Source organism: Rhinolophus hipposideros (genome assembly GCF_964194185.1).
Source record: "Rhinolophus hipposideros genome assembly, chromosome: 23".
NCBI classification, from domain to species: domain Eukaryota; kingdom Metazoa; phylum Chordata; class Mammalia; order Chiroptera; family Rhinolophidae; genus Rhinolophus; species Rhinolophus hipposideros.
Genome location: NC_138069.1, coordinates 1,450,406 through 1,522,494, shown reverse-complemented (window position 1 = coordinate 1,522,494; position 72,089 = coordinate 1,450,406). Strand labels below are relative to the sequence as shown.

The following is a 72,089-nucleotide window of genomic DNA, read 5'->3' as shown; positions in this document are numbered from 1 at the left end:
TCCTTCCCCGCTAGCGCGATTCACCCACCTGGAGGTGAATTCAGTAGTCGGCCTCTTCGTCTTGCCTGTCTGCTGTGCAAGGAGTCCTTTGTGGAGTTATTGTTGTCCGATTCGTTGTAAATTCCAGGGGAGCGTTACAGAGGCTCACCTCACGCCGCCATTTTTTTTTAATGTCTCTTTGAACATTTTTAAACTGTTATTTGTTTTGTTTTGTTTGTTTTGTTACTGAGTTGTAGGAGTTCTTTATATATTTTGGAATTAACCCCTTATCAGATGTGTGATTTGCAATATTGTTCACTTGAAAATTTATTAAGAGGGTAGGCCTTATGTTAAGTGTTGTTAACACACACACACACACACACACAAACCCCAAAAGGACACAAAAAAACTTTTGGAGGTGATGGATATGTTTGTTACATTAATTGTGGTGATGGTATCGAGTGTATACATATGTCCAAACTCACCAAATGATTATATTAATTATATTCCGTTTTTTAAATATACCAAGTATACCTAAATAGATTTTCAATGCAAAGCACATAATTTAATAAGAAAAATGTTGGACTTTGAAAGCACAAAGTGAGATGATACTCTATCAGAGTAAATAGAAAGCAGTGCGTGTCTTTTAAAGTTCAGATAAGTAAACCTTAACTTGTTGATAGACAGGAGACCAAGTGGAGAGACCAAACTTAGGAGCAAACAAGTGGGGCTATTACAAAGAGGGTTCCTGTAGAGGCTGGAGATGACCGGCATTGGGGGAAGTTGAGGCACTGCCTTCGAAAGGACTGGCATCTCTGTTCTTCCCCACGACACTGAGAATGCAAATGAAGCTGGGCGTGCCTTCTGTGTTCAGTCAGTAATCACAGCCACCGTTACGTCACTGAAGACTCTTACAGGTCACTAAAAGCTCACTTTTACTTGTGTCCTATCTTTTGTACAGATAAAGCACGTGAGGTCCAGGAGGTTCATTGGTGAGCCTTCAGTAGTGGAATTAAAGTCTCCTTTACCAGATTGATTTGTGCTAGTGTGAGCAGAAGGGGAGTGAAAGCGGCTGAGGAAACTGGAGACCTTTGCTGTTATCATATCTCCATGGTTGACTGACTGGGACCCAATAGGGGCCTACTTACTGAGCATTCCGGGCTTGAGGAATTTATTTGTGATTAATAAATGTTTATTGCTGTGGTTCTCAAACTTTAGCAGACAACAGCAAGAACAACCCTCCTCCCCCCCAGAGTTTCTGATTCAGCAGTTGTGAGTTGGTACCTGAGAATTTGCATTTCTAACAAGTTTTCAGGTGACTTACCGCTGTTGGTCTGGGACAACAGGAGTGGCCTCAGCAGCAAGTGTGTTAGAAACATGAGTTATTGACCTGCTTTGCCACAATAAGAACCTGCATTTAACAGGACCCTCAAATGGTCGGCATAGATGTGGAAGTTTGGGAAGCAGGGCCCTAGGGCATAGGTTCTCAAATATGAGTTAGGTAAACCCAAAGCTGGGAATGGGGTGTGTGACCCTCCTGCTTCAGATATAATTTTCTCAAGCTTGTGATTAACACATAAAATTTAGAAATTATTAAAAGACACTTGAAACCTCTGGCAGTGAGTTAAACTTTGTCAGCCTTGGTATCCTTATTCAGAAACAAAAAAGAATTGGAATAGGTAAACACATAGTTTCTGAATTCAGAATGTGAATTTCATGTTGGATGAAAACCAAAGAAAACCAGGCCCCTGTCCTGCGCTTCACTGGGTGAAAGACATGCACACGAGTCATTTACTCCCCCAGCAACCCTGGCTCAGTCAGCTAGCAGCCAATTGCCCTTGAACTTATCACTGCAGCCAGCTTGGGCTCTGCGGGCCACGGCGCTGTGGGAGGAAGTCGGCCAGATGGCAGAGATGGCTCTGGCAGGCCGGCTTCTTCCCCTGTAGTGTTACCCTTGGAACAACAACAGGAAGAAGAACTGCTCTGCTACCTGCCCGGATAACTCCCCATGGCCACTCTCTTTCTTTGCAGCCTAGTCTTTGAAGCCTCAGACCTCTGAGGGAAGGTATTACATTTGATTTTATTTTTAAGACTGGAGGAACAAACAGACATTTCATTTCATTTTTTTTTTTTTTCTTCTAACAGGCTTTCTTGTGTGTTTGGAAGAGAACAAAATATCGGGAGTCCTGAGATACCAGATTTCTGAGGAATAGGAAAGCCCCTACCCTGTCTGGTCTTGTAATCTTGGAATTTCCTTAAAAGCCAAGTGAACCCAGAGTGTTATATTTATTCTCTCATGTTTCAGTCTGATGTGCCCCCTGTCCCCACACTCACACTGAAAAAAAAATGCTTTTATTTTCCCCTCCCCTTGAGTACGGCGCCTTCCTTCTCTAAGATGCTTGTCCCCAGCCAGCTCGTGGTTGGCAGAGCACAAGCACGTGGACAGATGCAACATCCTGCCCCAGGCTGCTTTGGTCAAAACTGCCCAAACTCGAGTGAACGCAGGAGCTGAGAACCCCAGCCACACTGACAGGATGGGAAATAACCTCCTCAGAGAACTCAGGTGAGTCCTGACTCTTGGGAGAAAAAGGAGAAGGAGGCTGGCTTTACACATTTGGGGGAGGGCGGGGTACTTGTGCTTTAAGAAGGTTGAACCCGAATGGCTTCCTCTAGGAACACACAGCTGCCCTGCCCTCATGCACGAGGCCTCTTACCTTACTTTGGAACCAAGGTAGGTTGCCAGATTTAGAAAATAAAAATGCAAGATACAGAGTCAGATTTAAATTTCAGATAAACAAACAACTTTTTTCTTTTCTTTTTAGTATAAACATGCCCTATGTGATATTTGGAGCATTATTGCATGGGTCATACTTATACAAAGAAAATCGTCATTTATTTGAAATTCAAATAAATTCAAATAAATCGTCATTTATTTGAAATCCTGTATTTTATCCAGCAACCCTAAACTATGGTCACTTGAACAGTTTTGTAACTCTTTCCTCATTTGGGTATAGAGATTATCTTCCCATTCATCAGCTTCAAGGGGTCAGTATGAGAACAAAAAGTCAGGTTCTTGAAAATAATGCATGTAAAATAATGCACTCAAATGCTTTTGATTTAAGTAGTACCTTCTATTGGTGATTTTTATCTCTATCATTTTCAAATGCTTTGAAGTGTTAGAACAGATATGGATAACAGGTGTTATTTTTTTCACATCTTGCTTAATTTTAAATAATTTTCTCCACAGCACCCCACTTCCCATCCATTCTCCCTAACTCCTTCCAGTCTTATTATGTTACATAATAAGACTATATGTTTTAAATTGACATGTAATTGACATATAATAGTGTATAAGTTTAAAGTGTACAATGTATTAATTTGATACACTTGTATATTGCAATATGATTACCACCATACTCGTAGTGTTTAGCAAACACTGTATCATACCACATAATTATCATTTCTTTTTTTGTGGTGGAAACCATTAAGATCTAGTCTCTTAGTAACTTTGACGTTTATAGTAAGTACTGTTGTCTGTAATCACTGTGTTGTTCATGAGATGTCCAGGACTTGCAACTTCTAGTTCCAAGTTTGTACCTTACATGACATCTCCCAATTTCCCCTGATGATCACCATTCTACTCTCTGTTTCTACAGGTTCACCTTTTGTAGATTTCACATATAAGTGAGGTCATACACTATTTGTCTTTCTCTGTCTGACTTACCTCACTTAACATTACTTCCTCAAGGTTCATCCATGTTGTCACAAATGGCAGGATTTCCTTCTTTCTCGTGGCTAAATAATATTCCATTACAGAGATAGAGGTAGAGATAGAGATATAGAAGTGATGATAGAGATAGAGATATAGACATGATAGTGATAGAGATGGACACATCTTTATTCATCTGTTGACAGACAGGTTATTTCCATGTCTTGGCTATTGTGTATAACGCTGCAATGAACGTGAGAATGCAGGTAGTTCTTTCATATCCTGTTTTCATTTCCTTTGTATATATACCCAGAAGTTGGATTGCTGGATTACATGGTAGTTTTAGGTTTAATTTTTAAAAATTGTTTTCCATAGTTGCTGAATCGACAGTGTACAAGCGTTACCTTCTCACCAATAGTGTACAAGTATTCCCTTTTCTCTACATCTTTGCCAATATTTGATATCTTTTCTTTTTCTTTCTTTTCTTTTTTTTATTCTTTTTTCTTGTCTTCTTCATTGTTGCCATCCTAACAGGTATGAGGTGATATCTCACTGTGGTTTTGGTTTGCATTTCCCCGATGATCAGTGATGTTGAACACCTTTTCATGTACCTGTTGGCCATTCGGAAGTGGTTTTTTTTTTTTTTTTTTTAACACAACTGGATTGACCTGGCCATACAAAACTCTAATCACATCACGCCTGTGTTCCCATGAGTGTATCCTTCTCCCACTAGCTAATGTGAAAAGTGCGGACCACCTGTTCTGGATTTTAAGGTTCTGTGTATTCTGTTTTAATCACTCTCTTCTTCTTGTTCTCTTCTCACTTTGAGCATTGCCTCCACTGTCTTCCATAGCAACTGGCCTCTAATTATCTCCTAACTCCTGGCCTCTCAAAGGCAATTGTTGCTTTGAATGTATCTTTGCAGCCCCTATGCCTCCCTAGAGTTTAGCACCAAGCAGACATTTAAAGAATGTGTGCCTAGTTAATTTACTTAAATATGCCCTTCTGCCCTTTCTGCCATAGATGTGTTGTATGGACCTGTACCCTTGTCAGACTTGTTCTTCTTTTGATTCCGAGTGTGTGTGCTTTGGCTGTCAGAACTTTTGTTCTGAAGTTGTTCTCCATACTCTGTGACTTGTAAACTATTTATATACATTTAAGACACTAAACATATCCTGTCTAGTGTCATGGTTATAACCGTATATCTTCTAGATTATGATTCTTTGGTCACAAGATCAATGCTCATGATCTCTGGAAATCCCTGAAACCCTTGCTCATACTCTGTAGAGAGAAGGCCCTCAGAAATGTTTCCTGGCTCCTGTGGAGTGCAATTCCCAGCCTTCCCAGCCGAGGGTCACGTGGTCTGCTTTGGAATACTGAGACATAAAGCTTTCTGTTTTGAGTTGTCTGCCTCTCTGTGTGGATTTAAATTTTCCCTCTTATAGCTGTTACTGTGTTCTGATAGGATGGAAGGTCTTTGGGAACAGCATGAAGTTCCCCTGCTTTATAAACTTTAAAGCAGCAGGAGGATGCTGACTCAATCCAACCACATTGTAAACAAGCCCAGTTAGAGACAGATTGCTCTCGAATCAGAGGTCCAGGTAACAAAGTCTGCTTCTCATTCTGCCCTTCAGTCACTGCTCTCTCTCTCTGCTTAGGGTCCTATGACTCACTTTCTGAAGAAGCCTGTTTGCAGGATTCCAGTCTATTATAAAATCCAAGCAGATGCTGGATTTTCCAGGCAATAAAAGGAGGACATGGCCTCAGGTCTTGCTGTTGCCTCTGTGAGTGACATCTCCACAGTCCTAGCCTTTTCTCAGCCAGCGCCCACAGGCAGTGCTGAAGCCAGCCAGATTCAGTAGCACTCAATGCAAGGGCATGTCTAGGAAAAGAATTAATATGCGTTGACAATAATGTGTGATAATTATCCCATGTATTCTTTCTGTCCAGCACAGTGTTAAGAAGTTTACAGGATTATCTCGTTACTTTTCCAAAACCACTGTATGAAGTAGTTATTATACTCATTTACCATGAGCTTGAAAAAATTCAATATTAAATATAAAAATGGGTTTTATAGTCGGATACATTTATTAATTGGTGAGGGGAGATAGTTTATTCCCAGTAAGTGAAATCTGGGTGATTTCTGTCTAGAGCACTTTGTATATTAGGAAACTTGGGAGGCGGGTGAACAGCAGTGCTTGGAGATGACACAATCAGAAAAGGGGGAGATGGAGAGTTTCTGATGCACAGTTCACCCAGGAAATCATGAAACCAGATGAAGCTTGTGTCCTGCTTCATCCTGGTCTGCTTTTCCTGGAATCCTGGACAAGTTCCTTGGTCTTCCTGACACAATGTCTCCATGTCCATCATGGGGATAAGAATATTGCCACATCCTAGATTTAGTTGTGAAGAAAACGGAAACAATGTAGGGACATGGTAAGTGATTAATTAGTCAGTGATGGCTACTGGTTAGCTAGCTCAGTGCTCTGAAGTCCATTGGGTTTTCAGGTTCTGGTGCATTTTGTTTCAGTGAACCACTCTTCAGAATTATTTGGCTCATGAGGAATCTCATTCAAAGCTGAAACGACTGGTAATGAGATGGAAGAATTCTATTTGCTAGAGTGTATTCTAACAGGGAGCAAGGGTAACAAACACCTGTAAATCATGCAATTTGGGTAGGGATGAGTGTTACAGATGACATACAGCAGAGGGCAGGGTGCGATGTCACAGAGACCTGACCTCTGAAGAGAGACCTGGATGACTAAGACAGAGCAGGTTAGCAAAGACTGTGGGACTGGCTTCCAAGAGACCTTAGGTAAGGGCCTGAAGAGGGGGTGGGCACGGTGGGTAGTGGGATGGTGAGGGTGGGGGGACATGAAGTTAATGAGATGAATTAGGTCACTGACCACTTCATATCCTACATCTGGTTGTTCTGACTTATTTCTTAGAGTTTTTGGAGTATAATTGGTATGCCAAATATTGCTCATATTTAATGTACATATTATTTTGAGTTTGGACCTATGCAAATTCCTATGATACCATTACTGCAACAGAAACACTAAATATATCCATCACCTCCAAAAGTTTCCTTGTGTTCTTTTGAAGGTTTTGTTATGTTTTTGTTTTATGTTAAGAACACTTAACATGAGATCGATCCCCTTATCATATTGTAAATTACACAGTACTGACTCTTGACTATGGGTAAGACGCTGTACAGCAGGTCCCCAGAATTTACTAATGGAGCGGAACTGAAATTTTATACCTGTGAAACAATGACTTCCCATGTCCTTTGCACCAATTCTTAGCAGCCACCAGGCTACTCTCTGCTTCTGTGAGACTATTTCAGCTTATACAATAATTGCTCTGTGACTGGCTTATGTCACTCAGCATTATGCCCTCCAGTTTCATTTATATTGTCACCAATGGCAGGATTTTCTTCTTTTTTTAAGGCTTCATAATTCTTTATTATATATGTGCCATATTATCTTTACTCATCATCAATGAACATATGGATTGTTTCCATATCCTTGTTATTGTGAGTAATCTGAGATAAGCATGGGAGTGCACATATCTCTTTGACATGCTGATACTGATTTCTTTTATATATACCCAGAAGTAGGATTGCTAGACCATACGGTACTTCTATTTTTAATTTTTAAAAATTGTTTTTCATAGTGGCTGAACCAGTTTACATTCCTACCAACAGTGTGCAAACTTTCCAATTTCTCCTCACTGTCGTCAGCACTTATTGTCTTGTTGATAATAACCATCCTGACAGGTGTGAGGTGTATCTCACCGCAGTTTTGATTTGCATTCTCCTGATGGTCAGGGACGTTGAGCATCTTTTCATTATCTATTGGGCATCTTTAAGTCCTCTTTGGAGATGCAGGACGGATGACACAATTGTACTCACAGAGTTGAATTCAAACATGTACTCTGATAAAAATGTTCCCCTCTCTTTAAGGTTAATCAATATTTATGGGAAACCTATATGAAACAGCACTCTTGGCTTCAAAAAAAAATTCATATAGGCATAGAGGATAGACTCCAGTGGATGCCAATTAAAAAAATTGATAAACACCTTCAAGAAACACTGTAATTAAACACTGTATTTAAAAAAAATAGAGATTATATAGCTGAAAGGATAAAAACTTGTCAAGGTCACTTTTGCTAGTAAGCAATGAAAGCACAGTATAACTTCTTTCTTTCTTTTTCCCTCCCTTCTTCCCTCCCCCCGCTTTCTTCTTTCTTTCTCTCTGTCTCTCTGTCTCTCTCTCTCTCTCTGTCTCTCTGTCTCTCTGTCTCTGTCTCTGTCTCTTTCTTGTACAATGTGATGATTTGTTATATGTATACATTGAAATGACCCCCAGGGTGTAATTTCTGATGTCAGGTCTCCGCCATTTCCACAGCACCACAACAGCCTGTTTTACATGTAGGGCAGATGCTCATGGGTTCTAGGCAGAAACACAGACAATGTGCTATAGAAACCAGAAGAAGAAATGAATGGAACCTGGTTTGGAATGGCAGAAGGAAGGACATGTTTGAGAAATTGCGGTCTGGATTGTGAAGCACATGTCAGGCAGGCTTTCCAGAGGAAGAAAAGACTTTCCAAACTGAAGGGACAACATATGCAAATGTAGAAGAGTGGTTCAGGAAGGAAAATTATTTCTCAATACCTGGAGTATAGTGTTTAAGGATAGATCCAACACGAGGAGAAGGTGAAAATGAGGTTCGGTGTTTGATGATGAAGAGTCTTCAAAGGCACACAGGAAGTAACGTGGTAGACATTTGTAAGTTAGAGAAACATGTAATGTGGCTTATATTTTGAGGAGAAATGTCTGTCCTCAGTGTGTAAGGTGCAATGATAGAGAAAAATGCACAATGTTAAGAAACTTAAAATTTAACAAGCAAGAGATGGGGAAGAACTGAAATTTGCAGGAGCAACCACAATGAAAAAAGAGGTTTAGTGAAAGTAAATACATTCCATTGATTCATCTTGCGCTTGTCAGCCATTTAGGTCACAGATGTGGTGTGAGAGAAGCCTGAAATTATTTTCCCAAATGAAGTTAAGTTCACTCCCGGGCTCTCCAGGGAACCTGTCCATCACTGGAGAGTCTTGGGATATGCTGTAAATATCTGCAGATGGAAGAGACACAGAAGCAGGGAGAACAGTGATGGATCTGAGATGAGCTGGTACTGAGGAATCCCAACTTCCTCCTGCAGCTGTCAAATAAATCCCCATCAAATCTACCAGATGGAGGAAACAAAAGTGATAAGAAACAGAGACCCAACCCAACCCATGAGTCATTTTTCTTTGTGATAACATGTTTCACTCTCTCCTGACTCAGTTGTTACTCTGGCTCTGTGGGGTCATTCATCCAATGAAAGAGGCATGAAACTTGTACCAAAGGCTTCCCAGAGTTTTTTTTTTTTTTTTCTCAGTCACTAGTCCAATGGTGTTGATGGGAAAGGGAAATGACATTTATCAAGCAACTGAAGGATGCCAAGCATGTCGTGTAGTTGGATTTAATCTTCATTAGTAATACTTTGAAGAAGGCATTGCTATCTCCATTTTTACAAGTTTTGAAATTTAGGGTACAAGGGTGTCAGTCTCACAGGTAGAAGAGGTAGTTTAGGTCACTAGACATAAATCGAGCAAGACTCCAAAGCCTGTGGGCCTCATCTGCTTACTTGAGAGAGGCCTTCTCCAGGACTCATTTCCACGGAGATGGCGAGTCCACACTGTGCCCAGGGCCCGCTGGAACTCTGGAGGGTTCAAAGCCGATGGGGTCCTTCAGAGGGCATGGAGGGGTGCAATGCTGTCCTTTACCTATTGTTCATCTACTGGGTTTAACATTAAACGGATAATAATGAGTGCTTTTTTTCTTCTGGAAAACCACAGCTAGCAAACACATTACATCTAGCACACACGAATTCTTCCCACTTATCTGTCTGCTTGTCCGTGTGCAGTGTGTGTGTGTGTGTGTGTGTGTGTGTGTGTACATACACGATGCAAACAAGCCCTAATCACCTGAAAATAATGGGATGAATCCTTAATAATGGCACAAAAACTTCAGAATTGAAGTTTGTCAATACAATAGTATGTCTATTGTTCTTAATCATCTTGAATATCTTATGGTCTCTACATGACCCAGCCTTTCAAAGATGATCATTTAAAGGAAGATTCAATAATAGAAAATTTATGTTGCCCTTGGGGAGGTTGGGGGATTAGACCCAGCTCAATTTTTTTTCAGGCAACATGGATAAGAACTTTTTTTTTTGAGAAATCTTCATAATTGACTCTTCATATTTGTTCCCAAGAAAGCCATCCATTCCCATTCAGGGCTAACACAGCCAAATTAAAAACTTGGATATTCCTCAGAGAATAAGGCTTTAGTGTGCCTCTGTCTTCAGAAAGAAAGAGAGATAGTACACCAAATAAAGACAAAAAAAGGACCTTAAGGAGAAACCCATTCCCTATCTATCTCATCATTCTGCCATTACTTTGAAGCTTGTAGAAGGTTGTGCTCAGGGCCACATGCCAGGCCAGGGACCAGGGACCAGGGCCTCAGAGGCAAAGTGCCAGGGATGGGTCTGATGAAATTCCGGTATAGAGATGGTCTCACAGCTTTCTCCTCTTTCTCCTCTGGTTCAAGCTGTTGTTTCCCAGTCTAGTTGTGTAGGACACAGCTCCCTGGCCCATGCTGGTGTTATGAGCCTTGTGCTCTCTACAACCCCAAGTCCCTCTATTCCCTCATCCCCCACCCCACCCCAGCAGTGCACGGTAACCCACAGTAGCTTGGCCGGCAGCTCACGTCAACCTCCGGCTGCTCCTGGCAGCCCAGCTCCAGGGAGAGCTGTTGTTCACAATCTTGGCTAAAGAGGGCGCAGCTCACTGGCCCGTGTGCGAAATCAAGCCAGCAACTTCAGAGTTAGGAGCACGGCGCTCCAACCACCTGAGGCACCGGGCCGGCCCCCTCTTTTTTTTTTTTTTTTTTTTTAATTAATTTTATTGGGGTGACAATTGTTAGTAAATTTACATAGATTTCAGGTGTACAATTCTGTATTACATCGTCTATAAATCCCATTGTGTGTTCACCACCCAGAGTCAGTTCTCCTTCCATCACCATATATTTGATCCCCTTTACCCTCATCACCCACCCCCCACCCCCTTACCCTCTGGTAACCACTAAATTATTGTCTGTGTCTATGAGTTTTTGTTTCTCATTTGTTTGTCTTGTTCTTTTTGGTTTATATACCACATATCAGTGAAATCATAGGGTTCTCTGCTTTTTCTGTCTGACTTGTTTCACTTAGCATTATTCTCTCGAGATCCATCCATGTTGTCACAAATGTTCCTATATCATCTTTCCTTAACGCCGAATAGTATTCCATTGTGTATATGTACCACAACTTCTTTATCCATTCATCGATCGAAGGACATTTTGGTTGTTTCCATGTCTTGGCCACCGTAAACAAAGCTGCAATGAACATTGGAGTACACGTGTCTCTATAGAGAGATGCTTTTATATTTTTGGGGTAGATACCCAGGAGAGCGATTGCTGGGTCATATGGTAATTCTATGCGTAATTTCTTGAGGAACCTCCACACTGCCTTCCATAGCGGCTGCACCAATCTGCATTCCCACCAACAGTGTATGAGAGTTCCTTTTTCTCCACAGCCTCTCCAACACTTGTTACTATTTGTTTTGTTGATGAAAGCCATTCTGACTGGGGTGAGGTGATATCTCATTGTGGTTTTCATTTGCATTTCTCTGATGATTAGCGATGTTGAGCATTTTTTCATATGTCTATTTGCCATTTGTAAGTCCTCTTTGGAGAAATGTCTCTTCAGGTCCTCTGTCCATTTTTCAATTGGGTTGTTTGTTTTTTTGTTGTTGAGTTTCATGAGTTCCTTGTATATTTTGGATATTAGCCCCTTATCAGAGGAACTGTTTGCGAAAATCTTCTCCCATTCAGTTGGTTGCCTCATTATTTTGTCAATAGTTTCTTTTGCTGTGCAGAAGCTTTTCAGTTTCATATAATCCCATTTGTTTATTTTAGTTTTTACTTCCATTGCCTTTGGAGTCAAATTCATAAAATGCTCTTTGAACCCAAGGTCCATAAGTTTAGTACCTATGTTTTCTTCAATGCAGTTTATTGTGTCAGGTCTTATGCTTAAGTCTTTGATCCATTTTGAAGTAATTTTGGTACATGGTGACAGATAGCAGTCCAGTTTCATTCTTTTGCACGTAGCTATCCAATTCTGCCAGCACCATTTATTGAAGAGGCTGTCTTTCGTCCATTGTATGTTTTTAGCTTCTTTGTCAAAAATTATCTGTCCATATTTATGTGGTTTTATTTCTGGGTTCTCAATTCTATTCCATTGGTCTATGTGTCTGTTTTTCCGCCAATACCAAGCTGTTTTGATTATTGTAGCCCTGTAGTACAAGGAAAAATCAGCGAGTGTGATACCTCCAGTATTGTTCTTTTTTTTTAATATTGCTTTGGCTATTCGGGGTCTTTTGTGGTTCCAAACAAATCTGATGATTTTTTGTTCTATTTCTTTAAAAAATGCCATTGGGATTTTAATGGGGATTGCATTAAATCTGTATATGGCTTTGGGTAATATGGCCATTTTAACTATGTTGATTCTTCCAATCCATGAGCACGGAATGTCTTTCCATTTCTTTGTGTCTTCTTCAATTTCTTTCAAAAATGTCTTATAGTTTTCAGCATATAAATCCTTCACATCCTTGGTTAAGTTTATTCCTAGGTATTTTATTCTTTTTGCTGCAATTGCAAAAGGAATTGTTTTTTCTATCTCTTTTTCTGAGATTTCATTGTTGGTATATAGGAAAGCAATGGACTTTTGTACGTTGATTTTGTAGCCAGCAACTTTACTATATTCATTGATTGTTTCTAATAGCTTTTTGGTGGAGTCTTTAGGGTTTTCTATGTATAGCATCATGTCATCTGCAAAGAGTGACAATTTAACTTCTTCATTCCCAATTTGGATGCCTTTTATTTCTTTCTCTTGCCTGATAGCTCTGGCGAGGACTTCCAACACTATGTTGAAAAGCAGAGGTGATAGGGGACAACCTTGTCGTGTTCCTGAACGTAGAGCAAAGGGCTTCAGCTTTTCACCATTAATTATGAGGTTAGCTGAGGGCTTGTCATATATGGCCTTTATTATGTTGAGGTATTTTCCTTCTATACCAATTTTAGTAAGTGTTTTAATCATAAATGGATGTTGTATCTTATCAAATGCTTTTTCTGCATCAATTGATAGAATCATATGATTTTTGTCCTTTATTTTGTTTATGTGATGTATCACATTGATGGATTTGCGAATGTTGAACCATCCTTGTGCCCCGGGGATGAACCCCACTTGATCGTGATGAATAATCTTTTTAATGCATTGTTGTATTCGATTTGCTAGAATTTTGTTTAGGATTTTAGCATCTGTATTCATCAGAGATATAGGTCTGTAGTTTTCTTTTTTTGTGTTGTCCTTACCAGGTTTTGGTATCAGGGTAATGCTGGCCTCATAAAATGAGTTAGGGAGTACTGACTCTTCTTCAATTTTTTGGAAGATTTTGAGCAGGATTGGTATTAGATCCTCTTTGAAGGTTTGGTAGAATTCACTGGTGAAGCCATCTGGTCCAGGACTTTTGATTTTGGGAAGGTTTTGGATGACTGATTCAATTTCCTTACTGGTGATCGGCCTGTTAAGATTTTCCAGTTCTTCATGATTCAGCCTTGGAAGGCTATATGTTTCTAAGAACTTGTCCATTTCTTCTAAGTTATTAAATTTGGTGGCATATAGTCCTTCATAGTATTCTTGGATAATCCTTTGTATTTCTGTGGTGTCCGTGATAACTTCCCCTTTTTCATTTCTGATTTTGTTAATTAGTGTCTTCTCTCTTTTTATCTTAGTGAGTCTAGCCAAGGGTTTGTCGATTTTGTTAATCTTTTCAAAGAACCAGCTTTTTGTCACATTAATTTTTTCTATTGTCTTTTTGTTCTCTATTTCATTTAGTTCTGCTCTGATTTTTGTTATTTCCTTTCTTCTGCTGACCTTGGGTTTCGCTTGTTCTTCTTTTTCTAGTTTTTTAAGGTGTAACATGAGGTTATTTATTTGGGATTTTTCTTGTTTCTTGAGATTGGCCTGTAATGATATAAATTTCCCTCTTAAAACTGCTTTCGCGGCATCCCAAAAATTTTGGTAGGATGTATTTTCATTGTCATTTGTTTCTATGTATCTTTTGAGCTCTCCTCTAATTTCTTCTTTGACCCAGTCGTTCTTTAAAAGTATGTTGTTTAATCTCCATGTATTTGTGTTTTTTCCTGCTTTCTTTTTGCAGTTGATATCCAATTTCAAAGCTTTGTGATCAGAGAATATGCTTGGTATGATTTCAATCTTCTTAAATTTGCTGAGGCTGATTTTGTGTCCCAATATATGGTCTATCCTTGAGAATGTTCCATGTACACTAGAAAAGAATGTATAGTCTGATGTTTTAGGATGAAGTGCTCCATATATGTCAATTATGTCCAATTCATCTAATGTGTCATTTAGGGCTGCGATTTCGTTATTTATCTTCTGTTTGGATGATCTATCCAAAGCTGTCAATGATGTATTTAAGTCCCCTAGTATAATTGTGTTTTGGTCAATTTCTCCCTTTAGTTCTGTTAGTAGTTGCTTGGTATATTTCGGTGCTCCCTGATTGGGGGCATAAATATTGATGACTGTTATGTCTTCTTGTTGTATAGTCCCCTTTACCATTATGAAATGTCCATCTTTGTCTCTTGTTATCTTTTTCACCCTGAAGTCTGTTTCATCGGAAATCATTATGGCTACACCTGATTTTCTCTGGGTACCATTTGCTTGGAGTGTCAATTTCCACCCTTTCACTTTGAGTCTATGCTTGTCCTTGTAGCTGAGATGTGTCTCTTGTAGGCAGCATATGGTTGGGTTTAGTTTTTTGATCCAATCTGCTACTCTGTGTCTCTTTATTGGTGAGTTCAGTCCATTTACATTCAGGGTGATTATTGATATGTGAGGATTTCCTGTCATTCTGTCTTTAGTTTTCTGGTAAGGCTGTGTCTCCATTGTTTCTTTGCCTTTTTGTTGTTGTCTGTTATTTCTGTGTGGTAGTATTCTATGATGTTTCCCTCTGTTTCTTCTTTTATTACAGTATATATTTCAGATTTGGATGTTTTTTGAGTGGTTACCCTTGAGTTTATGTAAAAGAAAGTTTGATATTTAGAGAATTCCAGTTTCTTCAGTACGCTTACTTTCTCTATTCCCATATTCCAGTTCAGGCCTTTACGCTCCCCCTTTTTATGTTTCGGTTGCCACAAGTTGTCCCTGTTGATGGTGGTCTAATAGCCTCCGTTAGTATTTCTTGTAGTGCAGGTCGTGTATTAGAAAATTCCCTCAGCTTCTGGATGTCTGGAAAGGTCTTTATTCCTCCTTCATATCTAAAGGAGATCTTTGCTGGATATGTTATTCTTGGCTCATGATTTCTCTCTTTCAATAGTTTGAATATTTGGTTCCATTCCCTCCTAGCTTGTAGAGTTCCTGCTGAAAAATCTGATGATAATCTAATGGGCTTTCCTTTGTAAGTTACCGTCTTCTTTTCCCTGGCTGCCTTGAGGATTCTTTCTTTATCATTGATTTTAGACAGCTTCAATACAATGTGCCTTGGTGAAGGCCTGTTGGGATTGAGGTAATTAGGTGTTCTATTTGCTTCTTGGATTCGAGGATCCAGTTCTGTCCACAAGTTTGGGAAGTTCTCATCGACAATTTGTTTGAATATATTCTCTGTTCCCTTCCCTCTTTCTTCTCCTTCTGGTATACCCATTATTCTTATATTGCTCTTTCTGATGGAGTCAGAAAGTTCTTGTAGAGTTCTTTCATTTCTTTTAAGTCTCAAGTCTCTTTCTTCTTCCCTCTGTGTAAATTCCAAGTTCCTATCTTCGATGTCACTGATTCTTTCCTCCATCTGGTCAACTCTACTACCTAAGCTGGATATTTTATTGTTAATTTCTTCTATTGAGTTCTTAATCTCCAGAAATTCTATTTGGTTCTTTTTGGAGATTTCAATCTCTTTTGTAAAATGCTCATGGTGTTCTTTGATTGTGTTTCTGAGTTCATTAAACTGCCTTTCTGTGTTTTCTTGCATCTCGTTCAGTTTTTTCAGAATTGCGATCTTGAATTCTCTGTCATTTAAATCACAAAGGTCCATATCTCTAAGTTCCTTTTCTGGAGACTTTTCACTTTCTTTCTGAGCTATCTTGTTGCCTTGGTTATTCATGGCAATCAGTGATTTACTATTTCTCTTCCTAGACATCTACAGGAGTGTCTTCTGCAACAGGTTGATAGGTATGTGAAGAGCTTTTGGAGTTCCAAAGCTTTTTCTGCACCAGATTCAGAGCCCGTTTGTTTCAGCAGTTCTGTTTACTCCTGCAGGGATCCGCCCAGATAGGTGGGGCCAGGGGCGGGGTGAGTTGTGAGAGGTGGCCCAGAGCAATGGCGGCGACCACCACCACAGCCAGTCCTGCTTCCACAGCTCCCTCCCCTTTGCCGGAACTAGTTGAGCTGCGAATCTGTGTCTGCGGTCCACAGTTCTCAGAGCAGCAAATATTCTGTCCTTTGATCCGACACTGCTACTTTATAGCTTCTAGCACCGGGCAGGTGGGGGCGGGGCGAGCTCTGGGAGGGTAGGGAGGGGGCGGCTAGTCTCCGTGCCTAAGGCTTCCGTTCTCCGCTCGGCAGTGAGGGCTTAAACCACGGATTTCAGCCCTCTTCCCTCAGTCTTTGCTCCGAGGTCTGCCGTGAGCGAGCGTTGGGTTCAGCGGTTTTGTATGCTGCCCCCTCAGCCCTGTGGGCCGTAAGCGGAGCCCTAGCAGTCCGAGTCCTTCCCTCTCCCGCAGCTGTGGAAGATCCGGGCGCAGCGGGCTCCGAGCACTGAGCTAGGTCTGTGTCCTGCGCCCTCGCGGCTCCGTCTCCGCACTTCTCCTCTCCCTCCTCCCCCGCTAGCGCGATTCACCCACCTGGAGGTGAATTCAGTAGTCGGCCTCTTCGTCTTGCCTGTCTGCTGTGCAAGGAGTCCTTTGTGGAGTTATTGTTGTCCGATTCGTTGTAAATTCCAGGGGAGCGTTACAGAGCCTCACCTCACGCCGCCATTTTTTTCTACCATCCACCCGGCCCCCTCTTACACCTCTAATGCGGTAAATTATAATAAAATATTTTGTGTTGATGACCTGTCTTTGAATTTCTGGGATAAAACCCATTTAATTGTCATTTATATTATATTTGTTACAAATTTTAGGTTTAGCTAACTCGTATTTTATTGACTACTATTGTATTTTCACGAATGAATTGGGCCTATGTTTTTTTTCCCTATTTATTTTATTTTTAAATAAAGAATATTCTAATTGCATTAAGTAGGTTTGGCATCATTTTCTATTTTTCTATTTCTGAACATCTTGTTAAGAGATGATACATTTGTCACATGAAGTTTGGTAAAATATTATATGGAACCACGTAGGGTAGAATTTTTGAGGTCTGGAGGGTATTTAAGTACCAATTTTTGCATTTTATTTCATTAAATTTATCTATTTTAAGTCATTATATTTATTATATATAATTGTTCATAATATTTGTTTTATCCCTGTAACACTTATTCTGAAATTCACTTTTGTGTTATTTTCGGTTTCTTATTTTTTTAATTGATCTTGCCAGATATTTGCCCATCTTACTTATATTATTTTTTAATATTTGAGTCTCTCTCTTACATTTACTTCTGCCCATAACTTTTCTTGTTTTCTTTCTTTTTTTCTCTCTTTTTTCAACTTCTTGAGATAACTGCTTACTTTGTGTTTTCTTATAAATGTATTTTAGCAACTCATTTTCTTTACATTTTTCTTTATCTATATCCTTCAAATAGTCTTGTATAGCTTTTACTATTATTTTATTATAAGTGTTTTTCAAAAGTTCTTTTATAATTTATTCTTTAAAATAAGGATTACTTATTCTATTGCCTAATTTCTAGACATATGTACATTATTATTATTATTTCACTAGATTTTTAACTTTATTGCTTGGTGGAGAAATAGTGTGTACATTGTGGATATTTTGAATATTTATTTAGATTTCCTTTTTGGAGTTATGTCTCAAACTAATGTCAAATATTTGGAAAGTTAAAAACACCCAAAATGTATGGAAAAATGACCCATGTTCTCAATATTTTGGCCACTATATTTTTATGCTTAATTTAATCTTTTTTAATGGCAGAGTATTAGATGACTTTTTAAATTCAGTCAACAAGTCTCTGTACATCACCTATGGCCTGATATTATCTGAATTCCCCCTGATTTAAAACAAAACAAAACAAACTTTTACTTCATGTATGGCAGAATTTAGTATCCATTTATAATTAGTAATATTAATGATATGGAATTCTAATCAGACTCCTACTGTTTTGGGTCTTATGCTTTTGATTTTAACTTTGAAATACAAACATTCTTGAGAAGGGTAAGTCAGTAACTCTTTAATAATCTCAAAGATAATAATTTTAGCATTCTTTCTTTATTGACCAGTTTAGGAAGGTGAAATCACTAGGAAACTGGACTCTAGGGAAACAGGAAAAGAGAAGATAGGGGACAGTGAAATGAAACTTTTCCAGGTGTACAATCTATACTATTAAGTAATTATTACATTCAAATTTGAGTACTTGTGACTATTGTCCAGAAATCTCTACATCAGATCTCATCCTATGAAAGAGTCTCTTACTCTGCAAATTTGACTTACTTTGCTTTTAACATAAGTCAGTGTCTAACAATGTTTCTGTATTTTTTAACATCAACACTGAGGGAATGCCTACAATAAATATTGGCAGTAAACAGGTGTGAGGCTCGTGGTCTATCCTATGATATTTTACATGCAAGCAGGAAGAGGTGTGATAATAGAGAGAAAAGAGCATTCAAAGAAATGCCATGATTGGACAACGGGTGTAGTGGAAAGCTGGGGTGTGTTGCTAACTGTTGTGTAAGCATGCAAGGCACTGATTTCTCTGGCCTTCACTTCATCATTTACAAGTGTTTGCTGCTTGATTATCCTAAGGATGGTGATAATTGATGGGAAAGGACAAGAGTAATATGCACAACATAAACTTCCCTGAATGTAGCTGAAGATCACAGCACCCTATATTGTACATGGGTGGCCAATAGCAGGGCTGGGAGAAGCTTGCTCTGGCTCTGAGAGCCAAGGTTAACAGTCCTATACTCCATGGGATGGATGTGGGTGAGCTGCTGATCCCACCTAGGCTTGCTGGGGAAGCCCCACCTTCCTTCCTGTCCTGAGGTTGTTAGGCTCCTTCCACTCTCTTGGCTCCACCCACCTCTTCTGGAGATTGGGGAAATTTACATAGATCATGATAAATTTCAGCCCTGGAAATTTTCTGATTATGAAATACAAACCTGAGAGAATCAAAGGCTAGGCTATAGGCATTTCATCCCATTGTTAGCCTGCCCTCTGTGGTTAATTTCTGAATTGCATTTTATGTCTGTGACTGCATGTCAATTCTGAGGGAAAGATTAAGTTTGGGAAAAAAATGGCAGGCTTTGTCTTAATGATAGAGAAAGCTAGAAAAGGTGGTGAAAACATTTGGAGGGAGGTAACAACCTCTTATATTTATTTATTTTTAATGTGTTTTCATTTAGTTGCCTCAGAGACAATCAAAAGAAGTCCAGGAAGGTAAACCCACATGTGGAACAGAAATGGTAAGCACATAGCATATCAGTGTTTTTCTCTGAAATTTACGCCCCAAATTTCTGTCCTGTGAGAGTGGACATCTTAGACCTCTTAGAATCACAATGATAAAGTTCTTTGGTGACTTCCTGTAAGACTTAGCAGAAGGTGAGATGGTGACTCTATCGAAACGAGACATGAGGTATTAGTGCACATGTTTTGTTTCTTTTCTTCTTCTTTTGTTTCAGGTGTACAAAACAATGTAATAGTTAGACATTTACACCCCTCACAAACTGATAACCCAATCTACTCCCCTCTGACATCCTATGTAGCTGTTACAATTCCATTGACTATTCCCTATGCTGTACTCCACATCCTGTGACTATATATATATTAAATTGTAGTTGACATTCAATTTTATTCAGCTTCAGCTTCAGTGTACAGTGATCAGGCATCTATATCATCCTTGAAGTGGTCTCCGTAAAGTAAGAGAAGTGCCCATTTGACACCCTACGAAATCTTTACAACATTATTGATTATATTCCTCAAAATGTCATTCATATCCCCGTGGCAATATTGTGACTACCACTTTGTGCTTTTTAATCCCCTCACTTTCTCCCTCATCCCCAATCCCCGCCCAACTAACAACCATCAATTTTTCCTCTGTATCTCTGAGACTATTTCTATTTAGTTTGCTTATTTATTCAGTTCTTTGGATTCCACATACAAGTGGGATCATATGGTATTTGTCTTTCTGTCTGATTTATTTCACTTAGCATAAGGTTCTCTAGGTCCATCCATATTGTTGCAAATGGTGATTTCCTTCTCTTTTATCGCCGAGTAATACTCCATTGTATAAACGTACCTGCTTAATGTTTATATAAAGCAAATGTATAAATGTGTAGCTGAAATAAAAGAAGTTTGTTTTCCATTGGCTATTTGTAGTGGCCATACTTCCAACTTATTCTTTATGTTTAGCCAGAATAACATTTAGAAAATGTAAGTGTAATCATACCTTTCCATAAGACCCTTCAATGGTTCTCTATTGCATCCAGAATAAAGTTCAAACTCTTTACCAGGGACTACAGTCCTCTAGGGATTGAGCCCTGTGTGCTGCCCAGCCTCATTCCCCACACCTCTCAAGCAGTGTCCCCAGGCATCCTGCTCTCATTTCCTGTTCTTCAGGCCACTGCAGGGCCTTGGAACATGCTGCTGTACCATGCACACGGTTTCTAGTTCCGGGGCTTGTGCTCGCCGGCATCTCTCCCTGAAGATGCAGGCTATCACTCTCCTCTGCAAGACCCCTGACTACACTCTGTATGAATACGCCATGTGGATTTCCTGCACTGCTCGCTGCTTGTACTTGCCATGCTTTTCTCTCAACTTGTAACCTGATATTAGTTTACCATGTGTTTTCAAGGCACTAACCACTAACTTGTGGACTAACCCCTATAAAACGCTCAATGGAAAAAATAAAAAAAGAGCAGTGGAAAAACATCAGATAACTGGACACTGATAGCTTGCCCCAGCTTAGATGAACAGAAACACCATGCTTGTTTGTTAATCATGGGCGTTTCATATCTTGGCACTCAGCCTCTTTCCTAATCATTTAATCTCAAGGTCTGGGTTTCTATCTCAGAGATAGACCTTTTTCTTTTACACAGTGTGAAAGGGTCGGGGGCTGAGGGGAGGACCCAGGTATTTGTTGGTGATATGAAAAGATGTTTGCAGGAATCTGCCATTTCCTATGTTCCACCTACACTTTCTCTGCACCAAGAAAAAGGTAGAAACAGTGGAGTGGCTGTGCCTGGACTGTGTGACTCTTTGCAACTCCCCTTTAAATTATAGCAAACATTTGGTGATATTACTGAACCAGGTTCCTTCTTCCAGGCTGCCATGAGTCAGCTCTGTATGGAGCTAAGCTTTATCATGTCTAAAGTGAGATCTGCATCAGCTGATAAGCTCTAATTTTTCCCGGTTACAGGAACCGAAGTGTCAACATTTTCAAATATAAGCAAGTCTTTATTACAAACAGATAATAACTAAGTGAAGAATAATTATATGTCTAGGGTGTCCCCATGCGAGCAAATTCTATGAGTGAGACACAGAATTTTAACCAGCTTGGGGAGGAAAATCTCAACCATTTTGACCATCCCAATTAATTTCAGTGAAATATAAGATTTATATGGGCTAGAAATTATTCAATTTTGTTTTTGGCTAATTTGACAGGATGATGCTCTTTGAATAAAGTTACGCTATCTACATCTTCTTGAGTCAATTTTGGTTATCCAATTTTACTAGACTATCATTCATTTAACTCATGACTTCAAATATATTTATCAAAATGATAATATAAGCTCTTTCAAGTCACTTAATTTTTTAACAATTTAGGTTTGTAGAGGTATAGTACAGTAAGATTCACTCTTTTTAGGTAAATAATTTGGTAAGTTTAGAAAAACATATACAATCATGTAACCATCACCTTCACTCAAGATATAAAATATTTCCATTTGCTCTCCCCTCACCTACAGCCCCTTGAACCACTGGCCGGATTTCTGTTTTGCTTTTTCCAGGACGGCACAGTGTTGTTACTTTTATCTTTATTGGATTCTTACTTCTGCTTACCTTAGTTTTTGAAATTGCTGCTATTCTGTTTTGAATTAAAAACTTAATTTTTGTGTTTTTAATTTCTTTTTGTTTAGAAATGGGAGTATGTAAGAATATAATGTTTACTTTAAAAATATTTTATCTGTACCCCACATTTTAAAGGAAATGTTATTATCCAATATTTTGTTACTTTGCTTTTTATTTCTTCTTGTATCTGAGTAGTTTTTAATTTCAAGCATTGTTTTACATTTTTTACATTAAGTTCTAATTTTATTGCCTTGTTATAAGTGTGTGTTATTTCTGCTTTGTGGATTTCATCAAAGTCCTTTGTCATATATTATGTATCAACTTTGACAGGTTACTTATACCTTTTAATTTTAGTTTCTTCATATGGATAATAGTCTTAGAGTTTTTAAATACTACAACTTTAGATTGTGGTTGTGAAAATAATGTTAAAAAAAATCAATGTTTATTTATTACCACAGCTCCTGGCTGGAACTAGTATTCCATAAGTATGAGCTAGCAGTATGTTCACTATGCCCCATAGGTTTTGAAAATTACTATACAAATTTTTGTTTAAGGATCACAATTTTGAAATTAATCTATTAAATAAAGAATTATGTATTTCATATAGTCTACATCCTCATTTTTCTTACCTTTTGTTATTGGCTGTGAGAAATTAATTTACTGCTATTTTGTTTTCATTAATATTCACATTTTCTTTTTCTTTGCTTCATATTGATTCTAAATATGCTGGTGGGTAACAATTTATGACAGTCATAGGTGGTTGGGGTTTTCATCTTTGTCATGCCATCTGCTATCTGGATCTAGTTCTGAAATGAGACAAGGGAGGTTTGCTAACGGCTTTATCTTCTGGGGTGTGAGAAGGTCCATGTGGTGGAAGGGAGAGAGAAAGTGAGGAAGTGGCAGGGCACTCCCTTGGCAAATAAGGAGGATGAGGGGGAGTATAGTGTTAATACTTAATATTGTCTGGTCCAAATTCCACTATCAGGTTGTATTACTTTGCTCAGGCTGCCACAACAAAGTATCACAAACGGGGAGACTTAAACAACAGAAATTTATTTTCTTACAGTCCTGGGGCCCTAAATTCAAAATCAAGGTGTCAGCAGCCTGTCTTCTCCCTGTGTCTACATACTGTCGTCCATCTGCACCTGTCTGTGTCCAAGTTTTCTCTTCTTGTAAGGACACCACTCAAACTGGATTAGGGCCCACTCCAATGACCTCATTTTAACTAAATTACCTCTGTAAAGACCCTGTCTCCAAATACAACAGTGTTATTTTGAGGTCCATTGTGGGGGTGGGGGTGGACTTCACCATATCAATTTTCTTTGGAGGGGGCATCATTTAGTCTATAACAGAGGTCAATTAAAAGAAAAAAGCTTTAAAAAGAAAATCGAAAGAGATTTTCACTCTCTGGAAGTTACAGTGAGGCACAGGTCCCAAAACTGTCCCACTGTATTTAAAACAGAGAGCAGACAATTAGCAGTAGGTGGTGGTAATTCATAGCCTGGACTTAGACAGGCTGGTATTCGTGGCCAGACCCTCAGAACCACAGACAGCTGGCTGAGCTAGCTGGACTCATTATTCACCAACCCTTTTGCAAGATGACTTTTCATTTTGCAAAGTTCAAATGTGGTTTTATATTCATTGTTTGTTTTCTTTTTCTTTTTTTTTTTTTCCCCTAAAGAACTCATAGGTTTTATAGCCTCTGAGTACTAAGATATTTGACAATATGTTTTCTTTCCTTGGAGGGTCATGTAGTTCTAGGATCATCCTCTTTTCCTCACAACTTTTTGAGTATGTCTCCAGGCATGGAGTCTGGCCCACCTTAAGCTCATCTTATTGATTGCTTGGTTTTTCACATATGCTTTTGCAATGGGTGTTCTAGAATTCATTATTTATTCTTAAAGTTCAGAAGCTATTGCATATCTTGGTATTCCATGTGACTTGTGGGGTTTTTTTTGTTGTTGTTATTTTGTTATTTTGTTTTTTGGTAAAATCAATTTTGAGATACAAGTCTTTATTTCAGGAGTTTTATTTTATTATATTATTAGATACTTTTGTTTCATTTGTTTGGATCTCATCTCCAGGAATAACAATTATGTATATATTAGGTCTTGTTTTTTTTCCATAATTATCATCCTTTCTCTAACCACTCTACCTCCTTATTTTCTACCATTTAATTGTCATTTTAAGCATGCCTTACATGCTACCAATTTATTTTGAGAAGAATTTCTATTAGCTTTTGATGCTTTTAATTCTGTTTTAATTTCTCTAAAGATTTTGTAATTTCTTTCTATTATTTTTCTGATTTATGCTAGCCCACTTTCCCTCTCCATGTATTATTATTATTAACAATAATTAAAAATATAATTATTGCCTTATCTGCCTTTAATATGTTGTTTCTACTTTTTTGTGCATTATTTTTGATATCCAGTTCATGTTTGCTACTTTGTGCTTACTACTTTTAGTGAAAGCAGGCCATTTGTGAGATAAAATCGTGTGTGTGAATGTTTGTGCATTTGTTTGGGGAGAGTGCAGAAAAGAAAAAAGCTGAGATTCAGGATTGATTTTGATGTTGTCTCAGACTGCTTCCTCACCATGTTCTTTTCCCTGTGCCCTGGGAACATTCCTGTTCTGTGTGTGTTACTGACCTTGAGGTGGGCAGGTCATTACGGGTGGTATCCTTGGTCACCTCTATATTCCCCTCAAGTTTAGTAGTTTGGGAGACAGAGGAACAAAATGTAATGTGCTGGCAACTCCATCCTTTCTTAGCCCCCAATGTTGTGTGTGGAATTGTGTCCCTGTAGCAATCATCTTTATTTCTCCCATCACCAGCTCACACTTATTAATATCTGTCATTGTAAATTTGTATTTAGAATTCCTAAGACTTTCTCATTTACCTTTAAGATATATACTCCCTGACCAAGAACAGCAGAGAAATAAATTCACTTTCAATCTTCTCCCTTGAATATTTCCAAATTTCACTATATTGCACATATATAGTTCATACATGTTGTAATAAATATAGTCTGATAATCTAGTAATCCCTTAAATTTCATACTATAAGATGTTTTATTTTCCATTTGTTAAATTATTTCCCTTGATTTAGTGGTTTTTTTTACAGCTTTATTAAAATATAATTCAAAATAAAATTGTAAGACATTTTAACTATACATCATAATTTGATATATGTATAAATTGTGAAAGATTCCCACCCCGCTGAGTTAATTAACACACGTATCACCTCACACATTTATCTTTTTGCATGTTTGGTTTGGTAAGAGCATTTAAGTTCTATTCTCTTAGCCAATTTCAATTATATAATACAGTGTTATCAGCTATATTTCATGGTTTTACAGAAAAAAATCTAGGGTGAGCAAACTTTTATTTATCTTTTGCTTTGTCAATCTAAGTTAAAAGCAATGAAGCATTTCTTTCAAGTGCAATTTCAGCTTCAGATAACTGGAGTTTCTCATGTAATCTCTTTTTTTTTGTAGGCAGGAAATGACTACAGTTGAGAGACAAAATCAAGGCCAAGATAAGAAAAGTAAGTCATTGCTTGATAATATTTTTTATACTAGGGAAGTTGTAAATGTAAACATCCAAATTAGCTGAGATTCTGATACTCTGTTAGGATGGGAGGAAATTTTGTTTGGAGTCCTTATAGAGATGTCTCAGCCTTCATTTTTTTGTCTCACAAAAAGGATATTATTCTTTGTATTACAGCAGTATCTATATACAATTTATTTCAAGCAACACGTCACAAACTTCTATTGAAGCAATTAATCAAAATCCTACTGATTTTAATTTCTATATTGTTATTTTAAATAGGGCCATTTTGTATATGCACCCCTATGTTTATTGCAGCACTATTTACAATAGCCAAGACTTGGAAACAACTGAAATGCCTATTGGTAGAAAACTGGATTAAGAAACTATGGTACACTTAAACAATGGAATACTACTTGGCTATAAAAGAGACTGAAATCTTACCATTTGCAACGATATGGATGAACCTAGAGAACTTTATGCTAAGTGAAATAAGTCAGTCAAAGAAAGACAAATATCATATGATCTCACTTATATGTGGACTCTAAAGAACTGAATAAATGAGCAAAGTAAATAGAAATAGTCTCAGAGATATAGGGGAAAAGCTGATGATTGCTAGATGGGAGGGGGTGGGATGAGGGAAAAGATTAGAAAGCATAAATTGGTAACTACAATGTTGCCACGAGGACGTGAAAGACAGTTCCAGGAATATAATTAATAATGTAAAGATTTTGTAGGGTGTCAGATGGGCACATGTCTTATTAGAGAGACCACTTCATGGACAGTGTAGGTGCCTGCCCACTGCAGTGTACACCTGAAGATGAAGATGAATAATATCGTACGTCAACTATAATTTAACATATATATAGTCATGGGATGTGGAGTGCAGCATAGCGAATGGAGTCAATGGAACTGTAACAGCTACATAGGATGTCAGAGGGGTAGTAGATTGGGGGAGGGGAGTTATCACTTTGTAAGGGTTGAAATGTCTAACTATTACATTGTTTTGTACACCTGAAACTAATAATAAAAAAATAACTAAAAAAAGTAAAATAGTTCCGTAGATGACTGATGCACAGCTGGGGGAAAAAAGGGCCATTTTGAATGTTAGCTGGTGTTAAGCGTATTTTTTTTTTCTCATGCATTTGCCTGTTTGACATAGTGTCTAGGTGTAGTAATGATGTAATTACTTAAAATGGACAATTATGAATAACAATGTGCAGTGGCTAGGGACAGGCCTATCTGAAGGAAACTCACTTTTTCTCATTGATGTTACTTCAACTGTTTTCTCACCTTACAGTCAAGCTGCTTCAAGGCACTGTGTAGCCACATTATTTGGAACTTTGCATTTCCCAATCGTCTCTCAGCTCCACTGAGTGTATTTGATGGGCTATGAAATAAATGTATTTCACCAACATCATAATGACCATAAACAGCATAACATACTTAAAAAGCATCATAATGTATTTCACATAAAATTGTCAGATGAGATAATTATTTTAAATTAAATTTATTGAGGTCATGCTGGTTAGTAACATTATGTAAGTTTCAAGTGTACAATTCTATAATACATCATCTGTATATTGCATTGTGTGTTCACCACCCAAAGTCTAGTCTCCCTCTGTCACCACATATTTGACACCCTTTACCTTCTTCATCCACCCTCTATCCCCCTTGTCCTCTGGTAACCACTTTTCTGTTGTCTGTGTCTATGAGCTTTTTGTTTGTTTGTTCACTTGTTGCTTTTTGTTTTATAGATCGCATATGAGTGAAATAATATAGTTCTTGTCCTTTTCCAATGACAAAGTTCTTTTGATTGTATTTAATGTATATGGTTGTACTGAACCACCTGCATAAAATATATTTCTAACTATGGGTCATGTTGAAACAAAAAGTTGAATGCCTTTACCCAAATGTAATTACTACAGACTTACAAACGCAATGTTCAACCTTAATCTCGATCTCTTTATCTCTAGCACGTACAAATGTCGCTCCATATCTCCCTCCTGACACCGTTCCTTCCTCCACTTCACACCGCACTCCGTTGTTTGCATCTTGGGTTCCAGCCCCTTGCTGCCATCTAACACCACCGTTTCCTGAGCACACAGAAAACACTGGTGCTCCTCAGTGATCCAACCTGGCAATTTTTCACTCCCTTAAAGAGTTTGTGTATGATTGATCTTATTTCCTCTTCTAATATTTGGTAGAATTTTCTCGTGAAGCTATGGGGGTCCAAGGTGATATTTATTGTGAGGAATTTTTTATATGCAGATGCAAATGCTTTTGTTGTTATAAAGTATCCACATTTTCTGTTTAATTTTGTCAGCATTGTAACATATATTTTTCTCATCAAATCTGTCTTTTTATTAAAATTTCAAGGTCTTAAGTTTAAAATTATTCATATTCTTACATGTATTTATATGTGTCAAAATTTTCAGTTATAGTTGACATACACTATTATGTTGTCTCAACATAGTGATTAAACATTTATATAACTTATGAAGTGGTCTCCCCTGTATGACTTGTACCCATCTGACACCACACAAATGAGGTCGGACAATTAAGTTCGCGAACTAGAAAAAGTGTTACACACCTCATTGCTGAATATCACTACAGTCACCTTCGAAGTCCTCCACTAGGGAAGCTATGAACTGACGTCAGTGCCTAGTCCATCCTTCAAAGCAATTTTGGAACTCTTTTTCTGGAGTGGCCATCAGAGCTGTCATAGCATTACCCTTGATGTCCTGAATGTCATCAAAATGTCTTACTTTCAATATTTCCTTTACCTTCAGATAAAGAAAGAAGTCACGGGGTCCAGGTCAGGTGAGTAGGGAGGGTGTTCCAATACAGTTATTTGTTTACTGGCTAAAACCTCCCTCACAGACAGTGTCTTGTGAGCTGGTGCATTGTCGTGATGCAAGAGCCATGAATTGTTGGCAAAAAGTTCAGATTGTCTAACTTTTTCACACAGCCTTTTCAGCACTTCCAAACAGTAAACTTTGTTAACTGTTTGTCCAGTTGGTACAAATTCATAATGAATAATCCCTCTGATAGCAAAAAACATCCAGCCTAAGAGAAAACTTGTAAGAGTTTGTTTGAGCCAAACTGACGACAATTGCCAGGAAGCAAAATCTCAACGGATTGAGAAAATGCTCCGGAAAATGGCCTTTTGCAGCTTATTTTATACACAGACCCAAAGGAGGGTTATATGAAATCCATTGGTGATAGATTAAGGGAATGGGAGAAAGCAAAATGGGGAAATCTCTGGGATTGGATAAACGTAAATTGGAGAGACAGGTACTTCTTCCACATAGGTGGTACAGGACAGTTAATAGTTCACATAGAGATGTTGATCAAGGGACAAGAATACTAATGAGGGATTCTGTACTTTCCTGCTCTAGGTCCTAAAAAAGCGATTACTGACATTCCAATGATGTCATCTTAGGTAGAAAAAGACAAAAAACAGGCCCACTCAAAGGCACAGATTAACTTTATGCAGGAAGCTTTTGGCTAAAAATGTGACTTCCCGCCATGGCCCACTTAGTTATGAATTTTTTTATGCTCACGCCATCTTATGTGGTTATTTTCAGTCTCCTGATCTTGTTGGGTATAATAGGTGGCCCCTTTTCAGTCCACACCTCTGATATAAAAAAAGGTTTGCAACATCGTAGCAACAAGTTTGCAAACTTAATCGTCAGACCTTTGTATTATTACAGTATTACTGACTATATTCCCCATGCTGTACTTACATTCCCATGACTGTTTTTATAACTGACCATTTGTACTTTGTAATTTCTTCACCTTTTGCACCCGTCTCCCCACCCTCTCCCATCTTGCAATCATCAGTTTGTTCTCTGTATCTATGAGATGTTTATGTTTTGTTTGTTTATTAATTTTGCTTTATAGATTCCACATATAAGTAAAATCATATGGTATTTGCCTTTCTCTGACTGACTTATTTCACTCAGCATAATACCCTCTAGCCCCATTCATGTTGTCAAAAATGGTAAGATTCCATTCTTTTCTATGGCTGAGTAATAGTCCGCTGTATAAATGTACCACACCTTCTTTATCTAATCATCTCTTGATGAGCACTTAGGTGGCTTCCGTATCCTGGCTATTGTAAATAGTGCTTCAGTGAATACAGGCATGCACATGTCATTTCAATTTAGTGTTTTGATTTTTTGTATAAATTCTGAGAGGTGCTGGGTCATGTGTTAGTTCTATTTTTAATTTTTTCAGGACCCTCACATTGCTTTCCACAGTGGCTGCACCAATCTGCAATCCCAGCAACAGTGCACGAGGGTTCCCTTTTCTCCACATCCTCACTAACACTTATTGTTTGTTGATTTATTGATGATAGCCATTCTGACCAGAGTGAGTGGTATCTCATTGTGGTTTAAATTTGCATTTCCCTGATGATTAGTGATGTTGGGCATCTTTTCACACGTCTATTGGCCATGTGTATGTCCTCTTTGGAGAAATGTCTGTTCAGGATTTTTTTAATTGGATTTTTTGGTGTTAAGTTGAATGAGTTCCTTATATGTTTTAGATATTAACACCTTATTGTATGTCCCATTGGAGAATATCTTCTTCAATTCAATAAGTTGTCTTTTGGTTTTATTGGTAGTTTCCTTTGCTGCACAGAATTTTTTTAGTTTGTTGTAGTCACATTTGTTTATTTTTTCTTTTGTTTCCCTTAAGTGAAGAGATATATCCAAAAAAAATATTACTAAGAGTGATGTTACTGCCTATGTTTTCTTCTAGGAGTTTTATGGTTTCACATCTTTAATCCATTTTGAATCTATTTTTGTATATGGTGTAAGAAAGTGGCCTGCATTTATTTATTTATTTATTTATTTATTTATTTATTTATTTATTTATTTATTTAGCAATGTCTGTCATTTTCCCAACAGCACTTATTGAACAGACTGTTTTACCCCATTGTATATTCTTGCCTCCTTTGTTATAGATTAATTGACCATGTAGGTGTCGGTTTGTTTCTGGGCTCTCTATTGTCTTCCATTGATCTATGTGTCTGTTTTTATGCCAATACCACACTGTTTTGATTACTATAACTTTGTAGTATAGTTTGATATCAGGTAGCATGATACCTCCAACTTTATCTTCTTTCTTAAGATTGCTTTGGTTATTTGGGGTCTTTTGTGATTCCATAGAAATTTTAGGATTATTTATTCTAGTTCTGTTAAAAATGCCATTGATATTTTGATAGGGATTGCTTTGATTCTGTATGTTGCTTTGGGTAGTATGGACATTATAATGTTAATTTTCCTATCCATGAGCAAGGTACATACTTCCATTTATTTTTATCTTCAATTTCTTTCTTTATTGTTTTATGGTTTTCTGAGTACAGGTCTTCACTTCCTTGATAAATTTAGTCCTAGGTATTTTATTCTTTTTGGTGCAATTGTAAATGGGATTATTTCTTAATTTCTCTTTCTGATAGTTCATTATTGGTGTATAAAAAATAGAACTGATACCTGAATATTAATTTGTATCCTGAGTTCATTTATCAGTTATAATAGTTTTTTGGTGTAATCTTTAGCGTTCTCCCTATATAGTATGTCATCTGCAAATAATGACAGTTTTACTTTTTCCTTTCCAATTTGGGTGCCCTTTATTTCTTTTTCTTGTCTGATTGCTGTGGCTAGAACTTCCAGCACTATGTTGAATAAAAGTGGAGAAAGTGGGTAACCTTGCCTTGTTCCTGATTTTAAGGGGAATGGTTTTAGCTTTTCCCCATTGATTATGATGTTAGCTGTGGGTTTGTCATATATGGCCTTTATAATGTTGAGGTATGATCTCTCTATTCCCATTTTCTTAAAAGTTTTTATCATAAATGGCTGCTGGATTTTGTCAAATGCTTTTTCTGCATCTATTGATATGATCATATAATTTTTATTTTTCATTTTGTTAATGTGGTACATCACATTAATTGATTTGGGGATGTTGAACCACCCTTGCATACCAGGGATGAATCCCACTTGATCATGGTGTATGATCTTTCTAATGTATTGCTGAATTCTGTTCGCTAATATTTTGTTGAGGAGTTTTGCATCTATGTTCATTAGAGATATTGGCTTGTAGTTTTCTTTTTTTGTAATGTCTTTGTCTGATTTTGGGATCAGGGTTACAGTGGCCTCATAAAAAGTGTTTGGGAGCCTTCCCTCCTTCTGGATTTTTATTTTTGGAATAGTTTGAGGAGAATAGGGATAATTCTTTTTTGAATGTTTTTTAAAATTCACCTGTAAAGCCATCTGTTCCAGGGCTTTTGTTTGTTGGGAGCTTGTCGATTACTGATTCAGTTTCCCTGGTGGTAATCTGTTTATTCAGGTTTTCTGTTTCTTCTTGAGTTAGCCTTGGAAGGTTGTATGCTTCTAGGAAATTGTCCATTTCTTCCAGATTGTGGTCAGAGGAGACAATTGGTATGATTTCAATTTTCTTATCCACTCAGACACCCTGTGTCTTTTGATTGGAGCATTTAATCCATTTACATTTAAAGCGATTATTGATAGGTACAGAGCTATTGCCATTTTTTTTTTATTTGTAGTTAGATTGTTTCCATCTTTCTTCTGCTTACAGAAGCCCTTTTAATATTTCCTGCAATGCTTGCTTGGTGGTAATAAATTCTTTTAGCTTATTCTTTTTTTGAGAAGCTCTTTATAGCTCCTTCAATTTAAATGATAGTCTTGCTGGATAAAGCCATCTAGGTTGTAGGTCTTTGTTTTCCATGACTTTGAGTATCTCCTGCCACTCCCTTTTGGCCTGCAAATTTTCTGTAGAAAAGTCATTTGATAGTCTTATAGGAGTTCCCTTGTGTGTGACCTGCTGTCTTTCTCTTGCTGCTTTTAGGATTCTCTCTTTGTCTTTAACCTTTGCCATTTTAACTATAATGTGTCTTGGTATGGACCTGTTTGTGTTTATCCTGGTTGGAACTCTCTGCATTTCCTGGGCTTGTATGTCGGTTTCCTTCACCAGGTTAGGGAAGTTTTCGTACATTATTACTTCAAATATGTTCTTAATCCCTTGCTCTCTCTCTCATCTTCTGGTATTCATGTGATGTGCATTTTGTTGTGCTTGATGTTATCCCAGAGGTCTCTTAAACCATCTTCATTGTTTTTTATTCTTTTTTCTTTTTCTTCTTCCATTTGGGTGATCTCTGCTACCTTGTCTTCTAAGTCACTGATTCGATCCCCCCTGCCTCATCTAACCTGCTGGTAATTTCTTCAAGTGTGTTCTTTATTTCAGTTATTATATTCTTTAGTTCTAACTGATTGTTCATTATGATTTCTCTATCCTTCTTTATGTTGTCACTAAGCTCCTTAAACATTCTTATTATCAGTGTTCTGAACTCTGTCTCTGATAGGTTGGTTACCTCTATTTCATTTGGTTCCAATTCTGGAGGTTTCTTCTGTTCTTTTATTTGTGACATGTTTCTTTGTTTCCCCATTCTGGTTGACTCTTTGTGTTTGCTTCGATGTATTAGGTAGATCATCTAGGATTCTTGGTTTTTGCTGGGTTATCTTATGTAGTATGTGTCCTTTATATTTGACTTGCACTACTTCATTCTTCTCCTCTGCGTGTGCTCCAAAGGTGACCCTTGTGTTGTGTATATTGTCCTATTAAAGTTGATCTTTAATTGCTTTTGGCTTGTGAGTAGGTGGGATTGACTCCTAGGTTGACTAGTTGTGAGACTTGGCTCTGCCCACAGTGGATGTTTTGCTGCGTGAGGGTTGTCCGCTCAAATAAGGCTTGGCCCTTATGAGCTTTGTGCCCTTAGAGAATTCCCTCGGGGTGTGTCACTTGTAGGTCAAACCCGGTAATTCTCTGCTTTGCTCTGAATTTGGCCTCTGGGTGTGTTGAATCTTGTGCCTCTTGAGCTGGGCTCTGGTATAGGGCAGTTTCAGAACAAAGCAAATCATCAAGTACAACAAGAACAACAACAATAACAAAGAAAAAACCAAATACACTCACATGTAAAAACAACTGATAACTCACACTCAACACGAGCAAAAATATGAAAAATACAAAAACAAAACAAAACAAAAAACGCAGCGCCAGTCTTGGCTTAAGCCCACCAAGTAATCTCCAGGTCGTCTTCTTCTGTACCAAAGATTCCTCTTTGTATTGTTCAGGCAGAGGCAGTCACCTGGTGCCCAGAGTGACCCTGGGACGGCAGTTCTAGATGAGTGGGGCTATGGGGTCTGGATGGTAGTTTTTACAAAGTCAGTGCAGTTTCTGCTCTTGCCTGCACATATGCGCACTGAGAGTAACACAACCAGCCCTGTGCCCAGGTCTCCTGAGTCTTAGGGCACTTCTCCCGTGTGTGTGTGTGTGTGTGTGTGTGTGTGTGTGTGTGTGTGTGAAGGGCGGGAGATTTCTGAGCTGCTGAAAGCCTGAAGCTGAGTCTGTGGCCTGCTGCTGACCCCAGTGTCTCTGCAGTTGTAATTGCCCTGCCCTGGGCAGGTCAGAAAAGGTGGGGGTTGGGGATGGAGGAGTCTTCTCTCTCCCAACCCAGCAGTGTCACACTGTTCACAGCTTCTTCCCTGGGTCAGAGCTGTAAGCCAGGTCTTCCCAGATCCTGAGCACTATGGGTCCTCTGTAATCTGACACTACTCCTCAGTTCAGGGGCCAGCTTGAGTCTCTGGAAGGGTAGGGGTAGGATTGGGAGAGTGGGGGGAGGGGCCCAGGTATGGCGTTTACATCCTTTCTGACCTAGGGCCCAGCTGAAGGTCTCAGCTGAGGTTACTGCCTCCAAGGCTGGATACTGCTGCTCTCTCGGCAGGAGAGATCAGCTGTGGGACGCAGGAAAGGAGCCCACTTCCTGGCTCTTCTGGTCTCTGTCCTGGGACCCCCTGCGTTTCTGCAGCTGCAGATGCGGGCTGCATCTCCCCACTGCTCCCTTCCCCTGCTCGCCCAGTTTGCCCACTTTCAAGTAATCCTTGAACGAGTCTCTTAGCTGTTCTGTGTGATCAGCAGAGAGTCCTTTGATGGGTTATAGATGTTCAATTTGAGGTAAGTTCCGGAGGAGAACTCAAGAAGACCACCTCGCTGCTGCCATTCCTATGATATCTTGATCATGGGATTTTTATCCTTCACTTTTTAAAAATGTGGTGTATCACATTAATTGATTTGAGGATATTGAACCAAACTTGCATTGTTGGAAGAAATCCCACTTAATTATGATGTATGATCTTTTCAATGTATTGCTGAATTTGGTTTGATAATATTCTGTTGAGGATTTTTGTATCTGTTTTCATCAGGGATATTAGCCTGTAATTTCCTTTCCTTTCCTTTCCTTTCCTCTCCTCTCCTCTCCTCTCCTCTCCTCTCCTCTCCTCTCCTCTCCTCTCCTCTCCTCTCCTCTCCTCTCCTCTCCTCTCCTCCCCTCCCCTCCCCTCCCCTCCCCTCCCCTCCCCTCCCCTCCCCTCCCCTCCCTTCCCCTCCCCTTCCCTTCCCTTTTCCCTCCCTCCCTCCCTCCCTCCCTCCCTCCCTCCCTCCCTCCCTCCCTCCCTTCCTTCCTTCCTTCCTTCCTTCTTTTTCTTTCTTCCTTTTCTTCTTTAAGATCTTTGTCTGGTTTTGGTATCAGGGAAATGCTGATCTAGTAAAATGAATTCTGAAACATTACTACTCTTCAATTTTTTTGGAATAGTTTAAGAAGGATAGGTATGAATTCTTCTTTGAATGTTTGGTAAAATTCACTGTTCTTTATTTTTATTTAAGTGTAGTTCGATGTAATCTTATGTTGATTTTATTAATTTCAGGTTTATAATATAATGCTTTGACATAATTATACTTTACAATGTTACCACCTCCCTAATTCTAGTAATCATCTGTCACCGTGCAAACTTACCACAATATAATTGACTATATTACCCTTCCACTTTTCACCCATCCCCCCATCCCTTCAGTTTTGGTAACCATCCCTTTTGGTCTGTTTCTACCAGGTTTCCCTGTACAATCAATCTAATGCAGTTTTTGGAGCAAAAACTAATATAAGACCCAGTATTATATTATGTTATGTTATGTTATATTATATCATATTATATTATTATTATATTATAGACCTTGTCTTATAGTAAAATAAGACCAGGTCTTATATTAATTTTTGCTCCAAAATACGAATTAGAGTTGATTGTTCGGCTAGGTCTTATTTTGGGGGAAACACGGTATTAGTCTATTTTGGTTGTTGTTTGTTTGTTTTGTTTAGATTCTAGAGAGTACTATGCTAAGTGAAATAAGCCAGGCAGAGAAAGACAAATACCATATGGTTTCATTTATATGTGGAATCTAAAAATAACACAAAACAAAACAAAAAAAATACTATTATAGATATTTAGTGTTAGTAGGATCTGTAGTGGTGTCTTCTTGCTCATTTCTGACATTATTTCTGTGTGTGTGTGTGTGTGTGTGTATGTTGTGTGTGTGTGTTGTGTGTGTGTGTGAAAGAGAGAGAGAGAGTTTATGTGCTTTCCACCTATTATTTGATTAATCAGTTTTACCAGAGTTCATTAATATTTTTATGGAATCAAATTTTATGTTTTATTAATCCTTTAGCACAGCAGAGTGTCTCTGTTCCTGAGCCCAACTCCAACTGATATGTGGATTACTTAAATTCTAAGAGACTCACCAAATATGTTCTGCTTTTACAGGAAGAGGAGATGGAACTTAATTTGAATGAGGTTATCCTGAAATAATTCAGACTACTAACTCCTGAGAAACTTCACTGGGCTTCAGGAACCTTCGTTTTTCTTAGACATGCTATGTGTTTAAAGTTGCTTAGAGTACCCACTTTTTCCTATTCACCAAAATCTATCAGCCTTGTGTTTTCCATGTAGTAGACCGTTATTCTATGCTGTGAATGTATGGAATGATTAATGTTCTTGCAAAGCAGATTTTGACAGAGATAGAAATTGATAAAGCTCTGACATACACCATTGTAGCTGTGCTGGATTCTCTCCATGTAAAATCAAATTCATGTTAGATATCTACCATTGTATGAATTTAGTCAAATATACAGACCTCATGCAGCAGTAAATAGAATGAAGTTGCCATCTAGTAAAATTTGAAAAATGTCCAAGACCCAGCCATCTTTTGTCCAGGTTCAAAAGGGAAATTAAATGGGAAAGTGATTAAATCACCGCCTCTGCGTCTTTTTAATATTCAGATAAATAACTTCCTAATCTCCTTAGGGAGGCTATACTGCTGTCAGTTTATTTCTTTGTTTACATCACATTTGGGTCAAGTTACAAGAGCAGGTTAAAAGAATCAAAGTGATGATGCTCCCAGTTGGTCAACAGAGCTATTTCATACGTATTTTCAAGTTTTGGTGAAATTCACAGGATGTGTTTCCATAAAAACTTGTTGTTGTTGTTTCATTTAAATGTTTTTTTCAATTAAAGTTGACATACAATGTTATATTAGTTTTAGGTGTACAATATAGTGATTAAGCATTTATATACCATGTATGGTGATCCCCCTGATGAATCCAGTATCCGTCTGACACCACATAGTTGTTTTAATACTACTGACTATATTCCCTATGCTATACTCTAAATCCCCATGACTATTTTATAACTACCAATTTGTAACTATTAATCTCTTTCCCCCTTTATAAATCCTTCCAATCCTCTCCCTCCACATTGAAATGGTGTCTGTGTCTATGATCTTGTTTCTGGTTTGATTGTTCATTTATCCTCTTTTCTAGATTCTACATATAAGTGAAATCATATGGCATTTGTCTTTCTCTGTCTGAGTTACTTCTTTCAGCACAGTTCCCTCTAGGCCTTCCACGTTGTTGCAGATGGCAAGTTCTCACCCCTTTTTTGGCTAACATTCCATTGCAAAAATGTACCTCCTCTTCTTTATCCATTCGTCCATTGAGAGACACCCAGGTTGCCTCCATATCTTGGTTATTGTAAATAATGCTGTAGTAAACATATGTATGCACATTTCTTTTCAAAGTAGTGTTTTGGGTTTCTTTGCATAAATATCCAGAAGTGGGATTACTGGGTCTTTCTTAGTCTCTTGTTATAGCCTTTGTTTTAAAGTCTATTTTGTCTGGTATAAATATTGGTACCCCAACTTTTGTTTGTTTGTTTGTTTCCATTTTCATGAAATATCTTTTTCCATTTCTTTACTTTCAGTCTCTGCATATCTTTTGATCTGAAGTGCATTTCTTGTAAGCAGCATATGTAAGGGCCTTCTTTTCTTATTCATTCAACCACCCTATGTCTTTTGATTGGAGCATTAAATCCATTTCCATTCAAAGTAGTTGTTGATAGAGATGTAGTTATTGCCATTTTAGTATTCACATTTTTTATCTTTTTCTTCTTCTTCTTAAAGAAGTCCCTCTAACATTCCTTGTAATGCTGGTTTGGTGGCAATGAACTCCTTTAGCTTTTTCTTGTCTGGGAAGCTCTTTATCTATCCTTTGATTCTAAATGATAGCTTTGCTGGGTAGAGTAATCTTGGTTGTAGGTTCTTTCTTTTCATCATTTTGAATATTTCCTGCCAATCTCTTCTGGCCTGCAAAGTTTGTGGAGAAATCAGCTGACAGTCTTATAGGAGCTCCCTTGTAGGCAATTAACTGCTTTTCTCTTGCTGCTTTTAAGACTCCCTCTTTGCTTCAAAATAAGCATTTTAGTTTATGATGTGTCTTGGTGTGGATCTCTTTGGGTTCATCTTATTTGTGACTCTGTACTTCCTAGTCTTGAGTGTCTATTTACTTCATATGGTTAAGGAAATTTTCAGTCATTATTTTTTCAAATAGGTTGTCAATCTCTTGCTCCCTGTCTTTTCTTTCTGATACCCCAGTGATGCAAATGTTGTTACATTTGATGTTGTTCCAGAGGCCCCTTAAACTATCCTCTTTTTTTTGGATTCTTTTTTTTTTTTTGCTGTCTGAGTGGGGGTTTTCTGCTACCTTATCTTCCAAATTGCTGATTTGACCCTCTGCTTCATCTAATCTACTGTTGATTTCTTCTAATCTATTCTTCATTTCATTTATTGTACTCTTCATTTCCAACTAGTTCTTTTTATATTTTTTTATTTCCATTTTTATGTTTGTTGTGCTTCCTTATAACCAGTGTTTTGAACTCTGAATCTGGTAGATTGCTTTTTTTCATTTTGTTTAGCTTATTTTTTGCAGCTTTGTTCTGTTCTTTTATTTGGGGCATGTTCCTTTGTCTCCCTATTTTGGCTGCCTCCCTGTGTTTGTTTCTATGTATTAGGTGGAACTGCTATGTCCCAATCTTAGTAGAGTGGACTTATGTAGTAGGTGCCCTGTGGGGCCCAGTGGTGCAGTCTTCCTGGTCACCTGAACTGGGAGCTACAGGTATGTCCCTTGTGTGGGTTGTGTGTGCCCTCCTGTTGTAGTTGAGCCTTGGTTGCTTTTTGTAGGTCAATGAGGAGGACTGACCCTGATTGGTTGTGAGTACTGGCTATGATTACAGTGGAGAGGCTGTGCAGTTGCTGACCCTACAGAGCAGGGCTCTGGTGCCTGCCCATTCATCCCTTTGGGTGTGTTGTCTGTGGAGGTGGCCTGGTGGTGCTCTGCCACAGTTGAAAGCCAGGCACTGGCAATGCTGTCCCTGGGCTCCCTGCAAGGGGCTTGCCACACACCAAGTTTAGCCTCCACCTGTGCCCTTCCTGGGGCCACTTGGTATGAGCCAAAAAAGCATTCGCAGGTGTCTTCCATTTGTGCTGGGCTTGGAGGTGCCTGGGAGAATCTAAGCTGGGAACTGAGTCTAGCTGCTACTAGAGCCAAGCTTGGGGTTGCTTAGCAAGAGGTACAGAGCATGCCAAAAACAGACACTGCATATTTGTGAACCTTTGAGAAATTTTAGGAAAGTATGCAGCATGAGACAAGACAGGCCATTGTATGGAAAAATCACTGGAAGTGGCTTGAGTGGGCCTGCAACTTGGGTGGGGCAGGGTCTCAGGTAATCACCAGGGTGGGTCGAAATATGTTAGCCAGGTTGAGGCATATTCAGATACGGTGCTGCCTGCATCTCAAAAAAAATTTTTTGAGAGGGCTCAAAAGGAACTACGGTTTCTGCTACCATTTTTGTCTGAGAGAGAGAGAGCTGCTTCTCTAGCCCCCTCTCTGAAGTCAGACACCTCAGTTCCTCCCCATATGTCCCTGGCACTTTTCAAGCTGTTGCCTCAGCACTGGAGTTCCGAGCGAGTAAGTCTGCTAGTGAGTAAATACATGCATAGGCCCTTTAAAAGAAACACATGGGACTCCAGCTGCCCTCCATCTACCTCAGCCACAGTCTCTGTTGGATTTCATAGCCAGAAGTTATGAGGGATCCTCTCCCTGGCACTGGAATTCTGTACTAGGGAGCCTGGTGTGGGGCTAGGACCCTTCACCCCTCAGGGGTGGATGTCTGCAGCCAAGATATCCCTCCCAAATTTTGACCACTGCAGGTGGGTTTGGGAACAGCCCATTCCATGTCTGCCACTCTTACCACTCTCTATGTGGCTTCTTCTGTACGTCCTTAGCTATAGGTCTTCCTTCAGCTAGACTTTAGGTGATTCTCAATGATCGTTGTTCTGCAGTCTAGTCGTAATTTTGATGTGATCATGGGAGGAGGCAAGCAGAGCATTTTTCTACTCTGCCATGTTGACTGGAACTCTGTTACTTTGCTTTTTATTTCTTTTTGGATCTAAGCAGTTTGTAATTTGAAGCATTGTTTTACATTTTTAATAAGTTTTAAATTTATTGCATTATTATCAGTGTGTGTGTTATTTCTGCTTTGTGGGTTTTATCAAGTTATTTGTCATATATCATATATAAACTTTGAGACAAGTTACTCATATTCTTTAAATTTTGGTTTCTCCATGTGGAAAACAGTATTAAAATTAAAAAAAAATTCTACAACTTCCGATTGTGGTTGTGAAAATAACATTTAAAAATCAATATCTACTTATTAGCACAATGCTTTAGCTTTTGAATCACAAATTTAAAGTTATGAATGTACCATTTCCTCTGTTTATGTTCTTCAGAAGCAATCAGATCACAGACCAGTCTTTACATTCCTCATTCATTTTATAATGGTCTATTGGAGCAGTCACTTAGGCTGGCCTCTTTCATTCAGTTGACTACAGATAAATTTATTGGGTTGAATGGCAGAGAAGACATTGCAGTCTACAAATAATAATAGGACTACTACATTTACCAAAAAACAAACAGCAAGTTAAATTAGCATTTCAGAAAACAATGTGATGCTCACCAATGTATTATTTCATGGACTTGGGGAAAGGATAACAGGTTACATTAGTATATTCACTTTAATATTTGTATACTCCTAAATCTTTAGATATTTTTCCTGTATTTTTTTATGACAAGGAACACATGTGTGGTAGACAGAATAAAGACCCCCAATGGTATCTAAGTTTGAACTTGCTTTTTTTAAAAAAGAATGAAAACAGGGACTTGCAGATATGACTAAGTTAAGGATCTTGAGGTTGGGAGAGCATCCTGGATTGCCCAAGTGAGCACAATGGGAACACAAGGGTCCTTGAAAGGTGGAAGACAGAAGCACAAGAGACTGTCATAGTGATGTCACAGTGAAAAATCCCAACAGCCATTGCTGGTGTTATGTTGCTGGCATTGAAGATAGAGGCAGCCATGATCCAAGGAATGAGGACAAGCTCCAGGAGCTGGAAAAGGCAATGAAAGAGAGTCTCTTCTGTCAATCAAGGAAGGAAAACCCTCATTATCCAAGACCAGAGGGGCAGCTTAACTGACAAGAGATACTTGTTGGAGGTTGGGGTTCAGGTTAATATATATATATCTCCAAACTGTGATGGCATAAAACTTTTAGATTTTTGTTTGATTGTTTGTTTTCATCCTCTAGGTAAAGAAGTTTCATCCACTTCTAATCAGGTAATAACAAATATTACATTTGTCTGATAAATGTCAAAATACAGATGACTATATAAACATAGCTGTAGGTCTTCTTTTACTTGCAATTTCTGAATGCGTTGATCAATGTTTTCCATATTTTGAACCATAATCTTGCTAATTTTAATGCATACATAGAAAGAAATAAAAATTAAAAAATATTTTTAACTTTTTAATTTAGATGATTGGAAACCTCTTGTCCCATTTTTTACTGAAGTCTATTATTTAAATTTTCAAAATTATTATAACAAAAATAAATGAAACCACATAAAAATACATACTTATAATCTGACTACCATAAAACATCAATTTATTTTAGCTTTCCACATTTCTTTCCAATCCTATGCCCATGAATTAGCATTTATATTCACAAGCCAGGTGGATGTCAACAAACATATGAAAAACGTTTATTCTTTTTAATACTGCATCACATTTTATTGATTTAATTATTATGTAGTATTTAAATTTTTCTTTCATGATGTATGCAATTGAAAATTTATTTAATCTCCATATATTTGATCCCTTTTACCCTCATCTACCATCCCCCTTCACCCTTACCCTCTGGTAACCACTAAACTGTTGTCTGTGTCTATGAGTTTTTGTTTCTTCATTTGTTTGTCTTGTTCCTTTGTTGGTTTCAGTTTTATATACCACGTGTCAGTGAAATTATATGGTTCTCTACTTTTTCTGTCTGACTTATTTTGCTTAGCATAATACTGTCAAGATCCATCCATGTTGTTGCAATTTAAACTCTAAATTTGACTAATTATATTTTATCTTATAAAATTTATAGTTACGTAACTTGATTAATTACTTATTGAGTTCTAACTGTTGCATATATTCTGTCCCAATTTGAGTGACCTAAACTGTACAACTGCTTTCCTCTAGATATTCAGAAGGATAACAGTATCTTTCTTTCCTCTTTTATTATATGAGGTGAAATAAAAGCAGAATGAATAATAACTTAGAGCATAGTTCATGTTGCTTAAATGCGGTCTTTAAGACACCAGGGTTTGAAGAAAGGACTTTGGGTACCTGTGGTGTAAGATCACCATCACAAAAGAAGAAAGGAGGATTGCAGCACTGAGTTAAAATTTGATGGATGATTATGGATCCTTGATTTATTTCTTCTTTGTGCTTAGCAGGAAAATGAGAGTGGCAGTGGTTCTGAAGAGGTGTGCTACACTGTCATCAGGCACAGCTCCTATCGGAGGACCTCCTTGAACTCTAATGACAATGGTTATGAGAACATCGACTCTTGTACAAAGAGAGTGAGATCCTTTAAAGAAGGGTCAGAAACAGAATATGCCCTCCTCAGAACAACTTGCGTTACTAGGCCTTCTTCCTGTACTCCTGAGCATGATTATGAACTTGTGTTTCCCCACTAGAACCTCACGCCTCATCATCTTTCAGTGACAAAGATGGCACAGAACAATGCCCTCTGGGGAAGCCTCTCTCAGCAGTTCATAAAACATTCATTTCTTCCCAGAGTTTAGAATGATACCCTTTTACTCTGTTGTCTTGGGAAACTCTTAAACATGGCATCTCTGTGGTTTGTGTGAAGCCATATAAATTGACATAATGATATAAAGTATTCTACATTTTTTTGTTTGTAAAGTTGGAGGACATAGACATGGTGGGGAAATAGCATTTGTCAATAAGTATCTACAAATATTTGACCTAAAATATCCAATTCCAACCATGCACTCCAAATTTCAAATGCCACTATTCTCATTCCTAATTATTTGTTTTAGTTTTAAAGTGTCATCCACTCAATAAACTTTAAAAACATAAGACCAGTTATGAGACCTTTTGCTAGCCTGATATTTACTTCAATTTCACCTTCTACACTTTTTTGAGATTTTCCATGTATTTTGGATTTTACTTGAGTAGCAGTTCAAAAATCAATAGATTTGATATTGGCTTTTCTGAGAGAAGATGAGCCTGCCATTAAAAGAAGTAATGCATCAGATTTAGTTACCCATTGTCTTTCTTTCCAATAGCAAATAGAATTTTGTTCAAATATTAGTAAAAATCAAGTAAATTTGTACCTTAGCTTTGTTCACAACTTACTAGGTAGTTTAACCTATAATTAGATGCCTCTGCTAAAGAAGAACAAATAGTGTCTGATTTTACATTTTGGGCATATTGGCAAATAATCCATTCATTTTTATTTTAATTCCCAAGGAACTTTTAAATGATATGCCAACTTCCTAATAAGGACACAAATGCTATAACTGATGGAATATCCGTGATTTTTTTCTATATAATGACTTTTTGGTCATACATAAACATCAATCAATAGATGGACACTGGCTAAGTTCTGACTCCCTTGACTGATTTTTGTGCTTCTTTGTGGTGATTACATTCATTGTCTGAAAGGAGAACATAATTGGAATTTTGTAATTCTGGAAAAGTTTCCCTGTAAGAAATTTGCCTGTTTTTTAGTAATCAGCTAAATTTAGGAAATTACAAAATTAAAAAAAAATTGAGATATAATTTACATAAGAAACGTATTAGTTTTAGGTGTAGAACATAATGATGTTGATATATGTATATATTTTTTTCTTGTTATGAAAACTTTGAAGATTTACTCTCTTTAAAACTTTTAAACATACGCTATTGTACTGTTAACTATTGCCACCATACGGTACACTGCATCCCCAGGACTTATAATTGCAAATTTGTACTTTTTCAACACCCTTGCCTATTTTGCCCTGACTTTTTTCTTGGTTTGGATATTTAGTATGATTTAAGAAGATGTATATGAATGCCTCATAGACAAGGGGTGGACTGTGATGGTTAATTTCATGTGTTCACTTGTCTAGGCTAATATGTCTAGTTCTTTGGTTAAACAGCAGTCTAGATGTTGCTATAACAGTAATTTTAGATGTGATTAATGTTTAAATCAGTAGACTCTGATTGAGTAAAGTCGATAACCCTTTATAGTGTGTGTGGGTCTCAACTAATCATTTGAAAGTCTTAATAGAAAAAGACTGATGTTACCTAAGAAAGAAGGAACTGTAACACAGACACTAAGACTACAACGTAGAAGCCATGCGTAAGTTTCCAGGGTGCTTTCCTGCAGAATTCAGACTCAAGACTACAACTTCAACTTTCATCCGAATTTTCAGCCTGCAGGCCCTCTTTAGGGCACTCACACATATGACCTCCACAGTTGTGTGAGATAATTCCTTAGTCTCTCTCTACAGACAGGCAGATAGATGATAGATATATAAGTATTAGGTTGGTGCAAAAGTAATTGCAGTTTAAAGGGTTAAAAATAATTGCAAAAACCGCAATTACTTTTGCACCAAACTAATAGCTATAGATGTATTTATCTTGTTGGTTCCTGTTCTTTGGAGCACTCTGACTATCTATCCATCAATCTATCTTAGTTATTTGAAGCATTTCAAATTAAATCACTGATAGTAGAACACTTCCATATTAAATACTTCACCATGCATACCATGACTATAGTTTAATATTTCCTTACCATTTTTCTTTTAATGTGACATTTAAATTCAATATAATTGTCCAAAGTTCAAAAATAGGTAAAGTAATACCAAAACACTGAAGTTGTGATTAGTAAAAGTTAATTGTACACACCACAAAAAGACATTTCTTGAACCAGGGGCAACCAAATCAAAACATGGAATGAGATTTAGGAATATAGTGTTATAGAGTAGCTTATGTAGTGGGAAAGCACTGACTGTTTACCCTTCCTTCTTTCCTTCCTTCCTTCCTTCCTTCCTTCCTTCCTTCCTTCCTTCCTTCCTTCCTTCCTTCCTTCGTTCGTTCCTTCCTTCCTTCCTTCCTCTTTCTCCTTACTATTTGTAGGGAAGATGTGGAGAAAATTTGCCTTCATTGGCTCATGTTCTCTTTTGTCTGTTAGCTTTTTGTTCCCCCACATGAGGGACTACAGGTGGGGTTTCTTCATGTGAGAGAATGCATGTGAGTGACTAGTTAATTTTTGATTAGCTTTTTTGTTCTTTTGTTCCCTCAGGTGAGAGACTGCACACGAGGTACTGGTTAGCTTTTTGTTCCCTCGCACGTGGAGGATTGCATGTGAGGTTTATCCCAGGCTAACTCTGAGTTAGTTTTTGTCTATTTTGCCCGCATCAGCAGATGAGGTAGAGAAGTAAGTAAATTATATCAGAATGATGTGACGGGCACGTGGCCAGGCTTTGGAAGGCCTTGGGCTGAAGGTCCCAGGCGAAAACAGTAGGCATTGTTTGTCCAAATAAACTGGCCCTTCAGCCGGATAAACAATAATTTTATCACATTAACTGCCGGACCCTCCCGAAACTGGCCGTTTCCTGAGGGCGAGGCAGGAACAAGGAGCTTGGCTCTAGGGCACATCTGAAAAAATATGTAAGACAGACCTCAGTTGGCAGTGTAATTTCATCTTTTGTCATTAGTGATTCTTCATCATTCTAGCATCTAGGAAACTTGTATACAACATACAGCTTACTACATCAGGAGACGCCCTGACTTCCAGCCACGGACCTGGTGAGGACCTCTCCAGTGTTGTTCCCCACGGTTAGCCTTCTTGAGAGCTTGTTAGCATTTTAGAAACTTGTATGCAGCTTGCAGTTACAACATCGGGAGACACCTGAGCTTTCTCAGCTGCAGACCTGGCAAGGTTTTGATTCTTGAGCTTTCTACTGTTGTTTCCCTACAGTTTGGTGAGCTTTTGGCATCTACTGTAATAGTTACTATCCTATAAAGCTTATTGCTGCTTTTAGGTACTCCTCATTAATGTTATTTGTGTATTTAGCCAAGTGTTTTTTGATCAATAATAAACATATGTTGGGATCTCGTAAACCTGTACGTATGCATACTCTTTAGGCATGACATTGTTATCAATGTATATAGTTTAGTCTTAACTTCCTTTACTTTCTGTCATTAGCACCTTATTTGAATTGCCTTTGTTTTTTGCTATTGCATATTGCTAATAAATTGATCAGATATTGCTAAATAAATTAATTAGCCCCTCTTGGGCATGTCCCTTCCCTTCCTTTTCCTCGCTCGTCATGATACTGTTCCATTGCACGAATATACTGATTTGTTAATCCATTTTCTTATTAATAGTCATGTGAGCTACTTGCTATGAACATTTTTTTTTACATGAGTTGTTGTGGACATGCATTTTCCTTGCTTTTCAGTAAATTTTTAGATGTGGATTAACTAGGTCAGAGGGTAAATATGTTTAGTTGTACAGAAAACTGGCAGACTTTTTACAAAAGTAGTTTTATTATTTTATTCTCCCACATGTAATTTATGAGTTTTGGTTGTTCCACATCTTTGCTAACATTTGTCATCACTGATAAGATGGGGGGTTGTAAGGTGGCACTATGTCTTCCATTTTGAGATTGGACCCCTGGTATAATTCAATTTAACACACGTAATTTAGCTTGGGACATTTCTGAAAGTTGTTTTTCTTTCTTTCTTTGCCTCCCTCCCCACCGAACCTTCATGACTCCGTTTCCTATACATTTACCGTGCAGACCAGTTTCAGTGGCTCTCTTGACTTCGGCCTTGCAGGCCTGGCCCGCGACTTGGGAGAGGGTTTGCATCTGTGTGGGATCCACTCCAGGCTCCAACTTAAATCTACATTAACATACGCAAAGGTTGTGATAACCAGCTTAACTGCACCTTCCCCCACCCCAAGGGACAAAGCAGAACACAATAGAAGTTTCCATTAAAGGATGAGGCAATTTACGTCCTGGTTAGAAAATATAAAACTTCAGAAGAAACAAAAGTTCGAGGCAGTAGTCTCCAGCAGACTCTGCCCAGCTGACCCTCTTCTTACTGTAATCAATCTTTCTTCTGTATTTCTACCTGCCTCGTGAATTCTTTCACAACCTGCAAGCGAGCAGCCATGACAATTACCTCTCTATTTAAGTTTAGCTATAGTGGTGGGATGTAGCTGTATCACATTTGGTTTTTTTTAATTGGTATTTTCCTGATGACTAATGGTATTGAGTACTTTTCACATGCTTATTGACCATTTATATATATATTCAGTTGTTTCTTATTGGGTTATTTCTCTTTTTATTACTGTGTTGTAAGATTTCTTTGTTTATCTTTGCTACAAGTTCTTTCTCAGGTGTAAATTTTGCCATGTTTTCTTCCATTTTGTGGTTTACCAGTTGTTCTCTTAATTGATATTCTGATGAGCAGATATTTATTGATGAAGTTAAATTATAACTTATTTTTAATGTTTTGCTTTCTGTGTCCTATCTAACCATTGTATACTCCCAAGCTATGGTTTTAGCTTTTTCAATTATCATTATGATGCACCTCAAATTATTTTTGTGCATAGTGTAAGTAGTATCGCAGTTGACATTTTGAAAAAACTTGACATGTAGCCATTTCTTGAGAAGACTTTCCTCCCCACATTTGATTGTCTTTATGACTGCTTCAAGTTAATGACTGCATGATGTGCATGGTCACATCAATACTACACCGTCTTGATTACAGTAGTTTTGTGGTAAATATTAAAGTCAGACAGTTGAAGTCCCAAAATGTATTCTTAAAAATATAGTTTTATATATTATATTGTCATTAAAATTACAGAGTTCCTATCCCCTCTCCAGCTGCATTACCCTCCCAGCACTTCTGAGTTGGAGGTCACCAGGAAAAGCACAGTAAATAAGGGAAGTGTTTGTTATGCAGATTTAAGGAGGTGCTTTCTCCATTGCTAAATTTCTCATGTGATTTAGTCATCCTTTTCTTCCCGGGTATAGAGAGTGCGTGCGAGGCCCTTACAAATGGAGATTTCTTTTATAAATGTAAATTTCTCTTATGAAAGGGTAACTTAAACTCTGGTTTTCAGAGCTTCACTTATGTGTGTAGTTTTAAAAAAAGTAATCAGCTCGAAATAATCTTATGCCAAAGGGGCATCTTTGGAGTGGCATATTTTGACATTGTTCACTAACAGTAACAACATTTTTTGACATTTACATATTTTACTTCAAGAAAACCTTTAATTTGTTTGAAAACCTAGCATTAATGCTGAGGAGGAGCAGAATATGCCACTTTAAGCATAGTGATTATTTTGAATTAAAGTTACTTGAGTAGCATCCCATGCAAGAAGGACATTCTGAGTCTCTTTTGCCCCCAGTGAAAACAGAAAATAAATCTCCATGTGAAGGTATTGAAGCAGGCCAGGTTGGGATTCCCATGGTAGAGGCCTCTTTGTGACCCTGGCTTCACCTTTCCTTGACCTACCTATAGCTTAACAGATCATCCCCCTGTGGCTAGAGCTCAGAATGTCCCCTGTCTCAGTTTCCCATTTTAGAAAATTACCCTGAAGTTTATGATTAATACCCTTAGGCTTATTGATCACAATCTCTATGGTCTAGCATTCTTTCCAGGCTACTCCCATCATTGTTCCTGGGTTCCTGACTCACCAGAGAACCACGTTGCCAGAGGGAAAGCTCCATGCAGAAACCCTGGAACCATCATGTAGCCTCTGGAGGAACACCCAGATTTTTCCTTAAATACCCTAAGCCTGTCTGAGAATGTTAAGGGAGTTTTTGAAGGTGTTAACCTGCTGCCTTCTCAGACAACCAGTGCTCTGACAATAAATGCTTATCCTAAAGCCCAACTCCTGTGTCTGTCTACTGGTTGAGCTGTGCAGGCAGCGCGAGCCCTTGAGTTGGTTGTCCTCTGGTTTCAGTATCCTTCCTATGCCAGGAGGATAGAAGGTATCCTTATTTCCAGAAAGAGGGAATTCAAGGCTGAGGAGGCTTTATAAGCAAACATTGTTACTTCATTAATTTGCTGCTTCAAACCCGAATCCCTTTGTCTTTTGTCAATTCTTCACAAATTCCATGTTTCTTTGTCTACAAGGTATGACTGCTTTAGTCACCTATTTGAGTCTCATATCTTTGGGGTTCCTGCACATACAAAGGTGTGACAATTAAGTTCGCGAACTCATCCCAGAAAAAGTGCTCCATACCTCATTGCTGAATATCACTATGATCACCTTTGAAGTACTCCCCTTGGGAAGCTATGCACCAATGTCATCACCTAGTCCTCCCTTCAAAGCAATTTTGGAACTCTGTCTGGAATGGTCATCAGAGCTGTTGTTGTATTACCCTTGATGTCCTGAATGTCATCAAAATGCCTTCCTTTCAATATTTCCTTTATCTTCGGGTAAAGAAAGAAGTCATTGGGGGCCAGATCAGATGCGTTGGGAGTGTTATTTGTTTCCTGGCTAAAAACTTCCTCACAGACAATGACTTGTGAGCTGGTGCAGTGTTGTGATGCAAGAGCCATGAATAGTTGGCGAAAAGTTCAGGTCATCTAACTTTTTCAAGCCTTTTCAGCACTTCCAAATAGTAAACTTGGTTAACTGTTTGTCCAGTTGGTACAAATTCATAATGAATAATGTAAGGCTTGTGGCGAGATAATGAGCCTGAGAGAGTCAGGCGGGTTGAGAAAAGTGAGTGCTTTTTTCTGCGCTCCCGGGCGAGGTTCAGCGGTCCGCAGACGGGGACCAGTGAAGTCGCACCCAGGGCAGAGGAGGGAGGCACATATGCGATTTTTAGGGAGGGGGTTGGCTGAGTGAGGTGACAGATGAGCAGGCCCCCCCAGCGCAGATTGGGCGCCAGCGGCTGTGTCCAGAGCTGTTTATCGCACCAAAGTCTGCTGCCTTTTCGGGGAAATGCCAGGGGCCCCAGTTTCCATCATCTGAGGAGGGGTCTGACTTGGCAGAAGGGCATGACTTGGCTCCCGGCCGCTTTAACCATGCCCGTAGCTGACCTAACAAATAACCCCTCTGATATCAAAAAAGGTTAGTGACATCATGGCAACAAGTTTGCGAACTTAATTGTCAGACCTCATACAAAATTGAATTTGGTTCAGAACGTGAAAATTTCCAGAAGACAGGACACTCAGGGTGGTATATGTCTGAGCAGGTGGAGAGTGTCTGTAATAAGGAGGCTCAGGAAGGTCTTGTAGCAACATGAAATTGGAGCCCAGCCTTGTGTATGTGTGTGCAACATGCACGCACAGGTGTGTTCCTAGAATTCCTGAATTTTTTCTTCTAAATTTATATTCCTCTCACAGAGGGAGATCATGTGTGACATCCTCATCATCTTCCAACTCAGTTTTTGTCCATAAGTTCTATACTGGCATTGTTTGAAGTTATTTTTGTTTATCAATCTTGGTGTTGTAATTAAGTTTAATTTGCATATTAATTCAACTGGATTTGAATGCTTTTGGTAAACCTATTTCAATAAGTTTATAACCAATGATATGTACCTACATGAGGCCTTCTAGTAAGACTTTTTACATTTTCATCCTTTATTTAGGGAGATTGGGAGTGGGAGAAGTTAGGAGAACATCTGGAAAAGATGGATTTTCAGCAGAGGTTTGAAAAATGTTAGACCTTCCAAATAAGATGATACTCCATCCTATCTATTCATCTTATTTGGAATTTGAAAATTGCAAGTAATCTCTCACTACATAATAAGAGCAGAGTGACAAAAGTGTCTTGCCCCACAGGTGTCCTTTTTCCTAAGTGAGTTCTGACTGTACATGAGTGAACACAAGTCCTAATTGCTTTTTTGATCTCCGTTGCCCCAGTGACCCAGCCAAGGAATCACACGACATGTCCCTCTTAGCGATTTCCTCATGCTTTCATTATTTTAGAGAAAAGAAGAGTCCTGACTTTAGAAGTAGATGCTTTTGCTCTTTCCTGGTGCCTGCCTTTTGAGCTCAGGTAAAAGATGCCGGCTGGCAGTTATGCCCATACTTCTTTCCATGTGTGGTGTCCATAGATCTTATGGCAAAAAGCTCTATGGGGGGTAAGGCCATTTGTTGCTTTGGCTCCTTTATAATAAATACATACATACATAAAAAAAGTGTTCTGTTATTAATCAGATTTAAAGGAAATGAATATGATTGCTTTTCAGTATTTTTACCTGACAGATATATGTTTCTCTTATGTGAATTGGTTAAATGAAAAATTTGAATATAGATCAAAAACTGTCAATCTATTCATTTTATGGCATGGATGAAGTGCTAATTTAAAAAAAAATTACTTGGATGTGGTGCAAACATTGCAAATAATTCTGTGTTCTTCTAGTATGCAACTGTGTAGAAATTTGTGATTAGATTAAATTTCCAGGAAGTATAAATCATTTAAAAAATACTATTAAGAAAGTAAAATATGGATGACGTTCCTTGTGAATATAACAACAAGACTAATTTTGTTTTTAAAGATTTTATTGGGGAAGGGGAGTACGACTTTATTGGGGAACAGTGTGTACTTCCAGGACTTTTTTCCAAGTCAAGTTGTTGTCTCTTCAATCTTAGTTGTGGAGGGTGCAGCTCAGCTTCAGGTCCAGTTGATGGTGCTAGTTGCAGGGGGCACAGCCCACCATCCCTTGCGGGAGTCGAACTGGCAACCTTGTGGTTGAGAGGATGAGCTCCAACCAACTGAGCCATCTGGGAGCTCAGCAGCAGCTCAGCTCAAGGTGCTGTGTTCAATCTTAGTTGCAGGGGGCGGAGCCCACCATCCCTTGCTGGACTCAAGGAATCGAACTGGCAACCTTGTGGTTGAGAGCCCACTGCCCATGTGGGAATCGAACCGGCAGCTTTTGGAGTTAGGAGCACGGAGCTCCAACGGCCTGAGCCACCGGGCCGGCCCCAACATGACTAATTTTTAAAGTGACTAACTGTACTTTCATTCTCTCTATTTCTGTATTATTATCACATTTAAGGGATTTCCTTGGCAATAAGAAACTGGCAGATGGAACCTGCTGAGAAAGCTTCAAGCAAGAGGTCCTTAACCAGGTGCAGAGTGAAAACATCTGTGGATAAATGCCTTTTGATATGTCTAGGTTAACATGGTTCATTCACTAAGACCTGTTAACATAACATAACATTGAGTCAAAACAATGGGAAGACAAGTTTTTTTAAAATCATTATTTTTAGAGTTGATTAAGTGCAGGTAAAATGTGAGGTTGCAGGACAAAAGTGAGGCATATGCATGTGTGTGTATGTGTCTATGCACACGTGTGTGCATACATGTGAATTATCTGATTAGAGATGATGGTTGATGTCGCTACATAGGTGAGATTGGTAGTCAGGATCTTACAGAGAAAGAAGAAAGGTGAGAATTAGAAAACATGCATGTTTAGGAGAAGAAGAAGTAGGCCTTTGCACTCAGTTTTGGCATAGTTAATAATGTAATCAGCCCACATTTCATAGAGTTTCTGTTTTATTTGCAAGATTTGGCTATGCGGCTTTTGAAACACATTTATTGCTCTTTTCTTCCAGATGCTCATAATATGTATAATAAAGCTAACATCATTATATGGAGATATTCTATATACAAGTCCATGTAAAACTACTGGTAAGGAGAAAGCTTAGAAGCTCACAGAGCAAGGCATATATTAAAAGGTAGGTGGAATAGTTGAGAAGTATTGGCAGAAGAGAGAAGAAAACAAGTATCAAAAATTGGGAAATGATCTCAATGAAGAGGAGGAAGAATGAACTCAGTATAGAAAAGGCAAAAGTTGTCATAGTGGAGAAAGAACAAAATATGTTTAGACTATGCTAATGAATAGAGTTTAAAAGTAAAACATGACAATGTAATTCATTGAGGCAGAATGGAGGTGAGTCAAGCTCACAGGACTTACTGTTAAGAGAGTCTGTCTAAGTTTTGTGAATCCCATTTCAGCAAGACAAAAGCACAGAAAACAAATTTGAGTAAAATTTAAAAAGTGGTTAATAATACAGTGTGCGTATACGTGTATTTATCAAAGATTGCAGCGAGGGGGACGAAGGGTGCCTTTAGCAGTGAAATCAGAGGAGGAACTTTCTGATTATATTTAGATATTGGAGTCATATCTCTACAGCCTTAATTAGGACATGATAGCTGGAGGTATAGAGAACAGCAAGGAAAAAATGTTTTAATAGCATTGTCAATTTTCAAAATAGGGGAGACATATGCATGTTTGAAGGCAGAGGTAAAGAAATGGAGAAGTCACAGTTACAGGTAGTGTAAATATATAAAGTGAATGACAGATATTCCAGGGAAGGCAGGAGAAAGATAGTAATGTAGGCATAAGAAGAGGCCGAGGGTTTAAATCTGGCGTGATTATTCACATTTCAAAGAGAGGAATGTGTTCTCTTTGTGTCTTTCAGTTCAGCACCCAGGAAAGATGGTGAAAGTGTACATTTCTATTCAGTACTATAAAATAATATTGAATGTCAACTGTAACTGAAAAATCAAAAAAAGGGAGAAAGGGTATAGAGGAGTAAGAGGTTCAAACTTCCAGGTATAAAACAAGTAAGTCATGAGGATGCCGTGCACAGCACGGGGAATATAGTCAGTAATGTTGTGATAGTGAACGGGTGCCAGACGCTTGCTGGACTCGTTGCGTATTTTCTTATTCTAGCCTATTTTTCTCTTTTAGTTGTAGTGCAATGAAAAATAATGGTCATTCCGAACATCAGCTTCTTCAGCGGATTTTTTCTGCTGGGCTTCTCTGAGCAGCTTGTACAGGAGACTAACCTCTTTGCTGTCACTACGCTTGTGTATTTGCCGACCCTGCTGGGCAACACGGCCACCGTCGTTTTGGCTGGTCTGGACCCCGGCTCCACACTCTGATGTACTGTCGCCTCCCGCGCAACGAGGGCAGCGAGGAGGCGAGAAGGGGCGGTCTGGGTTCAGTTTTTAAGCAAGAAACAACCAGAGACTTAATGCAGTTAAATCTCTCGGAAGGCCAGGGGTCTCTCAGTCTCAGAGGACTGGAGCTCAGAATAAAGCTGGCTGGAGGTTTTTATTGATAGGTCTACAACTACAAGAAAGCAACATTGTTTCTTACACAGTCTGTGAGACTCAGACTTCCTAACAGAAAATGTTTATTCTAATCACCCTTTGTCTGTTAACAGCGGAAGCACAAGGTCCCAGGATGTTTTTACCTAAAGTATGTACCTTTTCAGGATCAAGTCTTTCACATTGTAACAACTCTGTTGAGAGAAGTGGAACCAGGTGTAAGGGGAAAGCCAGAGCCAGCAATAGACTTTCCCAAGCAGGGGGAAGGGGAGGCAAGGCCCCTTCCCATACCTGTCCAAGGCAGCTCATTTGGGGTCCCCACTCGGTTCCGCCTGGCTTAGGTTGTATCTCCCGTGAGATATCTTACCCGTCTTTGGCTGCAAACCATCTTTTGGGGACCAAACAGAGACATAAGGTGTAAACAAAGGATGGAACAGAGTCCCAGAAAGGCACAATTTCACAAACTCTTCTTTCCTTAAGAAAAGACATGAAGGGACATTTATTTGGCTAGGCTGTTGTGCGACAACAGTGTACCTTTTCCTAACACAGTGTCTTTAGTGGACCTCTGCTATACCTGCAGCATGGTGCCACAGCTGCCGGTTAACTTGCAGGGCCCAGAGAAGACGGTAACTTATGGTGGTTATGTTGGTCAACTGTACGTATCCTTGTCAATGGGCTCCATGTGCCGGCCCTTACACTACACCACCCTCATGCATCCAAGAGTCTGTTGGCAGCTGGTGGCCACAACCTGGCTGACTGGCTTGGGCAGCTCACTGATGCACACTGTGCTTATCACACAGGTCCCATTTTGTGTATGGAATGTCATAGATCATGTTTTCTGCGAAGTGCCGGTTCTCCACAAACTGGGCTGTGTGGATATCACATTCAATCAGATGGAGCTTTTTCTGGTCAGTGCATTTTTACTACTGGTGCCCCTCTCTCTCATTCTTATTTCCCACAGATGCATTGCTCAAGCCGTGGAACATTAGGGCCTCTCAAGATTGCTGAAAGTTTCTGGGAACATGCTCTTCCCGTTTGGTGGTGGTGTTTCTCTTCTATGGCTCTGCTATGGCCACGTATCTGCAGCCCACTTCGGCCACTTCCTGGGACCAGGACAAATTCACTCTATGGAATTGTCACTCCAACTCTAAATCCTTTCATCTGCACATTATGTAACAAAGATATGAAAGGGGCACTGAGGAAAGTGATGGGGAAAGAGTACAGAAAAAGGAGTCTGAAGAGATAGTGGAAACTGGAGAATGCAGAATTTCTAAATGGAAACAAACCATGAGATGTTTTTCATTCTCAAAAAGTGGTGATCTTTCTTTTATTTTTGAGTAGCCAAATTCATAAGACAGAACATATTAATTTTATCAGGTTAATGTATTTTTATAGCTTAACTACAAGGGTTAAATAACTGAGATTAGCTAATCTTCACTCTACCGATAACCAGCTTAATGACAATGACTAACTCAAGCAATTCTTATTGTCATTATTAATATTAGAAAAAGGCAATGAAAATACCATCCTGCATAGTTGAGAAGGTACTGTGAGATGGAGTTAGACAAAGTAGTGATTTGTAGATTGTAAATGTAAAATATAAGCAATTCCACATACAATTTTAGGGGGTTAATTTTAGTTTTAGATTATTTAGAATTATACAATCTCCACATGGGTAGGTACCTTAGAGTACATCTGGCTTAATTGATCTAGTAAACAAATTTTTGTATGATAGTCATTCAAATTTATTTAAACATTTCCATAAAAGGGGATCTATTTTTCCCAAGGTGCATACTCCACATTTAGAAAGATATGCTCATTATCCTCTTTTTCCTAAGATCAAGCTGGAAGTTTGCCTTTCTATGAAATCAACCCTGTTGGTTTGGCTTTGGCCTTCAGAGGCAGACAAATAGCATCTGACAATATAATCTTCCCTTTGCCTAAATACTTTCAACATGTGAAATAGAGTGCTATGCACTTTTCTGAATTAACACATAATATTTTCCTCTATTTCTTAGGTCACATGATGCCAGGCCTCCTCACAATCCCAGTATTTTATCTTTATTTTTTTAATTTTAAAATTACAGTTGACATTAAATATTACTTTATATTAGTTACAGGTGCGTAGCATAGTGGTTAGACATTTATATAATTTATGAAGTGAGTGCTCTGTTAAGTCTACTACTCACCTGGCACTATACACAGTTATTACATTATTGACTATATTCTTTATGTCGTACTTTACATCTTCATGACTATTTTGTAACTATCCATTTGTACTTCTTAATCCCACCACTGTTTTTACCTAGCCCCACAGCCACCCTCCCATCTGGCAATCATCAGTTTGTATCTATGAGTGTGTTTCTATTTTGTTTGCTTGTTTATTTTGTTCTTTAGATTCCACATACAAGTGAAATCAATCATATAGCATTTGTCTTTTTCTGTCTGATTTATTTCACTCAGCCTAATATACTCTAGGTCCATTCACATTGTCACAAATGGTAACATTTCATTCCTTTTTATGGCAGAGTAATATTCCATTGTGTATGTACCACACCTTCTTTATCCAATTGTCTATTGGTGGGCTATTGGGTTGCTTCCATATCTTAACTGTTGTAAATAATAGTGCAATTAACATAGGGGTCACATATCTTTTCAAATTGGTGTTTTGGATTTCTTCAGATAACCCAAAAATGGAATTAGTGGGTCATGTTAGTTCTATTTTTAAAATTTTGAGGAACCTCCATATTGTTTTCCATAGTGGCTGCACAAATTTGATTTCATACCAACAGTGCATAAGGGTTCTCTTTACTCCAGATCCTTGCCAACACTTATTGTTTGTTGATGTTTTTCATAATAGCCATTTTGACTGGTGTGAGGTGATATCTCGTTGTGGTTTTAATTTGCATTTATCTGATAATTAGTGACATTGAGCATCTTTTCAGATGTCTATTGGCCACCTGTATGTCCTCGGAAAAATGTCTATTCAGCTCTTCTGCCCATTTTTTAATTGGAATTTTTTTGGTGTTAAGTTGAATGAGTTTTTTATAAATTTTGGATATTAACTCCTTATTGGATATATATTTGGCAAATATCTTCTCCCATTCAGGCGATTATCTTTTTGTTTTGTTAATGGCTTCTTTGCTGTGCAAAAACTTTTAACCTTGAAATAGTCCCATATGTTAATTTTTTTTGTTTTCTTTGCCCAAGGAGATATATCAAATATATATATATATCTCATTAAGAGCAATGCCAGAGAATTTATTGCCTGTTCTCTTCTAGGAGTTTTATGGTTTCAGATCTTACATTTAAGTCTTTAATCCATTTTGAGTTTATTCTTGTATATAGAGTAAGAAGGTGATCCAGTTTTATTTTTTTGCACGTGTCTGTTCAGTTTCCCAACACAATTTATTAAATAGACTGTCTTTACCCCATTGTATAATCTTGACTTCTGTATAGTAGATTCACTGTATAGGCATGAGTTTATTTCTGCACTCTATTTTGTTCCATTGATCTATGTGTCTTTTTTTATACCAGTTCCATACCATTTTTATTACTATTGCCTTATAGTATAGTTTGGTATCAGGTAGTGTGATACCTCTGTGCTCTTTCTCAAGATTGCTGTGGCTATTCAGGGTCTTTTGTGGTTCCATATACATTTTACAATTATTCTAGTTCTGTGAAAAATGCCATAGCATTTTGATAGGGAATGAATTGAATCTGTAGATTGCTTTGGGAAGTATGAACATTTTAACTATGTTAATTCTTTTTATCCCTGAACATGGTATGCTTCCATTGATTTGCATCTTGTTCAGTTTTTTCTTCAATGTCTTATAATTTTCTGAGAACAGGACTTTCACCTCCTTGGTTAAATTTGTTCCTAGGTATTTTATTTTATTTTTTATGAAATTGTAAATGAGATTGTTTTCTTAATTTCTTTTTCTGATAGTTTGTTATTGGTGTATAAAGATGCAACTGATTTTTGAATATTAATTTTATATCCTGCTACTTTACTGAATTCATTTATCAGTTTAACAGTTTTTTTGTGGAAATTTTTTGGTTCTCTCTATATAGTATCACGGTATCTGCAAATAATGATAGTTTTACTTCTTACTTTTCAATTTGGATGCCTTTTGTTTCTTTTTCTTGTGTGATTGCTGTGGCGAGGACTTCCAGTACTATGTTGAATAGAAGTGGAGAAAGTGGGCATCCTTGCCTTGTTCCTGATCTTAAGGAGAATGCTTTTAGCTTTTCCCTGTTGAGTATGATGTTAGCTGTGAGTTTGTCATACATGGCCTTTATTATGTTGAGGGATGTATTTGTTTCTAATTCAACTTAAAAAATTTAAATCTGCTTCCAACAAATAAACAAATAAACTTTGCTGATCAAGTTGATTTATATGGATATAGTGAGATGGGAAGAATTTTTCTTTTAAATATCTTTTGCCCAAAGCCAACCTAATTTTCATATGGAGAGGTTATTTTCCAGTTAATTTCTGCAAGCATTTCTCTCCATGTAGAAAGGAAAATGGCCATGATCATATTGATGGGCAATAGGCTTCCACATCTACTGAGAATAGCAGTAGGTATTATGAATTGCATTCCTGCTCCACTGGAGCGGTACCGTCAGGACTATTCATAGCTCAGAAGACTACCTATGCTACTGAGGGCCTTTCATTGTTTTCTCACCCAGTATTGTCTCCTCAGCACGGAAATAATTATAACATGTCCTTATAAAGTGGGCAATAAAACAAGAAAAATATAAAGCATATAGATGCTGGTGTTTCCTCTATCTGCTTGGTTCTGTCAACCAGAATGTATGAAGCAAACTTGAAACTTCTCATCTCTCAAAATATCAAATTGGTCATTATATCCTATGAATGTTTTTTCTTAATACTTCTCAAATTATTTTACCATCATTTCCAGTGTAACGTAAAAGAGAGTGGTGTCATTTGCTTACAATATGCTGTATAAATACTTGTTGAATAATTGAGTAAATCAAATTAATAATGATTAGAGGTCAGTAAACTCCATAGGTAGAAATGCCATATTAGATATTTATATGACAATGACACATTAAACAGACTGCTTATATACATTAAGGCTATCACTTATTCAGATAATTATTTCGTGATTTAAAATTTTTCATTAGTCATTTTTTTCTTTGTCTTATAATATTGACTTGGGCCATTGAAAGAATCTTTAGCACTATCAGTAATGGCATGTAACATTTTCTTTTTTTAGTGTTAAAATAAATGTGTTCAAGTTTTTCCCCCACTAAATATGATATTAGAGGTAGGTTTTGGTATATAATTCTTAATAGATATAATAATTTCCATTTAATTCCTGGTTTTATGAGATTAAAAAAGCAATGCTCCCCACAAGTTGTTATTAAATTTCATTAATCTTTTTGTGCATTTACTTTGAAATACTTGCATATGTAAAATTTTTCTGTTATTCTGATGAATTGTAGTCTTATATTTACTGCTATTGACTCATATTTACAAAGCAGTGATAAGCCTTATTGGATAATAGTTTTTTAGAATGTTCATTTGTATTTAATGAATGTTTCATTTATGAATTTTAAGTCAATGTTAATAAGTGCTCCTAATTTTTCTGAACTGTTACCTTTCTAGAAATACAATCCTGATGATCAATGAAGAACATCACATAAGAAGACTACAGTTCACTTTTGATGACACTTACAAAACAATTATAAAACAGGAAAGAGAGAGAGAGAGAGAGAGAGAGAGAGAGAGAGAGAGAGAGAGAGAGAGAGAATATGGGGGTGTTACAGGCAATGTAAAAACTGACAGTTTTGTGAAGGGACTTATTCCCAGAGGAAGTTCATATAAAGGATGATGGGGTGATATTTGGTGCAAAGAAGAGAAAATATTTGCAGCTGTTGATTACTATAGATTAGCTCTGATTCTTGGGCAACAAGCAGTCTGGCACTGTGGTGCTCAGTGATACCATTAGGCATCATTTGGGTATCAGAGAGGGTCCTGACATGTACGAGAAATCCTCCTGGATGGTTTAGGTGAAGGTATACATACCATTTTGAGTAGGAGTATGGGGAAACAGAAGGAATAGGGAGGCACCCAAAGACTAGCCACAGGGGGAAGCATATTCCCTTTTAATCTGGAAGAACAAGTGAAGGAAAAGTGTCATCAGAGATTGGAAACTGTGGACAGGAGTGACTTGTGTGTGTTGTAGGGATGCAGCTACTCCCAGAGATGCACTGAAGCAAGGGGAAGAAAGCGAAAATATCCTGCAAGCTTTTACTTCATTTTCTCATTTTCTGATGCCTTTATAGGTGTGGGGACCCTGATGGGAATTTAACAAGCAGATGAAGCTGGGAGATGGCAATCCACAAGGATCAGCTTCCAAAGGCAAAGAGCCGATCAGAAGATGGATCTGAGGCCAAGCAGAATAAGATTCCTCAGGCTCCTTCTCTCTTTCTGCTCCACCATCTTTAGCATGAGTCTTCATTCTCATACTTTTTGCCTTATGATTGTATAAAGATATTTGCACCTGTAGGCCTCATGTTCTGAGCAGAAAGAAAGAGTTGAGTAAAGAAACTAAAAGAGGTATTCTCTGAATATTTTGTCTTTTTAACTGAGAAGGTACATTTTCCTATATTTTATTGGCCAGAACTGGATCAGTTCTGGCATTGAGTTAGGTTGGGAAATTGACTATTTCATCTAGTCACATTGCTTTCTCCCCAAAATTGGGGCTCAATAAATTAAGGGAAAAAATGGAGGATGGATCTTGGGTGGGCAACTAATAGGGTGAGCCAAACTGAGTATGATTAATTTGGTAGAGTGGGGAGGTGGAAGTTTAGAAGTAGTGTGTTCAGTTTCTGACTAGAATTAATTTAATACTAGTGGGGTCATTAAGGAGAGGCTCATGGGAACCAGATATTTAGTGACTGTTAATTTCTGGGAAAAAGAGGTGAAGAAATAAAGATGTTGAATAGGCATGTCATAATCAAAGATGTCAATGGCGTAGGACATTGGACTCCCACTGTTTGTGGATGCAACATTTCTAGAGAATATATTAAAAATATTTTTGATAAGTGTCCAGCCATTTTGCAAAATGGTCTGTGTTAAGACTTCATGAAGTACTATATAATTGAGAAAATGGAAACATTAGTGTCCAACAATAGGGGATTTGTTTGACAAATTATGGTGCATACTATGTTTTATAATTTATCACTATTCAAGTATTCATAAAACACACACATGTTGCAAGAGGAAAGCATTGATAGTATATTATTAAGTGAAGACAGATTATAAAATATGATATATAGTAGGAGCCTAATTCATTATACATCTTATGTGTGTATAAGTGCATGTAATTCTAGTGAAACCATTGCAGACATTTTAGTGCAAAATTTTCCTAAATTTCTTACAAGTGTTATTATTTTTATCTTTATTAAATTTATTGGGGTGACATTTGTTGTAAAATTATATAGGTTTTAAGTGTACATTTCTATAGTGCATCATCTATATATTGCATTGTGTGTAAAATGTGTGCGTGGGCAAGAAGACATGCAAATGTGGTGAAATTTTTGGTGTTTTTAATATTTTATTTTCTTAATATTTGCTTTTCTGTCTTTTCCCTACAAAATTACAATGACTAACAACATTTTTAATCCAGAAAAAAAATACAGACATAAAGAAATGGGAGGAGCACTGACTCTGGGTGGTGAACACACAATGTGAGATATAGGTGATGTAGTACAGAATTATATACCTGAGACCTAAGTAACTTTACTAACCATTGTCACCCCAATAAGCTTTAAAAGGAAAAAAGAAATGTTTATTCCTGGGCCTGGGAGGCCCATGGCATTCATGTTTCATGTCTATGGGTCTTAGCTTTCTTCTTTCCTTTAGTTCCCACAGGATGTCTTATCCTGGCCTCTGAGTGAGAATAAAATACGATTTTTACTGTAATATTATAACCATGGGTTATAAATTCCTGTGGTTTTATCATATCTAAAATTCTCTAGACTTCAAACCAAGAAATTAACATAAAATGTAGCCTTGAGTTGGTGATGCTCTTGGTGTCCCTGTTTCTCCAGGTAGATTAAGAAGGAGCTCCTATAGCTCAAGCCCTTCCTAAAACAAGCTCCCAAGGTGAACTTAGGGGAGGAATGAGCACAGCGTCCGTCACTAGTAAGGTTCCACAGACATAAAAGGTGGCAGGATTAGATCTTCAAGTACATCAAATAAGTGAGCTACCAGAGGCAATGAAATACAATGCTTTTAAAATGATTAGGGCACAATGAGGTGTCACCTGACACCTGTCAGAGTGGCTCACATCAATAAATTAACTAACAACAAATGTCAGCAAAAATATGGAGAAAATAGGTCCAGGTTGTGCAGGATACTAAGACCATTGTAATGATCTGGGCTTTTCTCCTGAATGAGATGCAGGGCCATTGGATAATTCTGAAAACTTTTCTAACTATTTTTAAAAGATACCTTTGGTTATTGTGTTAGGAATAGATTCTAGGCCACAAAGTTGAAAGCAGAGAAACAAATTAAGAGTTTGACGCAAGAAGCAGTGGGAAATGATGCTGCTCAGGAAAGGGATGGTAGCATGCAGGTGGTAAGACCATAAAATGTCATATGGGCTTTTGAAAACTTACACGACTTTTCAGAAAACAAGTCCTTTTATGATACAGTGGCATTTCCCACACTGAAACGCACTAAATAATTGTACCGTTTAAAATAAATGGAAGTTTGATAGTGTTTCAAGCAAAGGCATATTGCTATTTGCATAACACCACAGTTTCTACTCAGATAATATGGTATTTTATAGGTATTGCACCCATATTTGAATGAACTCATAAATTTTTAATAGACTTTTTGGGGCAAGTTTTAGATTGACAACAAAGTTGAGAGTCAGGTACAGAGATTTCCCAGAACTCCTTGCCTCCATACATATGTAACCTATCAATTTCTCCCACCAGAGTGGTACATTTGTTACAATTGATGAACCCTTATTGACATATCATTGTCACCCAAAGTTCATAGTTTACATTAGGGATCATTCCTGATGTGTACATTCTACGTTTTGGGAAAATATATACTGGTATGTATCCACCATTATTATAGTGTTACATTGCCCTAAAAATTCTTTGTGTTCCACCCATTCATCCTCAGTTCTCCCAACCACTGGCAATCACTGACTATAGTTTTAAATTTCCCAGAATGTCAGATAATTGAAATTGTACAGTATGGAGACTTTTCAAATTGTCTTCTTTCACTTAGTCATGTGCATTTAAGTTTTCTCATGTCTTTTCGTGGCTTGATAGCTCATTTCTTTTTAGTGCTGAATAATATTCCATCGTCTCGAAGCTCCAGAGTTTATCCACTCACCTACCAAAGGGCATCTTGGTTGCTTCCAAGTTTTGGCAATTAAGAATAAAGTTGCTTTATAAACATCCATGTACAGGTTTTTCTGTAGATATAAGTTTTAGACTCATTTGTGCAAATGCCAAGGAGTACAATTTCTAGATCTTACGGTAACAGTAGGCTTAGTTTTATAAGTGTCTTCCAAAGTGGCTGCATCATTTTGCATTCCCACCAGCAACAAATGAGAGCTCCCACTGCCCCACAATCCTCACCAGCATTTGATGTTGATGGTGTTCTGGATTTTGGCCATTCTATTACATGTGTAGTGGTTCATCATTGTCTTAATTTACATTTCCCTAATGGATATGTGATGTGGAACATCTTTGCATATGCTGTATATCTTCATTGGTGAGATGCCTGTTAAGGTCTTTAGACCATTTTTAAATCAGGTGTTCATTTTCTTATTAAGATTTTTTTTTTAATTCTCTTATTCAATTTTATTCAACATCTATATTCCCCATTATTTTCTTCACTGAAAATAACATTTTTTTTGTTATTCAATATTATTTTATATTAATTTCAAGGTGTATTGCATAGTGGTTAGACATTTATATAATTTAAGAAGTGATCTGACTAGTACCCACATGGCACTATAGATAGTTATTACTATATTATTGATTATATTCCCTATGTTTTACTTTACATCCCAAAGACTATTTTGTAACTATCAATCTGTACTTCTTAATCCCATCACCTTTTTCACCATGTCCCCAACACTCTCCCATCTATTACCCTGATAGATCTAGTACCTATCTGACACCATACCTAGATATTACAATATTATTGCCTATATTCCTTATGCTATAACCTACATCCCCATGACTATGGTGTAACAACCAATTTGTACTTCATAATCCTTTCACCTTTTTCACCCATTCCCAACCCCTTTCCCATCTGGCAACCATCAAATAGTTCTCTGTATCTACGAGTTTGTTTCTGTTTTGTTTATCTGTTTATTTTGTTCTTTAGATTTTACTTATAAGTGAAATCATATCACATTTGTCTTTCACTGTCTGACTTACTACACTCAGCACAATACCCTCTAGGTCCAGTGATGTTATCACAGATGGCAAGATTTATTATTTTTTTTCTGCTGAGTAATATTCTATTGTATATATGTACCACCTTTTCTTTATCCATTCATCCATTCAGGGACACCCAAGCTGCCTCCATATCTTGGTCATTGTAAATAATGCTGCAATGAACATATAGATGAGCACAGCCCCTCGAATTACCGTTTTAGGTTTCTTTGGATAAATATCCAGAAGTGGGATTACTAGGTCTTTTTTTGTTTCTTGTTATAGTCTATGTTTTAAAATCTATTTTGTCTGGTGTAAGTATTGTTACCCCAGCTTTTTGTTTGTTTGCTTATTTCCACTTTTATGAAATATCTTTTTGTCCTCCCTTTACTTTCAGTCTCTGTGTGTCTTTTGATCTAAAGTGAGTCTCTTGTAAGCAGCATATGTAAGGGTTTTGTTTTCTTATCCGTTCAGCAACACCCCAGTATATTTTGATTGGAGCATTTAATCCATTTACATTGGAAGTGTTGACAGGTAAGTAATTGCTGCCATTTTATTTTCATAGTTTTTATATTTTTTGTCTTAAAGAAGTCCCTCTAAGATTCTTTGTAATACTGGTTTTGTGGTGATGAACTCCTATAGCTTCTTGTCTGGGAAGCTCTTTATCTGTCCTTCAATTCCAAATGTTAGCTTTGCTGGGTAGAGTAATCTTGGTTGTAGGTCCTTTCTTTTCATCACTGTAAATGTTTCCTGCCAATCCCTTCAGGCCTGTGAAGTTTCTGTTGAGAAATCATCTGATAGTCTTGTAGTTACCTTGTAGGTAACTAACTGCTTTTCTCTTGCTGCTTTTAAGATTCTCTCGTTGTCTTTAACCTTTGGCATTTTAATTATGATGTGTCTTGTTGTTGGCCTCTTTGGGTTCAATTTGTTTGGGACTCTACTTTTTGGGCTTGTGTATATATTTTCTTTGTCAGGTTAAGGAAGATTTCTGTTATTATTTCTTCAAATAGGTTTTCAATTCATTGCTCTCTCTCCTCCTACTGGTACCCCTATGATGCAAATATTGGTATGCTTGATGTTGTCCCAGATGACTCTTAAGCTCTCCTCAATTTTTTGAATTCTTTTTTTCTGTTTCCATTGGGTGTTTTCAGCTACCTTATCTTCTAAATCATTGATTTGATCCTCTGCTTCATCTAATCTACTGTTGATTCCCTGTAATGTATACTTCATTTCCATTACTGTATTCCTTATTTCTGACTGGCTCTTTTTAATGTTTTCTAACTCCATTTTTACATTTCTTATCTTATTTTTGAAGTTCTCCCTGAGATCATTGAGCATCCTTATAAGCAGTGTTTAGAACTCTGCATCTGGAAGATTGCTTGTCTCCATTTTGTTTAGTTCTTTTTGTGGAGCTTTGTTCTGTTCTTTCATTTGGGAAATGTTTCTTTGTCTCCCTATTTTGGCTGCCTCTCTGTGTTTGTTTGTATGTAGGGCTGCTCTGCCTCCCTGTGTTAGTAAAGTGGCCTTATGTAATAGGTATCCTGTGGGACCCAGTGTTGCAGTCTCCCTGGTCTCCAGAGCTGGGTGCTCCAGGTGTGTCCCTTGTGTGGGTTGTGTGTGCCCTCTTGCTGTAATTGAGACTTGATTGCTGTTTGCACATCAGTAGGAGGGGTTGATCCTCAGGCAGATTGGTGGTGAGGACTGGCTTTGACTACAGTAGAGGAACTGTTGTGCAGGGGCTGACACTACAGAGCAGGATTCACTTTAGTGGGGCTCTGTTGCTTGCCCAGTCTGCCCTTTGGGTGTGTCATCCTTGGAGGTGGCCAGGTGATGTTCCCACCCAGTCTGAAGCTGGCCACTGGGCCTGCCAGCCCTAGGGCCTCCTAGAAGGGGTTCTGTTGCAGGTCAAGTTCAGCTACAGTCTGTGCTCTGTCCAGGGCCACCTGGCATGAGCCACAAAGCAATCCAGAGATAGCCATCACTTGTGCTGTACTTGGAGGTGTCTTGAGAGGCCAACTCACAAACCAAAGCTGGCTGTCACTAGTGTTGGGCTTAGGGCTGCTCAGCAAGTTGTATAGGACATGACAAGCAAGATGCTGCTTGTTTGGGTTTTGTGAACCTTTGAGAGATTTTAGGCAAGTCCACAGCATGAGCCAAGAGAGACCATTTATATAGAAAAGCCACTGGAAATGGCTTGGGTGTGCTCAAAAGTTGGGTGGTGTGTGGTCTCAGGGAACCACTAGGGTGGGGCAGATGAAAGGTGATAGCCAGTTTGCTGGAGACTCAGATATGGAGGAGAAAGGGTCAAAAAAGAAACAATGACTTCTGCCAGCTCCTCCATCCCAGACCCTCCAGGCCTCACCCTGAAGGTAGATAATTCAGTTCTTCCCTGTATGTCCCTGGGGCTTCTTGAGCTGCTTCCCTAGTGCTGGAGCTCAGAGCGAGTGTGTCCATCAAGTGAGCAAGTCCATGTATGAGAGGAGCGCCTGGGAGTCCAACAATCCTAGTCTCACTCAGCCCCAATCTCTTCTTGTTTTCACAGCCAGAAATTGTGGGGACTTCTCTCCCCAGCACTGAAACCCTGGGCTGGTTTGGGGCTGGGACCCCTTGCTCCTCAGGGGGTACTTCCACAGCCAAGATATCCCTCCTGATTTTTAATGGTCACACATGGGTATGGTACCAGCCCATTCTGTATCTCTGCCCCTCCTACCAGTCTCAAGGTGTATGTCTTCTTCTGTATGTCCTCAGTTGTAGGGCTTCAGTTCAGCTAGACTTCAGGTGATTCTCAATAATGGTTATTCTGTGGTTTAGTTGTAATTGATGTGGTCCTGAAAGGAGGTGAGCACTGCGTTCACCTACTCTGTCATCTTCACTGAAAATCTTTCTTGCTAATCTTAATATCACAAAATGGAACATATATCATCGTAACTCCTGCACTCTCTCTCACCTGCTGTATGTAACCTTTACACAATCCTGTAGATTTTACTCTTTAATTATCTCTCTAGTCTACTTTCTTATTTCCATTTAAAAAATTCTACCACTTGTCATATGCACTGCAAATAAGACCTCCTTACTAGACAGAAGATATTTATGTAATAAATCAATCACTTATTCCAGTATACCTGTTATCTTTTCATACATTAGTAGGTACATGTGAGTTTTACGTTTGTCTTATATTGTTTTAAAAATTGGATTTGTTTTTTTGACAATTACTGAGGCTTTGAGGATGCAGATGTGAACAAAACAGCCTTTATAGTGTTTATATGCTAATGATCTAGCTCTATGAATTCGTAGATTTTAATTATGTGATGTTATCTATTATTAAACAATAGAAATTAATGTTAGGGGAAACAAACACTTTCAGTAAATTGATTGTAAAACTGAATTTATCTCAATCAAGTGACAAGGTTAATGGCTATGTGGTTTTATTTTAGTTAGATATCTGTATTAAATTAATAATGGTTCCTTTAAAATATTATATGAGCAGTGACATCTCACCTTGAAGAAGGCAGATTATTGTTGTTTGCTAAATTGAACACAAATGTGTTCATATATGTATAAGAAAGAAAATAATCCGTAAATAAATTGTGGAGGTGCTAACAGTTTATAACAGAAGCTAAATCATGTTCAAGTTGTAGAATCTAGTCTATGTGACATCTAGTCTAGTCTGATTCTTATTAAAAGAATCAGAGGATATATACACAAAAATAGCAGGATGTGGTTGGAATAAAATGTTCTCCCCTGTGCTGAAGAGGACACAAATGTCTCTGAACTCCAAGTGAAGTGGGGCTTAATGACCTAGAAACTATATGGAAAAGAAAATAGACTTACTAGTTTTGGACATTGTTGGTAAGCATGACTGGAGACTTAGATAATTAAGGGAAAATGAGGACTCTCCTATTTTGAGTAACAATAAAGCAACCATTAATTTTTACTTCTTTAGGACAATTAAAGTACGATTAGAGTAGAAAAGAGAATAAGAACAGAATTTTTTACTTGTCTGCTTAGGAACATAAAGGAGCATGTTAGTATGGTGAGAACAGTGCAGTGCAGTAATGGCTGACGTTTGCTGTCCAGCTGGAGCTCAATCCATAGCCACTGCGATGGCATAGACCAGTTATTCAAGGGATTGACTCATGAAGTTGTTTCTCGGAATTCTGTAATTCCTCTAAATTTTTTGTAATTACTGAGTGATAGTACTTTTCTACTGCTTCATGCAGGTGTTATACTGGGGTAATCAAGATGAATTTATTCAGCAAATGCTTTGGAAAGAGTCAAGGTAAGTTTCTGATATGTTACTGCATGTGTCCTTAAGTCATTAGAAGAAATTGTGACAGCGGGGCATTTTTTCATGGCTACACCCCAGGATCGTCTGGTATGGATGTTTTAATGAGCTACACAGTTTCCATAGAGGAAAGACTATAATTCTATTATCCTTCTGAGGATGTGATGATGTCATATCAGCAAAGCAAGTTTTTTTCCTTCCCTAGCATAAACCATTTTCTATCCAGGAGGTAAGTCACTGGGGTTTCTCACCTGCAAGTTAATTTCCTTAGAAATATAGTCAGTGGAGATAGCTTGCTTTCTTCTGAGACATTTCCAAGCCAGCCCCAACACCTAGTTTGAGAAACATTTAATTTTTTCTATTATTTGGAATGGACATTTCCATGTTGTACCACAGATGGCATGGACCAGAAGCAACGTCTTCTTGAGCCTTTGCAGAGAGATCCAACCCCCTACAGAAGGAGCTTCCTAGCCATTGTGATACTTCTCACTCATAGCTGAGGCTTAGACTTCACTTGTACACCACACTCTTCCAGGTGGGGAGAAGTCTAGCTATCCTCCTTTCAGGCACATTGACTCCAGCTCAGGTGGTGGTCAGTGACAGTATCTGCTGGAACCTGATGCTTCCTTTTCTAGGAACCTCACATTTGTCTCCCAGATTTTCCTTCCTTGAAGAGCTCCCATGGCTCTGGGACCTTAGCTCAGGGACACCCAGCTATTTCCTCTTACAACACAGGCAGCAGGAGTTACTGTGGACAAGGACATAACCCCAAGGTCAGAATGCATGTTCTTGGCTTGAAATAGGTATGTTGGCAGGAAACCAGATGCAGTCATTATGGTCATGTTGTCTGTTTTATTGCACATAGAGCAAACTATGAAATTAAAGTACTCAGAATTGTGAAGTCTGTAGATTTCTAATTAGTGCTTTCATGTTGTCCTTGATATTTCTGAACATTTTAAAATCATGATTTCAATTTTTTGATGCCCAATATCACCTCTGCTCAAGGCAGCAAAGAATGGGTTTAAATTGATAATTCCTGAACTTTCTGTATTCTTCAAAATGATTAAAAAAAACAAACCACACAACCTATCTTCCAACCCAAATATGTTTTGTATGTGATGCACATTTCTGAAACCTCTTGCCAGGGACTAGAGATAATATCATTGAGTTAAAAAGGGAACTAAGTCAGGATATACAATATCTGCTCAACCAATCGATCTTACTCATGACTATAAATAAATTCCCAGAATTTCAGTTCTAAAAGGAGATTAACACAATTTATAGCCCATATCTCCACTTACCATCTTCTTTGCCCCTTTAGTTAATTGCAGCCTCAGTCTTCTGACCTGCTCTGGAGCTATGTTTGACTCCACAGACAATTAAAATTCTTGTCTTTCACATCAGCATGCTTCCCCCTCGGGGGAGAGGGAGGAAGCATAATCTCATTCTATTTCATATATGGTGATGGAAGGAGAATTGACTGGGTGGTAAACACACAATGCAATATATAGATGATGTATTATAGAATTATACACTTGAAACCTATATAATTTTACTAACCAATGTCACCCCAATAAATTTAATAAAAAGAGAAAGAACATTTGAACTCAGTTTTAAAAGCTGTTCTTGAGTGGAACTTTTGTTGTTTTTAAAAGACACAACTAGTTAGCTGACAATATTTGTGGTTTTGGCCTAGAGTTATTTCTATTCTATTTGGATGAGAAAGTTGTTTTTAGCATATTTAAAAATTAGCTATGTTTATGGGTTTTAGCAGTAAAAAAGAGCTACCAGAATAGAACAGAAGGTTGAATCGTTCATGGCAACATTTGTATTCTGTGAAATATTCTGAGGAGAATCCTAATTCATGGGTCAAGCATTATGACAGCTCACAATCTGCAATTTCAACTCACAATCTGCAATCATATAGTGAAATAACGGATACTAGAATATTTCCAAAGTAACAAAAAATTAGTGTTAGAGAAGTTGGCACAATATGGGAGTTCACAAAATGTGTTGATCCACATAATACTTGTGATGGGTGTCAACCGAGGGGAACACACTCAGGAAGTGACAATGCAGCTGGAACATGAACAGGTAGAATCTGAATCACTTCTCAAGGGATGGACAAGCTCCAGGTGGGTCATGAGGAGATGTGAAGTGCTTTCTCAATGTTTCTGTTGTAGTAAGCCAGACACTGAGTTACATAAAAAAACCCAGAAGTTTTCTATACTTCAAAGTACATGGGTTGGAGATAACACCCAAAGCAACATTGATTATGAACATCTTGTTTCCTGAGGGTGAACAAATAATCAGTGGTCTTTAAAGGAGATAGGTGGCAATAGGGACACAGGGAGAATGATCTTCAAGGGCTTAGAGAGCTTGGGGTGTCCTAGGTCCTTGTTGTTCGGTACTGGACAAAGGGACCAAAAGTGCCCATGTTAGGAGATCTTTTTAGCTTCCCAATCTAACAGTCAGCTTCACAGGGTGGTTAAGGCCCATGCCACTGTGTGTGTGTGTCGGGGGGGGGGGGGCGAGGGGGCCTGAGGAAGAGTAGGCTACACAGAAAGAAGAAACAGAAATGCAGAGGGCATAGTCTGCATTTGGGGGACTGGGAGGGAAATTTAGTTGGATCTTAGAAGAGTCTTCTCAGTATTAATGGAAGGGGAAATTATTAGTTTGATTCATTCAGTCCCAATTAGACAAACTGATTTTTTCCATGATGCCTCTGTATATTTAAGGAAATATCTTTATTTACAAATATTTTCTACCTTAATTAAAAATATGTGATATATACATGATGTATTACAGAATTGTACACCTGAAACTTACATAACTTTATTAACAATTGTCACCCCAATAAATTTTAATAATAATAATAAAAAGAATAGCTTGGGGAAAATTTTACACTGGCATTGATAAGAAGTCCAGATATTCCAACCAGAATAATAATAATAATAATAATAATAATAATAATAATAAATGAAATTATAGTATAGATGTTTTA

General features: G+C 38.0%; 1 protein-coding gene across 2 annotated transcripts; it reads left to right on the top strand.

Moving 5' to 3' along the window:
* Positions 1-19,422: 19,422 nt before the first annotated feature.
* GCSAML (germinal center associated signaling and motility like) lies at positions 19,423-46,527 on the top strand (the record flags this gene model as incomplete). 2 transcript variants are annotated; one of them, XM_081035762.1, is made up of 4 exons in its annotated part: positions 19,423-19,476; positions 25,573-25,622; positions 41,509-41,537; positions 42,698-46,527. In XM_081035762.1, the coding sequence occupies exons 2-4, from the start codon at positions 25,580-25,582 to the stop codon at positions 42,941-42,943; spliced, it is 318 nt and encodes a 105-aa protein (XP_080891888.1). In that variant the 5' UTR covers positions 19,423-19,476; positions 25,573-25,579. The 2 variants fall into 2 exon arrangements, with proteins under 2 accessions (XP_080891888.1, XP_080891889.1); XM_081035763.1 differs by lacking the exon at positions 19,423-19,476 and having other exon boundaries at positions 25,579-25,622; positions 42,701-42,943.
* Between the last annotated feature and the right edge of the window lie 25,562 nt (positions 46,528-72,089).